The 72,089-nt window shown below is 48.5% G+C and overlaps 1 pseudogene; it reads right to left on the bottom strand.

Annotated features, from left to right (window-relative positions):
- Positions 1 to 45,436: 45,436 nt before the first annotated feature.
- On the bottom strand, positions 45,437 to 46,349 carry LOC125507036 (annotated as a pseudogene).
- Positions 46,350 to 72,089: the final 25,740 nt, after the last annotated feature.

The raw sequence follows: 72,089 nt of genomic DNA, 5'->3' as shown, positions 1-72,089 counted from the left end.
GGTAAACCACGGGATATGGCACCAGCTGTGTACGTCTTGGACAAGGTAAAAAGAAAAGAATTCTGCGAGGTCCTGTCACGTGTGAGATACCCACATGGATTTGCTTCCAACCCTAAAAGGAGAGTGAGTGCAGATGGAAACAAGGTACAAGGGTTGAAAAATCATGACTGCCACGTCCTACTTCAAAGGGTTTTACCTGTTATCCTTAGAGGATTGGGCCGCCCTGACTTATACAGAGCAGTTGCAGAGTTGGGACAATTCTTCAGGGAACTCTGCAGTAGGAATATCAGGATAGATGCTTTGGAGCGTCTTAGAGACAAGATAGCAACTATCGTATGCGACCTTGAGAAGATATATCCTCCGAAAGTTTCAAGGGCTATGTTAGGAATAGAGCTAGACCCGAGGGTTCCATTGCAGAGGCCTACATTGCTACAGAAGCGTTGACATTCTGCTCAAAATACATTGAAATAGCTGATCAACTTAGCAAAGAGGTGGGTGAAGACAATCCCGGGCTCAATGTTTTCGATTATTCTGTTCGATTTATAGGGAAGAGTCGACAAGAGGACAAACCTAAATATTTGGACAAAATGGTTTGGTATGTGTTCAATAACTGTCCTGAGATACTACCTTATATCAAGTAAGTGCAGTACTGCAGCTTATACATCATAATCTACTAAACTTGCAGCACATTCTTATATATTTAGATGTTTGACGCAATCACTATGTTGTGCAGCATCTACAAAGAGGAGTTACTGCCGCAAAATCCAAGAAACATTGGCAAACTGGTTATGGCAGGATTTGCGAAATGGTTCAAGAACCATGTAAGCTTTTGAAGTGCACTGTCAGTTTTTTTAATATATTGAGTACATAAGATGATCAGCTTGTCTATTTTCTAACCATAGGTTAAGAAGATGCGGGAGGATGGGCAGGCAGTTGATGATGGCCTTTACTCACTAGCAATGGGTCCTGATACTCAGGTAAGACATTATGAATCTTGCGTTGTTGGAGATGTGCGCTACAACACCCTTGCACGAGACGAAGGCAGGAAGACACAAAATAGTGCCATCATGAGCACGGATACGTATGACAAAGAGACAACTGAAATGTATGCTAACATAACAGACATTGTTCAGTTGCATTATATCTCCAGTTTCGAGGATCATCGGTGTGTGGTTCTGTTGTGCTGTCGTTGGTATAACCTGTTTTCCAGGATCGCAAAACCCAGAGCTGATGATTATTTCAAATCCATCAATGTCAAGGCGGCATACCAGACCAACGAGCCTTTTATTTTGGCAAATCAAGCAACACAGATATTTTTCTTGGAAGACACATTTGCACGTAGCGATGACTAGAGAGTATTGCAAAGGTTTGAGCAGAGGAATTCGCTTAATGAAGTTGCACAACAAGATGATGCTTACACTGCTCCTGATGTACAAGATAACACAGATGTTCCTAATATCTTTGAGAACCATCACGTCAATGACGCCGGTGAAAAGATTGTCTGTCGTGCTGTGGACATACAAGAGTTGATCAAGAAGAAGCCAACGTTCGAGGACGTTGAGGACGAAGAAGAAGATGACACCGTGGGGAATTATGATTCAGACTGATACACATGGCGAAGATGTTGACGCTACTGCTGCGGATGATGATTACATTGCTTTTGTCGTATTTGCCTGTCAGAAGACATTTTTTTATCTACTATGTGAAATTGTGTTTTCTATGAAAACTGAAACCTGATGAACATGTTGTTTAGTATTTTCCTGTGAGAACATCACTTGTTATGTATGCTGATTTGTGTTTGGTTATTGTATGACAACTAAAACATGATGACATTGTTGTTTAGTTGTACTCATATTTGGCTGTGAAACTTGAATTTTATGACATAGTTTGTTGTTCGACTGCAATTTGCTCGACGTCTTCGAATGAGAACAAAGCCGACCCGACAGGGCCTCTGCTATTTATTTATTTATATGAGCAAAAGGGGATACCCCCTGATTTCCGTTAATAGAAATCATTAGATGTTCAAAACACTACGCCCAGCCTGCTACACATGTTTCATTCATTACTAGTTTCAGCAAAGTGCTCATGTTGTAGCCACTGAATACATCACGAGTGCTACATACACTGCAAATAAAGGGACAATCATCCTACAGAGCACATCGATTTTGCCCATTATCTTCACAAGCTCTTTCATCTCCTCATTGCTGTCAGGGCCGTTCAACAGCTGTTGCTTGGCCATGATCAGAGGAACTGCATCTTTAACCTTCTGCTCTACATCTTCCTCTTCTGCCGTTCCTTCAGTTACTTATCCAACACCCCAACCTGTTGGTATTGGGATTCCTTGGCTAACCAAATAATCGGTGTAGTTGCATTCCCCCACGTCAGCAACTTCCCAGAAATACAAATCACACGAATCTTCCCTTTTCTGCACGAATCAAATTGGTAGATCATCAACCAAACTATTAAAAAAATCAGCAACTGAAACCAGCAGAACAACACTTAAACATATTATTACCCCATGATTCGGGCATTTGTAGAAGACTCGGCAAGGGTTGCGGATTGTGGTTGAGACGCGACGGATGACTCTGCATGATTTGCAGCAGTGGCACCACACCAACGGCAGTGGGTTGCGATGAGCAATCGGCTACGGTGCGCGTGCCGGCGAGGGTGTGGTGAGACCCATAGGTGATGGTACGGGTTGCGACTTGGCGCATATATGGTTGTTGCCTGCTGAAGAGCAGGTGGACGAGCAGCCAGCGGACATGGTTGCTGCGGCCTGAGCTTCTGATGCTAGGCAGAGTAAGTAGAGAAGAGGAGAAGCGAACGTTGGATATGTCAGTTTCATTACTTGCAGAGTAGCATAGCACCATATATAGTCATAGTCTAGGTTTGGATTCGAACCAGCTACAAGAGCACGTCTTTCTTTTTTCTAAAACTCAGCAACGTCTCTTTACTGGTACACTAGCTTGTTCTATACGCCTTCCCAAGTCTTTGATTTTCTTTCCCTATTTTTGCGAGGACCTGACAGCTGGGACCCACCGGAAGGGCCTCTATATTTCGTGAAAAAAACGTTCCCCCTGCTGACATGTCGGACCCACCAGCTATATCTTCGCACGCAAGGAAGTGCCTCCTTATTACGCACAAAAAAATGAATTCCCCCTGCTAGCTGGGACCCACCATAGTGGGAGGATGACTTGTGGGCCAACAATGTTGACGGGGACGGAGGGCTTTGTCAACTCAGTCAATATGAACGATTCTAGCTCCAGTGACCGTACGATGTCCATCCAACGGGCGTAGTGCTTCTTCAACCTCTGGTCTTCTTGCTCTAGCCGCCCAAAGCAGCGCCGGTCGTGCCGCATGCTGTCCTACCACGGAGGCCTCACCGCCCCCTACTATTCCCACCGCTGGCCAGGCCCTGCGGCGACAGCAGCCTCACATCGCAGCCGAACCAGTGAACCCTCGTACTCCTCTCCGGATGGGCTTCCACTGTCGCGTCTTCCCCAGCTCCGCGTCGTCCCCTTCCTAGGCCTCGCCGTCGTCCACCGCCGTGGTGCTCTCCGCGCGGCGTGGTCAACGTGGTCAAGGAATGACTTCCATCGCAAGAGTACTTCCACAGCCCAGTTTTTTTGTGATTTGCCAAGTAAGTCGCTTTGTCAGGCCTGTTGGGCTGCAAATCTTTCAAGACGAGGAGAGCTTTCATTCGGCTAGCCGAGATAATGGCCCATCAGTAATGAGAAATGGGTTGTACATTTTTAAAACACATCAAAACGACAATTTGTTTCAAATATCTTTTTTTTCATTTCAAGATTTTAAATTACATTAATTTTTATGCGTGGAGAATTTGTTGGATTTTATATTGATATACATTTATTTTTAAAATCAGTTTGAATGTGAGTCAAAATTTCAGGATAAAAACAGTTCGGACCGCACCGAAATATGCAAAATTTCGTATAATTTTCTAACCGTGGCCACAATTTGGGCTGTAATGCTAACAAAAAGAATATGGGCTCCACAGATTTGAGGCTTTCCTAAAAAAAGGTTGACGCACAAGCAGTGACTGTTGGATGTCTATCCAACGGCCATCGTGCTTCTTCAATCTCTGGTCTTCCTGCTCCAGCCGCTCAAACAGGCGCCGGCGGGACTGGCTGCTCACTCCTCCCCGCGGCCGGCTCTACTGCCGCGCAGGCCTCACCGCTCCATCGTACTCCCATCGCTGGCCTACCCACCCCTCTACTCACCCACACCTGCTGTTATTCTTCGGCGATGGAAGACGAACCAGTAAACCCTTGTACAGTCGTACTCCCTTCCGCGTGGGAAACAACTTCCGAGTGTTCCCTGCCTCCGTGTCGTTCCCTTCCTAGGCCTCACCGTCGTCCACCGCCCTGGTGCTCTCGGCGCGGCCTGGTCAACGTGGTCAATGAACGACATGCATCTGAAGTTGACTGTACATGGAGAGGCCGACAGTTGGGTCCACGGCCGCACGCAAGGAAATGCCTCCTTATTACGCGCAAAATAATGATTCCTCCACCTGACATCAGGGACCCACCGAAAGGGCCTCTGTATTTCGCGAAAAAACGTTAGCGCCGCTGACAGCTCGGACCCACCAGCTATATCTTTGCATGCAAGGAAGTGCCTCCTTATTATGCACAAAAAAATGAATACTCCCCCTGTTAGCTGGGACCCAGTATAGTGGCAGGCTGACTTGTGGGCCTACTAAGTTGACGGGGACGGAGGGCTTCGTCAACTTAGTCAATAATGCACGATTCTAGCTCCAGTGACCGTACGATGTCCATCCAACGGCCGTAGTGCTTCTTGAACCTCTGGTCTTCTTGCTCCAGCCGCCCAAACCAGCACCGGTCGTGCCTCGTGCTCCTGCCTCCCGTGGCTGGCTGCGATGCGGCGGAGGCCTCACCGCCCCCTACTACTCCTACCGCTGGCCAGGCCATCCCTCTACTCACCCATACCCCCTATTACTCTGCGGGGACGGCAGCCTCACACCACAGCGAACCAGTGCCCTCGTACTCCCGTACGCGTGGGCATCCACTGCCCCGTCTTCCCCGGCTCCGTGTCGTCCCCTTCCTAGGCCTCGCCGTCGTCCACCACCCTGGTGCTCTCGGCGCGGCGTGGTCAACGTGGTCAAGGAACGGCTTCCATCGGACATGCACTATACGTGGAGAGGCTGACATTTGGGTCCACGACCGTAGCAAGGAAGTGCCTCCTTATTACATGCAAAATAATTATTCCTCCACCTGACAGCGGGGACCCACCGGACGGGCCACCAATATTTTGCAAAAAAAATCGTTTCCCCCTGACTGCTGGGACCCACCGGACGGGGCACTGTATTTCGCGAAAAAAACGTTCCCCCCGCTGTCAGCTCGGACCCACCAGAAGTGCCTCCTTATTACGCACAAAAATGAATACTCCCCCGGCTAGCTGGGACCCACCTTGGTGGGAGGCTGACTTGTGGGCCTACTAAGTTGACGGGGATGAAGGGCTTTTTCAACTTAGTCAATATGAACGATTCTAGCTCCAATGACCGTACGATGTCCATCCAAAGGCCGTAGTGCTTCTTCAACCACTGGTCTTCTTGCTCCAGCCGCCCAAAGCAGCGCCGGTCGTGCCGCATGCTCCTGCCTCCCATAGCCGGCTGTGCTGCCGCGGAGGCCTCACCGCCCCTACTATTCCCAATGCTGGCCATGCCCTGCGGCGTCGATAGCCTCACACCGCAGCCGAACCAGTGAACCCTCGTACTCCTCTCCGTGAGCGCGCGGGCTTCCACTACCGCGTCTTCCCCGGCTCCCCGTCGTCCCCTTCCTAGGCCTCGCCGTCGTCCACCGCCCTGGTGCTCTCGGCACGGCGTGGTCAACGTGGTCAAGGAAAAACTTCCATCGGACGTGGACTGTACGTGGAGAGGCTGACAGCTGGGTCCACGGCTGCAGCAAGGAAGTGCCTCCTTATTACATGTAAAATTATTATTCCTCCGCCTGAAAGCGAGGACCCACAGGACGGGCCACGTATTTTGCGAAAAAAACGTTTGCCCCTGAATGCTGGGACCCACCGGCTACATCTTCGCACGCAAGGAAGTGCCTGACAGTCGGGACCCACCTCATCGAAGCGTATGTAGCGTTGTCATTCTGGTCGCGAATGTGTACGTACATATATACTGGTCGATGTAGAGGCGCGCACGTGTCGTAGTAGAGGCGCGCACGTAGCATGTACACGTACGTACAGCGGCCAGGGTGCAAGAAAGAAAATACGGCCACGTATGTGTACATACGGGCGGGGTCTCGAACGCCTACTCGCGCATACGTATGGCGAGGGCTCGTTGACATGGCTGGGTCGGAAAGGAGAAACAGCGTCGTTGTCGTGTTCATGGGGAGGCAACGGAATGCGTCGTGTTCATGGGGAGGCAACGGAATGCGTCGTGTTCATGGGGAGGCAACAGAATGCGTGGTCGTGTTCATCGGGAGGGCTTGGAAAGAACAGGCGATGGAAACGAGGCCTGGCGTACCGCAGAACGGAGGAAACAACCTTGTGTTCGACCGGCCACGTTCGAAACGGGATCCTGTTCATCGGGAGGGGTCGAGCGTACCGCAAAATGGAGGAAACGGACCTCCTACGGTTGAAACGGGGGTCCTGTTGATCGGGAGGGGTGTAGCGTACCGCAAAACGGAGGAAACGGACCTCCTACGGTCGAAACAGGGGTCCTTTTGATCGGGAGGGGTGTGCCGTACCGCAAAACGGATGAAACGGACTTGTGTTGGAGCGCTACGGTCGAAACGGGGGTCCTGTTCATCGGGAGGGGTGTGGCGTACCGCAAAACGGGACTCCACGGGATACTGTTCATCTCCACCGTCGACCTCCTCCAGCCTCCAGGGGCTCCTGTTCATCCAGCCTCCATGGGCTCCTGTTCATCCAGCCTCCACGGGCTCCTGTTCATCCAGCCTCCATCGCGCGCTACTCCACCGGCTACTTTTCAACCACCCCTCCACCATCTACTGTTCATCCAGCCCTCCACACCACGGGGTCCTGTTCAACCACCCCTCCACGGGCACCCCTCCACCGTCTACTGCTCATCCAGCCCTCGACACCACGGGGTCCTGTTCAACCACCCCTCCACGGGCACCCCTCCACCGTCTACTGTTCATCCGGCCCTCCACACCATGGGGTCATGTTCATCCACCCCTCCACGGGCACCCCTCCACCGTCTACTGTTCATCCTGCCCTCCACCACACCACGGGGTCCTGTTCATCCAGAGGCAATGCCACCGCTCACTGTTCATTCAACCCCCCCCCCCCGCAACGCTCACTGTTCATCCGATCGATCGGCTTCAGTTAGCAGCAGTAGCGAGGGAATCGCTCGATCGGGTTCAGTTAACAACCATCGATAGATCGCTCAGGTTCAGTAACGCGTAGCCTGCAGTGCAATCGCTCGGGTTCAGTTAGAGCCCAACGCCTCGCTCGGGTTCAGTTAGTGCCAACGCCTCGCGCACACACGCGTACGTGTATGAGAGAAATGCGCATCGCTCGGCCCCCGACCTCCCACCGTAACCGGGAACTCCCCGAAATTTTCCTCCCCCTCGCTTCTACCACGGTTTTTTCTGTCATGGACGTCCCAAAGAATGTCATGCAGCTGCGTCTCCGGCCCGCCCAGGACGAAAAGCCCATTTTCTGTCATGATTTTTTGTCATAGAAGTAGTAGCCCACCACATCTATGATGATACCGGGTTTTGTCACAATTATCGTCATAGAAGTGTCATATGTATGACAGGAAAAAAATTCGTTCGGCCCAAAATGTCACGGATGTATCTTTCTTTTGTAGTGGGTGTCTCCTTTTCAGCATCTCGTGTGACGCATTCTGATCCGGCATAAGCCGGTAGGCCTGGGCATCCAAAGCGGCCTGCTCTGTGGCCATCCTGGTATCCTCAGCGGCCAAATCGGCTTTGGCCTGAGTAATCTGATCATTTACCTTCGCGATCTCTGCATTGTGTGCATCCTGATCTGCCGGGTTAGCCTCCGCCATCAGTGCTGCTAACGCGTCGAACAGATCAGATAAAACCTGAGCTGGCGGTCGCACAGGGCCTCCTGCCCCGGCTGCCGTCGCCGCTGGTGATCCAGAAATCATTGCTGCTGCGGTCGAAGAGTGAAGCACCGGCTGCGTACCGGCCATGAATATTGCAACCAGGTTTGGCAGATCAGAGGGGTCCGGAATACTGTTGCCATCGGAACATCCCCCAATCCGGCCATCTTGTAACTGATATAACGACTCGATCTCTCCGGTCGATGACTCGTCACCGGAATAAACGACGGTTTCACCACCAGATTCCGATCTTTCCTCGTATTCCTCTCCATGGATGACTCCCCCGAAGGCACGCTTCATGACAGGTTTGACCCGGGCAGATCTCACACGCTGAGCCGTTTTGTCGAGGTCAGTGTATGTAGATGTCTGGCTCAGGACCCGGTCCACCGATCTTGCCAATGAAAACATGTATGCCACCAAAGGGGACCCGGTACCCATACTCGATTGAGTCGGCCTTGGGGCCCCAGCCTGCATCGTCAATGTAGAGTTTGCCGCGACGACTCTTGGTCATCCGGCCCACAGCGTAACCCTTGAGTCCTTCGAAGTTGCCCTCCAAGAACTTGAAACCATCGTGCGATAGCCCCACGGTGGGCGCCAACTGTCGTGGGTTTGTCACGGCAGATGTCCTCATGAAAGGACTTAGTCGTGGAGCCATCGCAACGGGTTAGCTTAAAGGGGTTAAAGCGGACAAGGGATGCAAGAGAGTTTTATACTAGTTCGGCCCCTTATGATGAAGGTAAAAGCCTACGTCTAGTTGTGATCGAATTGATGGAGTTTCGATGACCAGGGAGCGAATATGCTTTGCCTGAGTCTCGAGTTGTTGTCTGTTCTCCCGAACCGCCGCCGGGTCGTCCCCTTATATACATGGGTTGACGCCCGTCGGTTTACAGAATCCCGAGACCGGCTCATAAACGTTTTTGGCTCGGTCTCCGCTTCTCTCTATCTTACAATGCAAGTTACATATCAATGCCGGTTTATAGCTACAGGCCTTAAACCGGTTCTGGGCCCTGGGCCTTTACACAGAATCACCATCTGTCTTCATGGGCTTCAAGCACGATGAACTACTGAGGAAGTTAACCCGGCTTCTCCTGGCCGGTTTACGCCCAGTAGTAATATCCCCAACACTATTCGTGCTTCATATGGTTCATGTTTCATGGAGTACTGTAGCACCGTACTCTCCGTGCGCTGTGGACCTAGTTCTGTTAACATTGATCTCACCGTTCATTCTCGACCGGACAGTCGAGAAAGCGGTACTATGTTACATATAGGAGTAGTTGACATGCGCACAACATCATTTGTTATCGTCATATCTTACTACACTAGCAACAAGATTGTGTAGTACTCCCTCCAGTCCTTTTTAGTTCGCATATAAGGTTTGTCTGAAGTCAAACCTCGTAAACTATGACCGAATTGATAGAGAAAAATACCAACATTCAGAATGTGAAAATCAACAAGATTAGATGCGTCATGACTTTAGTTTTCATATTGTATAAATTTAGCATTGTAGATATTAATATTTTTCCATATAAATATGGTCAAACTTTACGAAGCTTGACTTCAGACAATTCTTATACGCGGAGTAAAAAGAACTGGAGGGAGTACTGATGTATGAACCACTGCACATGCCTAGTAGTAGGAGCACTGTGTATGGTCAAGTGGCTGCCGTGTTTCGCACTCCTCCGTCATAAGAGTGGAAACGCTTGCTGTAATCATTGTTTTCTTCAGAAAAAACAGTGGACACGCTCTACCGTGCGGATCCTCCTCCAGCCATGCACTAAATTACTCACTTTCGCCGACGTGTGGGACAGCCAGCACCTGGGTCCACCAGCCATTCACTAAATTACTCTGTAGTAGAGTGACGGTAGACTACCCCGATCGAACCGCCGCAGTAATGCCGAATGAGCCATCAAATCACAAAACCCCCTCCTTTCCAGTAGTAAGTTGGACGGACGAAGCAACCATCATTTCACTCTTCTCTCTCAGCTTCCTCTCTTGAAGAAAACCCCCACTCGCTTTGCTTCTCCCTCATCTCATTCCTCATTTCACTCTTCTCTCTCAGCTTCCTCTCTTGGATGGACGCCGGAGCACCGGCCAACGTGATGTCTATGGCTCTGGCCAAAACCATCGAGGCTCATGGTACGAAGAAGCGCAAGCACCCCGCCGAGACTACGGCAGACAAGCTCAAAGCCATCGCCCTGTCCAAGCCCCCCTCTCCAGGATCCCTCATTAAGCAAGTCCAGGTAATGTCTCTTGTTGATGATCTTTTTCTAGATCTTGATCGTGTTTTTTCATCTAACACGTAGTACTAGTACTGGTAGTACAACTTTCTGGGTGATCTTGCATGTGATTTTAGTGTGCCAAATGACGATTCTAAATTCTTCTTTTGACCAAAACATGCGAGAGGTTGACACTGATTTCTTATAGATTACTTTCAACTACTCCCTCTATCCCAAATTTCTTGTCTTAGATTTATCTAGATACGGATGTATCTAATACTAAAATGTGACTTGATACATCCGTATCTAGACAAATGTAAGAAAAGAATTTTGGGACGGAGGGAGTACTTTATGAACATCAGTGCTACCTTTTAAGAGGGTATATTTGCCTCAGTAACTTGTTTTATGGATATTGCATGTAATCCCTCTGCTCTCATACCTTTGAAGACATGTTCTAGTGTCTTTGTTCACTCATTTTTGTGCGTATATGTAGTCATATATGGAGTATAATATCGAAAATCATCTTATATTTCTGAACGGAGGTAGTAATAAAATATGGTTTCTGTTTGAATTAGAACCAGGTCCGCGGTGGAGATGAAGTTCTCAAAGTCATGCCGTGTGAACTGGAAGACCTGATGATGAGTTCTACTACTCAACTATCCAGCTGCTGTGTCCTTGTCGCCATGTGTCCTGAACTAGTGTTTTCCTGTAGCGTTGTTGTCAGGCGTGTTCTCGAGGCTGTACTTGACCACAAAAATTTCCTGGCTGTGCCTTCGATTACAAAGGGTATGGTTCTTGTAAAGCTTCCCAACAAATCTGATGCGGCCTGTCTTCATCATCATGTTTATGAGTGAAAATACCACTCTATTAGGTTCTCCAAGGTTGACAAGATGGTGATGGTGCATGCAGACATCTCACACGAAGTCCATGGCCTAGTCAGTTATGTGGTGTTCATCCGGTAGGTCGGTGGCAAGAAATAGTCTGCAGAGTTTAGTTAGTGCAACTTTGCTTGTCTGTAGTAAGTACTATTGTTCAGTACTTGATTTGTGTTTGTGAACCCTGTATTGTTTATTAGTACTGCCGCTTTTGGTGTGTGGTCAGTCCTGAGAACGGTCTATGTTAATGTCTGTCCACTCAATTCAGTCTGCATATTTTGAAGTATCCAGATCATATTTTTTGTGAGGACGGTTTATCAATTATGGTTACACTCCAATATCTGTATGCATTGCAGGGTTTATCGCACCCACCAGGATTTCTAGTCCATACGATTTGTCACGACCTTTGGACTGTCCTGCTTGTGGGAGTAGGCAGGGCCCCTGCATGCCATGTCAGGACCCCGATTCCAAGTCACATCGATCTAGCCGGTAACACCTCATATCACTTTGCGGCCTCACGCACGGTATCCCACGGGTGTCGCCTTACCATGGCCCGGGACCGTTTGCGCCTTTTTGCTCACGTATATGATAATGTCGCTAGCATCCATATGACAGAGAACCCGGGCCGACATGGCTAGTAGTGAACCCAAAGCGGCACAGACCTATGGAGACAGGCATACATGAACCACATCGAGCATGTCGGTCATCAGCGAGTGATTCCGGGCTGTAGCACTAGTCTAACAGGACTCGGGGAACCCGGGCTATAGCAGGCTAGGGAGGACTCCGGATATCACAGCGTGACATTTCCCCGAAGGGACAGACATAGGAACGAAGTGAAACACATGCCGGCCAGTCAAGTGTCCTGAGCAGTAGTGCTGGGCTAGCAGGACTCCGGTGAACCGGGCTGTAGCAGACTACTATGGCTCATGGAAGCACAAGTCTACATTTCCCCATAAGAGAGGCTGCCAAGGATAAACAACTAGATTGTCGGATCCCACACATACCAAGCATTCCAATCATACACACAATATGCTCGATATGTGTAAATACAACATGGCATCACAACATAACTCTACGACTCAAGTATTTATTCATTAGGCTCCGAGGAGCGAGATATTGCAAACATGGGTCTCATGACCCCACATTCAGAGCATACAAGTCAAAACACAAGCGGAAGCTTAACATGTCTGAGTACAGACATCTACAAATGAAAAAGGCTGAGAAGCCTGACTATCTACCAAATCCTGCCGAGGGCACAAGATCGTAGCTGAGGTATCAAGCTAAACGTCGAAGTCCACGCAGAACTACAGGCGAGACGGAAGTCTCTCTGCAAAACATAAATTAAGCAAACATGAGTACAAAGGTACTCAGCAAGACTTACATCAGAACCAGCTACATATGCATCAGTATCAACAAGGGGGTTGGTGGAGTTTAACTGCAGCAAGCCAGCTTTGACTCAGTGGCTAATCTGAACTACGACTGCAAGCAATTCTTTGAGGTGGCGCACACGAGTCCACATATCCACCAATCAATACACCACTATGGATCCGCTCTCGTCTCCCTACGAGAAGGCCATCCATAGCACTCACACTTATCTTGCGAGTTTTAGAGTACCACTTTCACTTGTCTATGAACTGTTATAGGCAACCCAGAAGTCCTTTACCGCGGACACGGCTATTCGAATAGATCATTTATAACCCTGCAGGTGTGTACTTCGTCACACAAGTTTCCACCACTTAGCGTCTGCACACGACATATGCTCGGCAGACTTCAAGCGAAAGCCGATGTGGGTGTAGACCATGACCTGACTAACCACACAAGTCTCTAGTCCAGGTTTATCGCCTATTCGGGTTCCATCCGCGAGGAGATCCGGCCGGAGTTTCGCTCACAGCCCCAAATGATGTGTGCAGGGTTCCCGAGACACCAAACGGGCGCTCAGTACACCGTGCCACGATGTATCTACCGCAACATAGCCCACCCGTAGGGTCAGCGCTACGCACGGCCGCCAACACATAACCTACAAACACCAGAAACTAGTTGCAACTCCTGTACAGAGGATGAGAGGGGTTAGTAAGTCGAGCGGGGTCATATTTCAGGGCCCAACGTGTGGTAGTAGCTATTTCATGGATCACAAACACAGAACTCAGTTCCTGAGGACGGTTTCAATGAGACAACCCACCATGTAATCCTACATGGCCTCTCACCGCTACCTTTACCAAAACGTGTTCACACGCTTAGCTCACACACAGTAGGACATGTTTACACACCTCCGATCCATCCCCGATGAATCAGACCTGACTCAACTCTAAGCAGTAGCAGGCATGACAAACAAGCATGAATGAGTAGGCACATCAGGGCTCAAACAACTCCTACTCATGCTAGTGGGTTTCATCTATTTACTGTGGCAATGACAGGTCATGCAGAGGATAAGGGTTCAACTACCGCAACAAGTAACAGATGAATCGTTGTTGTCCTAATGTAGTAAAAGAGAGAAGGAGTGAGAGAGTGGGCTTGTATCGGAATGAACAAGGGGGTTGTGCTTGCCTGGCACTTCTGAAGATAACATTGAGTCTTCATCAGTGTCAACGATCATGGCGTCCGTACATCGTCTATCGAGAGGGGACATTTACCGGCAAACAAGGAAGAACACAATCAATGCGATGCAACAATATGATGCATGGCCATGACATTGCAATATGCTATTGATTGAGCTAATGCAACTTACAACAAGTTAAATGGAGTTGGTTTGAACACTAGGTTCAAATTCAAATTCAAGCTATGAATTCAAATAGTGCATTATCATGTTTTGAACTAAACAGTGAGGTTAATTTGTTCAAACATGCATGAAAATGCCATAAACAGATTCCTTGAATTTTTCTGATAATTTTTCATATATAAATTATTTCATTTGGAGTTATGGTTGAATTTCTATGATTTTTAGAAGTTTTCAACATTTTCTGGAATTTCCTGGTTATTTAGAAATATATCAAATCCAGAAAAGGACTTATTGCGTCAACATGACGTCACCCTGATGTCAGCAGGTCAACTGGGCGCCTCCAGGTCAAACTGACCAGTGGGTCCCGCGTGTCAGTGACTCAGTTGGTTAACTGAGTTGATTAGGGTTAAACTAATACTAACTAACATCTAACTAATCCAGCTAGTGCCAGCCCCACATGTTAGTGAGCCAGGTGGGGCCCGACCGGGGTCAAAGTGGGTCAAACCCAGGCCGGCGGGGTCAAACCCACCGGCGGCTCGACGCCGGCAAGGCCTGAGACGGCGGCGCGGCTTGGAAACGCAATATAGGCGACGAGACGAGCGGCGAAGGGCATCCGCGGGGAGCTGAAGCTCCCCCGCATCCATCCCTGCAAGCAGCGGCAACTAGGGCGGCCGGAGCTCGTCGGAAACGAGCTCGGGGCGGCGCCGGAGTTCGGACACGAGCGGGGACGCGGTTGCGGTGGCCGTGGTGATGTGTGCATAGCACCTACGGCGTCTATGGGGTGCAGTGAGTACGATGGGCGCATGCCCGGGACCAAATGGTCACCGGAGCATCACCGGCGACGAGCGCGGCGGCGGCGGGTTTCGGTCAACAAGGGGGCGACGGTACGGCGTGTGAGAGCGAGAACGGAGAGGGGGAGAAGGGGCAGGAGCTCACGTCGAGGTCGAAGCGGAGCTCAGCTGGCTCGGGGACGACCGGAAGGCGACGAATTCGTCGATGGAGTCCGGCGGTCGTGCTCGGGGAAGACGACTCGTGGCGGCGATGTGGGGCTCCCGCGGTGGCGTGGCTTGGGGTGGAAGAAAGAGGGGGTCGAGGCGGAGCTCTCGAGCACGTTGGATGGGCGAGGGAGGGCCGATGGCCGCGGTGGTTCTCGTCGGCGGCGGCGGGCGTGTTCGGTGAGGAGAACAGTGGAGGGGGGAGAGCGTTCGGGGGAGAGAGAAGGAGAGCTAGACGGCTCTGGGGGTCGCGTGGCGTCGTCCGGACGCGTCGAGGAGGAGCCAGCCAGGCAGGAAGGGAGGAGGTGGCCGGGCGCATGCCGGTGCGCGGTGGCCACACGCCTCGCGTCCTTCTGGCGCTAGGTGGGAGACGGTGGCGGCTCTGGTGGGCTGGGCCAGGTAAGTGGGCCACCAGGTGGGCTGCGCAGGTACCTCAGGTGGGCTTTCTCTCTCTCTCCTTTTCTAGTTCTTTTCTGTTTTTCTATTTCTGACATTTGTTTTAATTTGGTTCTTGAACCAAACTAATTTTTCTGCTTCTGACAATTTTTGCAGGGACTAAATGGATTATTCCAAAGCCCCTCAACAATTACCAGAATTATTGGACGTATAGTTAATATATCACCTATATAAATCCAATGCAAATAATCATTTGATTAACTCAAATGCCCAAAATAAATATTTTCTATGAATCCAAAAATATTGGTTTGAATTTTACTTCTTGCCAATATTTTTATAGCTTAAAAGGAACATTTTATTGGGTTATTTGAAGCAATTTTTAATGTTATCATTTTTTTAAATGATTTCTGAGGCTTTCAGCTTTCCCCAATTCAACTTTCAGAATTTAGACATGATGCATGATGCTCACTCAGGTAAATAGCTACAAGCCAATTCTTGGGCTGTGACAACTCGCCCCCACTAAACAAGAATCGCGTCCCGAGATTCAAGAAGTGTGGTAAGAAGACAGAGGGGATACAAGCTAACACAATCTTCATGATCCAGATGTCTTTCTCAAGGATGTTGATTCATTGCATCATATTGATCTTGACATCTTTGCTTCGAGAACTACATCCAACATGACAACAAGTAGAAAGGGAGAATTTAAGAAGAATCGACCTTCCCGAGGTTCGAGCAACTTAGGATCATCTCAATGATCACAAGATCAACTCACGGAATGAGACATAGAAACTTCTCTGGAGCTGAGAGGCAAAACACACATCGAGAGAGATGGAAGGTAATAGATGACAAGGGTTCAAATTGGTAGGCAACGATTCCACGCTGGACTAGGATGGTGCATGGTTTCAAAGTAGCGAGGAGATAATTGTCATGATACCATAACGAGACATCTTAGGGAAGGTGACTCGCAGAAATATTCCCTTAAGTGGCAAAAGAATTACTTTTGATTCAGAGATCATTGAAACTCTTCTCACTAGCTTAAAGCAATTTACAATTGATCGTTTGAGATAGCTTGAAGAGATGGCATACTTGGACTAGGATGGATGATGTGGACTACCTTGTTGAAGACAACACAATGGATGATTTTTGCTTATCATCGGAAATGGATGGGACCTATGGTAAGTCCACTTTTGAGGATGTTCCTGAACAACAGCTACTGAGGTGTAAGCTGGGAACAAAATGCAAATGTTGGGAATGATTCTAGTAACTGGGGAGAAGGTTCATCGGCAAAGGTGATTCCACCAATTGGATGGCTAACGAACAACTGAGAGGACGGAGGCACATTCCAGTTAACGACAACATCAGAACCTAGTGCCCGAGCGTGCTCTCAAGAACTTGAGCATTTTCATACTCATCAACGTCTTACCAACATCCGTGCCGAGGATCCTGGGAACACATCTTACTACCATGATGAATAGTGATGGATAATGCGGGTGCAAAGGAAGATAACACTTTCTCATATTTCACCTTGGCGAGGCCAAGGAGAAGAAATTTGGATGATCGACCGAGAGACATATAGCACTCCGCTTCTAATGTTCTCCTTGATGTACTGGTTACCACGGTCATGCTTTAAGCATCGTCATAGCCACCAAGTAGTGGTCGGACTTCGGAATTCAATAGATCCATAAGGAACAACTTCTGGAGTAAATCCTATGAAATCCTTATGGGAAGGTGGCCAACTTTCTTCAATCGAGATATTACAATAATAGGTCTTCCGGCTGGATGTGTTGGCCACGACATCCACTTTACCGTTTATCGAGAGACCAATATTATAGTTCTTGGAAAATGCTCCAACCATCATATCTGCCTGAGATTCAGATCTGGTTGGTGACGGGATATTCCAGACTCATCGAGTCTAGAAACAAAATGAAAGTTTGCAACACAAATCAACGAGATGACATTGCGAGATTCTCAGGAAATGGACTATGGTAGTAAGCTCCAAAACATGAGCTGGTGCTGCTAAACACATGTGAACACGCTGTCCCAGACAAGCATGACCACATGGTGGTCTTACAATGAAACACTACCGAGTCCTGGTTGGGAACCATCATCAAGGATATCGAAGTCCTTGCATAAGTCATATGATTAGCTCTTATGGAGAACTTCTTCTCCCTGAACAAGTCAATCAGTGGCTTGGTGTGCTAGGGATACGTATGGAATGAAGATGATCAGTCTATCAGACCATAGAGTACTTCGCACGTGCATGACTGACTTGGGACGATTCCAAGGAAGCAAAAACAATCTTTTTCGAATTCCCGGCGGCAACTTGCACCTAATGCACATGAACTTGGAGAAAGTTACTTCTTACACCAAACATTTATTTCATGAACGGGACATGAAGATAATGCTTACAAAAGTTTCCAACACTAACTTAGATGTTCAACATGAATCATGGGGGACACAACATGCTGCTGATGGGATCAACAACAACTCATCAAAATTTCCATATCACTGGACTTCCACCATCATGTGAACACGGTGGTAGCATTGGTCAGACCAAAGGATGTAATGGTGTATGCCCGAGGGATCAACCACAAGTAAAACAACATTACGAACATCGTTGGTTCTGATTTGACTTGACGATAGCCCCTACTCAAGTCAAAGTTTTGACAAGACAATAGATCCAACAACTGATCACGAGGACCAATTGGTGAAGATATCATCTTTCTTCAACACATGCACAAACACAAGGATATCCCTTAACATGAACTAAGTCAGACAAGCTTTTATCTTCCAACTCTCCAAGCTGTTGTTAAGCTTAACCAACTAGCTCAGGGGTATCCAACACAGGTTCTTGGGGAAAGGTGGTTTATCAGAAAACCAACTTGATCACGAACTCAACATAACGGTCAGGTGACAACCTGGTAACACTTCCGAGAAGATATTCGGAAAATCACGAACCACTGGTATGTTATTAAGCTTGAGAAGAATCTTGCTTTTCAGGGCAAGACGATATGATCGATAGGTCAAGGGTTTGGGAAAATCCTAGCTCGTTGATCGAAGAGTGCACCAGGAAATAAGGACTAGGTAGCACAATCTATCTTAGAATGATGATTCAATAACCAACACGCTAAGAATGAGAATATTGTCCATTAACTACCAAGCAACGGGGTTGCTAGGAGTATTGATTTCACACACCACGATTCACTTGTTGACATTCCGGTTGCAACAACACGGAAACCGAGAAATGAATAATGATGGAGAGAGTATCACTGCGTCAAGAATTCATAGGAGAAGGTGCAATTCTCACGACGCTCTTGACATAAAGTGGGTAATACTTCAGAGTAGAACAGAACCAAAAGCTGGGTTGCATTTTGATCTGCGGAATACAACTACTTTGGCCCAATCCTGGATATGGATGAGGTACTGGAGTTTGTTTCTCCTAGTCATTCTGAAATAGAATGGCTTGAAGGATCACATGAATAACAGGCATCGATAACATCAATGCACAACTACTCCTGACTATCAATTGATAGACGGGGGTCAGAATATAATAGAAGGGGGACAACTCAAAGGAACATATATCTTTCTGAGTTGTGGATGCATAGATTAATATGTCGAACCAAGTTTGACATGTTTCTTCCGGATAACCCATGCAGAGAGGTAGGACTGGCAGAGTCACAATTATGAATGGAGAACTCCTCAAGATTACGCTGATTGTGATCTTTTGGTTCAAATAACTTCTGTCATATTGGCTCATGGTATTGGAAGAACGATATACCACAGACCTTGAGGACTATCGCAAAGGTTACTAATATCCTAAAGGAACTAGCAACACTATCAACAAGAGGTAAAGTAGAGTGAATCTCGGGTTCAAGAACCCATGAATAGAATACCTACCACTACATGGCATCACGGGATGCTTTCGAGAATGGTGGCCAGAATCATCACACTGGGAACACAAAACATGGCTAGATTACTAGGTGATCCTCTAAGACACCTAGGGTCATAATAATAGCTCCAACATATATGCCGAGGCAATGGAGTACCTCAACTTGACGATTAGTGTGCTTATTCTGACCAAAAAGGACATCAGGAACGGAAAGAAGGGATTTTCAAATGCATCAGACTGTTTAGAAACCTGGAATGACTCGGACAGCATAATGACTGTAATTGCTCAAAAAGATTTGAGACAACCTGATGGTGGCATAATCACTCAACAACATCATATCAAGGTTCTGGTGCCAGCTATGAACATATGGAAGTAGTAGGAACTGAACTGAGGCTTTAACTCAACAATCCTAGGCAACTACAGTTTAGTAACACGTCATCCTGAGAGATAGAAGAGAAACCTAGTTCTTAACCCCGTAGGAAGGATAAGATGACTCAGATCAGAAGGTCATGAGGATAAGGAGTAAAAAGAGCCTTACGTTCCCTTCCACAATCAATTCCCTTATATAACTAAAGCATTTCTAGACTCAACTTCGACCAGTTTGGCTTGGTAAACCTACAGGCAGTCAGGCTCTGATACCAACGCTGTCAGGACCCCGATTCCAAGTCACATCGATCTAGCCGGTAACACCTCTTATCACTTTGCGGCCTCACGCACGGTATCCGACGGGTGTCGCCTTACCATGGCCCGGGACCGTTTGCGCCTTTTGGCTCACGTATATGATAATGTCGCTAGCATCCATATGACAGAGAACCCGGGCCGACATGGCTAGTAGTGAACCCAAAGCGGCACATACCTATGGAGACAGGCATACATGAACCACATCGAGCATGTCGGTCATCAGCGAGTGATTCTGGGCTGTAGCACTGGTCTAACAGGACTCCGGGGAACCCGGGCTGTACCAGGCTAGGCAGGACTCCGGATATCACAGCGTGACATTTCCCCGAAGGGACAGACATAGGAACAAAGTGAAACACATGCCGGCCAGTCAAGTGTCCTGAGCAGTAGTGCTGGGCTAGCAGGACTCCGGTGAACCGGGCTGTAGTAGACTACTATGGCTCATGGAAGCACAAGTCTACATTTCCCCATAAGAGAGGCTGCCAAGGATAAACAACTAGATTGTCGGATCCCACACATACCAAGCATTCCAATCGTACACACAATATGCTCGATATGTGTAAATACAACATGGCATCACAACATAACTCTACGACTCAAGTATTTATTCATTAGGCTCCGAGGAGCGAGATATTACAAACATGGGTCACATGACCCCACATTCAGAGCATACAAGTCAAAACACAAGCGAAAGCTTAACATGTCTGAGTACAGACATCTACAAATGAAAAAGGCTGAGAAGCCTGACTATCTACCAGATCCTGCCGAGGGCACAAGATCGTAGCTGAGGTATCAAGCTAAACATCAAAGTCCATGAAGAACTACAGGCGAGACTGAAGTCTCTCTGCAAAACATAAATTAAGCAAACGTGAGTACAAAGGTACTCAGCAAGACTTACATCAGAACCAACTACATATGAATCGGTATCAACAAGGGGGGTGGTGGAGTTTAACTGCAGCAAGCCAGCTTTGACTCAGTGGCTAATCTGAACTACGACTGCAAGCAATTCTTTGAGGTGGCGCACACGAGTCCACATATCCACCAATCAATACACCACTATGGATCCGCTCTCGTCTCCCTACGAGAAGGCCATCCATAGCACTCACACTTATCTTGCGAGTTTTAGAGTACCCACTTTCACTTGTCTATGAACTGTTATAGGCAACCCAGAAGTCCTTTACCGCGGACACGGCTATTCGAATAGATCATTTATAACCCTGCAGGTGTGTACTTCGTCACACATGCTTCCACCACTTAGCGTCTGCACATGACATGTGCTCGGCAGACTTCAAGCAAAAGCTGATGTGGGTGTAGACCATGACCTGACTAACCGCACAAGTCTCTAGTCCAGGTTTATCGCCTATTCGGGTTCCATCCGCGAGGAGATCCGGCCGGAGTTTCGCTCACAGCCCCAAATGATGTGTGCAGGGTTCCCGAGACACCAAACGGGCGCTCAGTACACCGTGCCACGATGTATCTACCGCAACATAGCCCACCCGTAGGGTCAGCGCTACGCACGGCCGCCAACACATAACCTACAAACACCAGAAACTAGTTGCAACTCCTGGACAGAGGATGAGAGGGGTCAGTAAGTCGAGCGGGGTCATATTTCAGGGCCAACGTGTGGTAGTAGCTATTTCATGGATCACAAACACAGAACTCAGTTCCTGAGGACGGTTTCAATGAGACAACCCACCATGTACTCCTACATGGCCTCTCACCGCTACCTTTACCAAAACGTATTCACACGCTTAGCTCACACACAGTAGGACATGTTTACACACCTCCGATCCATCCCCGATGAATCAGACCTGACTCAACTCTAAGCAGTAGCAGGCATGACAAACAAGCATGAATGAGTAGGCACATCAGGGCTCAAACAACTCCTACTCATGCTAGTGGGTTTCATCTATTTACTGTGGCAATGACAGGTCATGCAGAGGATATGGGTTCAACTACCGCAACAAGTAACAAATGAATCGTTGTTGTCCTAATGCAGTAAAAGAGAGCAGGAGTGAGAGAGTGGGCTTGTATCGGAATGAACAAGGGGGTTGTGCTTGCCTGGCACTTCTGAAGATAACATTGAGTTTTCATCAGTGTCAACGATCACGGCGTCGGTACATCGTCTATCGAGAGGGGACATTTACCGGCAAACAAGGAAGAACACAATCAATGCGATGCAACAATATGATGCATGGCCATGACATTGCAATATGCTATTGATTGAGCTAATGCAACTAACAACAAGTTAAATGGAGTTGGTTTGAACACTAGGTTCAAATTCAAATTCAAACTATGAATTCAAATAGTGCATTATCATGTTTCGAACTAAACAGTGAGGTTAAGTTGTTCAAACATGCATGAAAATGCCATAAACAGATTCCTTGAATTTTTCTGATAATTTTTCATATATAAATTATTTCATTTGGAGTTACGGTTGAATTTCTATGATTTTTAGAAGTTTTAAACATTTTCTGGAATTTCCTGGTTATTTAGAAATAAATCAAATCGAGAAAAGGACTTATTGCGTCAGCATGACGTCACCCTGATGTCAGCAGGTCAACTGGGCGCCTCCAGGTCAAAATGACCAGTGGGTCCCGCGTGTCAGTGACTCAGTTGGTTAACTGAGTTGATTAGGGTTAAAGTAATACTAACGAAAATGTCAGCAGGGCTGGGCCCACATGTCAGTGGCTCAGGTTTAGTTTAGCGAGGGGATTAGCACCTAACAGTGGTGATTAGCACTAACTAACATCTAACTAATCCGGCTAGTGCCGGCCCCACATGTCAGTGAGCCAGGTGGGGCCCGACCGGGGTTAAAGTGGGTCAAACCTGGGCCGGCGGGGTCAAACCCACCGGCGGCTCGACGCCGGCAAGGCCTGAGACGGCGGCGCGGCTCGGAAACGCAATATAGGCGACGAAACGAGCGGCGAAGGGCATCCGCGGGGAGCTGGAGCTCGCCCGCATCCATCCTTGCAAGCAGCAGCAGCTAGGGCGGCCGGAGCTCGTCGGAAACGAGCTCGGGGCGGCGCCAGAGTTCGGAGACGAGCGGGGACGCGGTTGCGGTGGCCGTGGTGATGTGTGCATAGCACCTACGGCGTCTACGGGGTGCAGTGAGTACGATGGGCGCATGCCCGGGACCAAATGGTCACCGGAGCATCACCGGCGATGAGCGCGGCGGCCGCGGGTTTCGGTTAACAAGGGGGCGATGGCTACGGCGTGTGAGAGCGAGAACGGAGAGGGGGAGAAGGGGCAGGAGCTCACGGCGAGGTCGAAGCGGAGCTCAGCTGGCTCGGGGACGACCGGAAGGCGACGAATTCGTCGATGGAGTCCGGTGGCCGTGCTCGGGGAAGACGACTCGTGGCGGCGATGTGGGGCTCCCGCGGTGGCATGGCTTGGGGTGGAAGAAAGAGGGGGTCGAGGTGGAGCTCTCGAGCACGTTGGATGGGCGAGGGAGGGCCGATGGCCACGGTGGTTCTCGTCGGCGGCGGCGGGCGCGTTCGGTGAGGAGAACAGTGGAGGGGGGAGAGCGTTCGGGGGAGAGAGAAGGAGAGCCAGACGGCTCTGTGGGTCGCGTGGCGTCGTCCGGACGCGTCGAGGAGGAGCCAGCCAGGCAGGAAGGGAGGAGGTGGCCGGGCGCGTGCCGGTGCGCGGTGGCCACACGCCTCGCGTCCTTGTGGCGCGAGGTGGGAGACGGTGGGGGCTCTGGTGGGCTGGGCCAGGTAAGTGGGCCACCAGGTGGGCTGCGCAGGTAACCTCAGGTGGGCTTTCTCTCTCTCTCCTTTTCTAGTTCTTTTCTGTTTTTCTATTTCTGACATTTGTTTTAATTTGGTTCTTGAACCAAACTAATTTTTCTGCTTCTGACAATTTTTGCAGGGACTAAATGGATTATTCCAAAGCCCCTCAACAATTACCAGAATTATTGGACGTATAGTTAATATATCACCTATATAAATCCAATGCAAATAATTATTGGATTAACTCAAATGCCCAAAATAAATATTTCTGTGAATCCAAAAATATTGGTTTGAATTTTACCTCTTGCCAATATTTTTATAGCTTAACAGGAACATTTTATTGGGTTATTTGAAGCAATTTTTAATGTTGATCATTTTTTTTGAAATGATTTCTGAGGCTTTCAGCTTTCCCCAATTCAACTTTCAGAATTTAGACATGATGCATGATGCTCACTCAGGTAAATAGCTACAAGCCAATTCTAGGGCTGTGACATGCCACGCGTAGTTGGACGATCAATCTTCTGTTTAGTACTTCAACATAGTGATTTCCTGGTAAGGATTCACTCGTGTCACATCAAGTAAGTCTTATTGATTTACTGTCTAAATCTTATTGATTTAATGTCATGTTTTCTTTCTTTTCCTGCAATTTTACGATGCATGTTTTGCCATGTGACATTCATCACAGAATAAACTGTTTAGTTTGCTCTATGATGGCTATTTTTGCAGGTTTCACTTCTTATGTCGTGTCAGTAACGAAGGCACTGTCCATCACTTATATTACTGGAAAAAATTGGATCAGTCTGTTGTCTGAGTACAAGATGAATCCCTATGATGAACTGCAATTTGGTTTAACAAAAACACCACAATTAGTCCTTCTCGCGTTTAAAAGAAATGAAGAAAAAAACTAGATCACGGTCACAGATCCTAGTCAAGTTAGAAAGCTGATCATAGCAGACCAGACACGATCGCCGCTGTCTCGCACAGATCGAGCACTGGCAGTTGCTCTAGCACTGACAGTGGCAACAGCTTAGTCTGACCCAGCTGAGGATTGGGCACCGACAGCGTCAGCGGATCAGTCTTATCTACCGGAGGATCGGGCATCGACACAGGCACCCGCTCCAACACCGGCACCAGCTCTACAAGGAGCATCATCTCCGGCAGCAGCAACGGTTTCGACACCTGCACAAACACTTGCACTTGCATCTCCTCCGGCTCGTGCAGTTGCACCGGCAACAGACTGGGCTGCAGTTCACACTTCATATACCAAAGTCCTTACAAAAACCGACATGTCCACCTTCTTGGTAAGCATTGGCCGCCCAATTGCTTCGTTCTTTTTTCTTTCCATGTTGTTTCACATGATTCACTATGTTGATCTAACTATTTGGGTATGTCTTGTTGTTTGCAAACAGAGAATTCCTAGAGCAACGAGGGAGTCGTTCAACAATTCGGGCGACCGCGGTCAAGTTTCTCTTACCATGCGCAGCCTTGGTGTGAATGAACCTGCTCAATATACCATAAGTACAAAGTATGGTCGCATGATGATTGATGCTAAAGGATGGTCAAGGTTCTAATCTAAATCATATCTTGCGGTAGGGGATGATGTCAAAATCGAACTTTCTCGGCAAGGAGAGCTGGTCCAAATCAACTTTGAAATTCTTCAGTAGCAGCACGCAACTGCCGAACTGATCTATCCTCCGAGAGATTTTGATGTAATAATCTGGCGTGGTGAAACAAGTGTCCTGTGTGTATAAGTAGTACGACAGTATTATTCATCACATGGTATATCGTTGATAGAATTGCAACTCTGATTGCTGGTTAGGAACCGTCGTTCGATTTCATTCCAACAGCTGCCGTGCTTTATTCAATTTTGTGTATTCGCCTTGCGACAACATCTAAAACCAGCGCCGTACCGATCACTTGCAATATGAAAAGCGCTGAGGTAGAACACATGGGCCCCCAAACATGAAGGGTCGGCCTGCGGCCTAAAGTCCAGAGCCGTGAGCCTATCAGAGTATTATATTCTTAGCTAAACCCCCATAAAAAAGATGAACCCCCATAATGCCCGTGCGTTGCAGAGGGAGTATATTTCTCGGCAAGGTGAGCCTGTGATATAAAAGATTTGTATATTTCTTTACAGAGGGAGTATCTCTTTGTCAAAAAAAATATTTATGTGTAACTAGTTACTCCTGTCTTTCTACTTCCTTTCGCTGATATGTGGGGCAACCGGCAACAGGGTCCATGTGCCATTTGCACAAATTAGAGTGCACAACTTCATTGTAGACACACCCCGGTCGTAGCGCCACAGTAATGCCCAATGAGCCGTCAAATCACAACCCCCCCTTTTCAGCTTTAGCAGTAAGCTGGACGGACGAGGCGGCAATATTTCACTGGGCCTGAATCCCCTTCTCCCTCGTCTGCTTGTTCAGAGAAAACCCCCTCTCGGTGATTGCATAGGGTTTTCTCATGGAGAACTAGGTACGAATTCTTCATCCATCCCCGATAAATCCAAGTCCATTGGCGCAGGTAATCCTAGGATGGCAGCTGCCACTGTTGATGCATTTTTCTTCCTACTGAATCTAGCGTGTTTCATTTGCAATGCCCAAAGTGTGAGTACCCAACAGGTTTCTACACCCTTGGCGAGATGCCACACTTGTTCCTTCTCATCCTAAAACAACATTTTGAAACGCGCACAGTATGTTCCTAGAATCCTCTTTTCTATCTAGAAGGGTGGGGTTTTTTTCAACATGCTGTGTTCTCATATTATTTTTCCTACAGTGTATTATTTGCTCTGCCAGAACACATGTACTCAAGATGCTCGGCCTTGCCATAACTGAATACACTAGTTTAATGGTCACAGTGAAGACAAGCCATGGATATAAGTTCCGAGTTGGGTTCATGAACCAAGAAGATCGCTGCTTTTTTATGGACGAACTTGGATAAACTTTCCCAAGTGTTACGGACTGAAAGTTGGCGCACAAATGTTGATGGAAATAGCAGAACCTGGTCTCATCTTCACTGCGATCTTCCACCCCGACATCGTTCCAATTGTTCATCCATGTTAGTTTTGTATCTGGTTCTTGCTTGTTGCCTTGATTACTTCTTAATCCACCTATTCTGTCTAACTAATCACAATTTAACTTTAGAAGTAGCAACGAATCTCTCACGAAGATGCTACTTCTAACTAATATTTTCTTATAATTGGTGGCATGTGTAGGTTTTTTCAGAGTTAAGCAGTCTGCTCATTTGTTACACTACAAAAAAGATACACTTCTGTGATGATACGTGTTTGTCATAGTAGGTCACGTTTTTTGTCATGCATGTACATCCATGGAAAATTTATGACAGAATCAAGATAGTCATACCTGTGCTGTCGTAGAAGTGTTCCATGACATTACCAAAATTATCATCACAGAAGTGTCCACTTCCATGACGATAAATCACGCGTCACAAAAGTGCTTTCGTCAAGGGTGACCGACACGTGGCATCCACCGTATCGGAACGCCATTAAGCTATTGGGTCGGGTTTTGGATCCGATAACCCGTTAACAGCCCCGACCAATGGGAAATTTCCACGTGTAAAATTCTTATTGGCCGGATGAAACACGTGTCAGCTCGTCAGTGGGTCAGATAGGCGCCTATGATACGTCGACACATGGCATGGCCCAACAGAGGCCCATTCCTGTGAAAAGGTCGGCCCGTTTGACTTGGTCAAAAGGTGGCGGGCCGGCCCATGGAAAGCCTGTTAATGCCCTGTTCACATATAGCCCATTTACAGCCCGCTAACCCAAGGCCCGTTACACCCTATCTGAATTAGGCCTAGTAGCGTCATCTGGGCGATTCAATATGATTCCAGCCCATTTTCACTTATGGCCCATGTATGGCCCATGACATCTTTCGACCCATATGAGGCCCTATGTAACTCTTGGCCTATTAACGGCCCGTGGTGAAACTGGCCCGTAATGAATAGTGTATCACTTTACGCCCATTAACGGCCCGTGGTAAAACTGGCCTGTAATGAACAATGTATCACATTATACCCATTAACGGCCCGTTATTCCGTTGGGCCGTTTCCAGCCCATGTTATCTTTCGGCCTTCTCAGAGCCCATTTATTCTTGGGCTCATTTCCAGCATTCGTTTACTTACGGCCCGTTACTGTCATTTTCTGCTTGTGGGCCAAATTCAGCCCGTGGTTACAGTCGGCCCGTTTGTGGTCCGTTAATTCGTTGGGCCATTTGCATAGCGTCATCAAATACGGCCTATTAACGATGGCCCGTTGTGGTCGGCCCATGAACGGACGATTCCAACTCTAGCCTGTTTACGGCCATAATGAGACCTGTTATTGGCCCATGTTTGGCCAATCGATCATACGGCCCGTATAAGGCCCATTGATGATACGGCCAGTAGAAGGCCCATTGTTTCTACGGCCCGTAGAAGGTCCAGTGTTTCTTAGGCCCGTAGAAGGCCTACTGTTTCTACAGCCCGTAGAAGGCCCACTGTTTCTACGGTCCGTAGGAGGCCCAGTGTCACTACAGTAAATATTAGCCCATGGTTATTGTGGCCTAGTTTTAAAAAATAGGTTATTGCAGCCACTAGCAAACCGCAGAAAAAGAACTGCAACGACTACAAGCAAACCAAGAAACAAGACAACAAGGAAATAAATAAGCAAGCAACTTATGCTAGGCTATCACGGCTATTACACATATTTCATCCACTGGGCATCAAAGTTAGCCACTAGTGCAAATATAGGGAACACAGCAGCATATAACCGCCGCAGCAAAACAAGTCCAGAACTGAAACCACTTCAGAAGAGCTCAAGAAACAATATCCTGGGTACCCATAATGCTGGCAAGATGCTTAGCAAGCTTATTAACTTTCTCTTGTTTGGCGCTTAAATCCTCCAGCACTTGCTGTTGCACAAGAAAGTACGCATCTGAATTCTGCAGGGACTTCCTCAGTCCTTCGGCTTCTTGCCGCAGCACAGCTGACTGATGCCTTTCAGCTTGTAGCTGAGACTGAAGAAGCCGAAGTGATTCAGGCAGCGAGTTCGAAGAGCTTATGCCAGCGGTACTGGCCAGTAACTCGAACACTACATCAACGCAGGACTGTGGGGTTTTCTCACTGTCTACAAGATCGTTTTTATCACCTTTCTTGGAGACTAACAGGGTTGTCTCACTATCTTGAACCTTATCTGCATTACTTTCTCTACCATTGCATAGTGGGGTGCTCTTCTCCAATATTCTGTTTGCATACTACAAGAGAAACAAGCAGACACATCACAGGTTTAGCTTGTAGTATACGAAACTTATTTTGGTAAACCGGTTCAGTAGTAAGGTGGACAGGATAACAGCATGAAACAAACATATATCTATGTACTATGGTCACTATATTGTCCATATCATTCTAGTTTATGTTCCCTAATCAAGATAGAGACACAGTTAAACTCATATATTTTTAAGACACAGCAGCATAGACAGAATATAAGTGTGAGAAACTACACAGCATTGGCAGCACTTGTAATGTGCATCACATGAGAACATAACTGTTTATGCAACTTAAACTGAAATCAACATAGAGCAAGAAGTTAGAACAACAATCCAGTTAAAGAAATAGGTTTAAAACATACCTGTTGCACCATTGGAGTTTCAATTGGATCCTTCAAATTCGAAAGGAGTTGGTATGAGTAAATACAGTGATGCAACAGCAAAGGAGTATGGACCATAGCTACGGAATCTGACCTGAGAATAGTTGCTCTTCTGCTTTAAACGTGGAGTTTGGGTTAGCTGTGGTGGTCTTCATGCTTTGGGCACTGCAGTAGCTTTACAAACTGCTCGTGTGGGGGTACTCTATGGTGGACATGGTGCTTTGTCAGCTATAAGTGGGTTACTATCCGTTGGGGTTGCGGTTAGATGGGTTGTAGCTTGGTCTCTGCCCAACGGTTTAAGTGTGCAATCTGGGAGAGTCTCGATTATGTGTGGTGGGGCTAGTTTGTGGGCCAGTACAACCATGGTTCTATCTGCATCAACGGGTAGCACTGTCTTTTGTGAAGAACGGGGTTTTGCTCCCTTAGATACTGCCATCACCCCCTCCAATTCAAATGGCTGATAAACAAGAAAAGAAATTGAACATACAGACATTGTATGATAGACAGATGTGGTAATTCACATGTATGTTGTCTAACCAAACAGGACAGCATGACACAATTTCACATATATGATGCCTAACTAAACAGGATAGCATGACACAGTTTCAGATATATGATGGATAACTTAACAGGATATAATGGCATAATTCAACATATGATGAGTACCTAAACAGGATGACATGACAAAACTATATGATGTCTTTCTAAAATAGGTTGGGATGAAATAATTCACATACATGTTGTCTAAGTATACAGGATGGCATGATATAATTGACATAATTGATTCATATACTAAGCAACTGGCACTCGCATGTATGATCTCTAAACCAAGCAGATAGAATTCAATAGTGTGCATATGATGTCTAAACTAAGCAATGCAAGACACCATATGCATCATATGAGAAATATAAACATTGCAACTTAGAGCGTACACCTCAGGTGGGATATAGGACTGGTCATCTGTCTCTGAATCCTCCTCTGAGGAGCTCACTGTAACCATCGAGATATATGCTTCAACAGGTACCATTGCCTGCTCTGAAGTCCTTGTTTTCACTCCAGATTTTTCCATAACAGGCTCAAATGGCTGATACACATGAAGAGTAGTTCAATATACACAGATTGTCAACAAATGGAATACGTAATGAAAAAAAAGATGGCATGAGATAATTCACATATATGATGCCTGACTCCATGGCGGTGCATAATTCACATATATGATAACTGGCTGAAAAAATGGCGTTGCATAATTCACATATCCGATATAGAAAGCAAACAGGAGGCATTCACACAAAGCATGTCTAATCTAAGCAGATGGCATGGCAATGCAAGATATGCAAGATATGAGCAATATAACCCAGCTAAGTTAGGGCATGCACCTCAGGGGGGGGGGGGAATACGACTGGTCATCTCTCTCTGAATCCTCCTCTGAGGAGCTATCTGTAACCAACAAGAAATCTGCATCGACAGGTAGCACTAACTGCTAAGAAGACCTTGTTTTCACTCCAGATTTTCCCATGACCGACTCAAATGGCTGATGCATAGGAAGAGTAGATGAATGTATAAACATTGTTGGCAAATGGAATACATTATGGAAAAAAAATATGGCACGATACAATTCACATATACGATGACTGGCTAAACAGGATGTCATTGCATGATTCACGTATATGATGCCTGGCCAAAGAAGATGGCATTGCATAATTCCCATATACTCCCTCCATTCCTAAATAATTGTCTTTTTAGAGATTTCAAATGGACTACCACATACGGATGTATAAAGACATATTTTAGAGTGTAGATTCACTCATTTTGTTCTTTATGTAGTCACTTGTTGAAATCTCTAAAAAGATAAATATTTAGGAATGGCGGGAGTATGATATAGAAACCAAACATGTGGCATTCACACAAAGCAAATATAAACTAAGCTGATGACATATAAGATGTATAATGTAAGCAATGCAAGGCGCCATATGCATGATATGACCAACATCAGCATGCCAGGTTAGAGCAAACACCTCAGGTGGTAAACAGGCATGGTCAGCTCCTTCTGAATCTCCATCTGAATAGTTATCTTCCTCTGGAATACAATCTGGAAATGCAGGAGGGGGGCACTTCACCCACCATGGTGCGGTGTCTGCATGACATTATATTCGCACGCAACGATCTTCTCTTTTTCTCTACATGTTCAGTACGATTGTGTACAATATCTGACATGCATAAGAAAAAATAGTTAGATTTTGTAAGGCCTAAGGGGTGCATGCAAAAATCAAGACTAATGGTAGCAAACGAGTGGATGGATCCAAAACTAATGATACCAGGTAGATTATAGCTTCAGTTTAAAAAGATAGACAATGGATCATCTATTGATTGTTTCCCACCCAACATGACCCACATAGAAGACCCCAGATGAACCAGATAGTAGACAGATACTATTCGTTGCTAGCTTGATATGAGACCCATGGGCAATTCAAAACTCAAGATTGAACAATAAAGTAGCAGGTAATAATAACCGATGTATAACGTAAGCAAACACGAAAGACTGCGACCTCTCTTCCGGAACTGTGTAGTCCTCAGGTTCATCTGCTCAGTCGGTGATGGTAATGTGGTTAGCGTGGCTGCCGGCAACGGGGAAGATTATCTGAGGCGGCGAAAGGAACTCTGCAGGGGGGGATCTCTGCTGCAGTGAACACTTCTGTCAATGGTGCACCTCAGGTGGGGCGGATGACGGCACGGTAGGAGCAGGACATAACACACAGAGTTTTCTTTGACGCCTATATTAAAATGAAGTAAATCTGTAAGGGCTCCTTAGAATTGGAGGATTCTATAAACGCAGGAACATGAAAAACACAAGAATAGGATAGGAATGCACGTGCAAAACAGAGCATTTGGAAACATAGGATTTCAGTCAACCTGTGTGTTTGGCTCACATGAATTGGAAGAATAGATGAATGGAGAAACAAAGTGATGCGACGAGTGTACAACCTATTTGGCATAGCCTTGTGGACCTCAGCATCATTGGGTTGGATGTGGAGGATGGTGATGATGCTGGTGTGACTGTCGGAGGAGGGGAAGAAGATCCGAGGCCTCTGGAAACGGCGCCGAGGGTACTGCTCCGCTGTGATGGACGGTTCCATCGTTGGAGCAGCTCCGCTAAGGTGTACGGCGACGAGGCTGAAGCATGACAAGACAGACAACATTAATCTGAAGTGGGACCCTAATATCATCTGCAATAGATGATGTAAAATACATCACCAAAAAGTGCTAGATGTAAAACGCATCAGCCGCGCCACGGCCGCTTTGACAGATGCTTTAAGTACTGTTCACTCTGAACTTAACTGAAGAAAATGAACTTCACAGTCGAAACTGAATTTTACTGTCGAAACTGATTGAACTAGTAAGAGAGCATTGCAATAGATGTTTAGGGCGTTCGGGCACTAGTAGAAGAGAAGCAGTGATCTAAATCAGCAGACGCTCGAGCAGGGAACGCACTAGTAGAGAGCAAGTCGTGCAGTAGCGCTGCGAGCGAGTGCTAAAGCAGCAACTCCTCTAGCTGTCGGAGGTCGTGCAGCAGCAGCAGCAGTAGCGCAAGCGAGAGCAAGAGCAGAGCAGCGGCATGAATGAAAGAAGGAGCAGTGCAGTAGCGCGACCGACAAGCAAGAATAGAGCCGCAGCGCGAGCGAGAGCCGGAGCAGCTGCAGCTAGTGCCATTGTGGAAGTCGTCGTCGAGGAAGCAATGACATGGGGGAGAGACACCGTGGATGATGTGGCCGACGACGGCGCCGTCGATGGAGACATGCCATGTATGCTCGGTATCGAGCACCGACAGCCCCGTGAGATAGAATAAAAGATAAAATGCAGCGGTGAGTGCAGAACCTCCTTGGTTGCGCCGAGTTGGCCTCGGCTTCATCGGAGGAATTGGTGAGGGTGCTGCGGTTCCGGTGGGGCAGGTCAAGACGGCGCTGTGGGGATTGAGGTGGCGCAATAGATGAAGCGAATGTCGGGGTAGCTCCTTGGAGGTGGAGGACGGGGCGGCTGATCCGGCGGGACGACGAGATCTACAACGGATCCTCGTCCGGTGCGGTGGATGAGGGATGGCGAGCTGTTGCAGTGGACGACGTAGTCAGGGAAGAGTCTCCGGCTGGGCGGCGGTCAGGAGGCTGACGGAGGAGCGTGGGGTTTTGCGGGTTTTGGCGGCCTCGGTGTACGAAGGGGGGGCGAAGGGGGAGGGGGGAGCCAAGCTTGCATGCCTGCAGGTCGACTCTAGAGGATCCCCGGGTACCGAGCTCGAATTCGCCCTATAGTGAGTCGTATTACAATTCACTGGCCGTCGTTTTAGGCTGAGGGGTAGAAGGGGGATTTCGCGTGTCTGGGCTACGGGAGCGATTTCGGATGAGGAGGGAGTTCTCGCGCGCGTCCAAATTTCGGGATAACAAGGCGCGGCGCGGGTTGAAGAAGCGGGAGTTTCAAAGCAGGTGAGACAAAAGATACTCGAGCTTGAAAATTTCAGGATAACAAGGTGCGGATTCCTTGTTCGGCAGAACAAACTTAACGTGTAAAAAAACAATTCATACAAGACAAAAGAGAGTAATGTCCCCTTTTACTATATTGCTATAGATGCCATTGAAAAAACTACAAGAAAAATGTAAAAAAAAATCGGGAGAACAAGATTACCCTGCACAGTACCAAATCGATTCGCACTTCCCTCAACAAGAACAAAAAACAAATCAATTCCCACCAAAGAAAGAGTAATGTCCCTTTTTATATGATTACAGATGCCATGATCTCAAATTTCAATTTTTGAATCCACATTATGTTGAATTCGAATATATCGTTAGGTGACCTTGCGGTTTATAATTGATGTAGTCATACATTTTGATCTTCCATCATATATGAACATTTTACTCCACCATGTGAACATATATATTGTCGTCTACCATATGGACTAAATTTGAATCAATTTTCCTTATTTGAATACGATTATTGTCAAGTTATGCAATAATTTAAATATTATCTTGATAACAAAAAACATACATATAGCAGTAATCATATTTCACTATGAACTACATGTACCATACGCTCTCCAATTCAAATATTTGTATCCATTTTATGGTGAATTCAAATCATAGTACATTATTGGTCTAGGTAGCGAGATGTTTGGGATAATCTAAACCCTATTTTCATACATATAATTTTTTGCTGAATTGGGACAAGTTTTCGTATAAGCCTCTTGCAAAACCGGAGATTCTCTCAACAAGCCTTGTGGTTCCTAGAGGGAACGTGTCAACTTTGTGTGCGAAACGATATACGCTGCCTCCCCCCTGATTTTATTTATAGAGGCAACATAGAACTATATGAGTGCCCTGTTAAATTTTGGAATTATTTCAGGTTCATTTGGCCTTTTTATACATTAATTGAGTTTCTGGACTTTTAGTGTGCATAATCTAAATATGAATTGCATGCACATGCTCCGGTGCACCAAAGTGGGTTGAAAAATCACATGTGTGTCCTTGGCTGAATTTCTAGGTCCCATGGAAGAAATGAGAATGAAATTCAAACATCTGGGCGTCATGGCTCGGCCGAGAGCATCGAGAAACTTTGATTTTAAATTCATGTAAAGTCTAAACTCGCCTGGAAATCATGAAACTTGGCATGGTGTCATGTCATGGCACTAACATGTTGTGGTAAAAAATTGGGCCGATTTGGAAGCTCGTGGTTCTAAGAGGGAACGTGCCACCTTTGAGTGTGAAACGATATACGCTGCCCCCCTCCCTTGAGTTTCTTGACAAAGGCAACATAGAACTACATTAGTGCCCTGTTAAATTTTGGAATTATTTCGGGTTCGTTTGTCATTTTTTATACATTAATTGAGTTTCTGGTCATTTAATGTGCATAAGTCAAATTTGAACTACAGACACATGCTCTCGTGCACCAAAGTTGGTTGAAAAATCACATTTGTGTCCTCGGGTGAATTTCTAGGTCCCATGCAAGAAATGAGAATCAAATACAAACATCTGGGAGTCGTGGCTCGGCAGAGAACATTGAGAAACTTTGTTTTAAAATTCTTCTAAATCCAAAACACGTCTGAAAATCATGAAACTTGGCATGGATGTCATGTCATGGTACTACCATGTTGTGGTAAAAAAATTGGCCGAATAGGAACAGATTTTGGCATAAGCTTCTTGCAAACCCAAGCTTCTCTCAAGAAGGCTCGTGGTTCTGAGAGGGAACGTGCCACCTTTGAGTGTGAAACGATATACGTTGTCCCCCTTGAGTTTATTTACAAAGGCAACATAGAACTACATGAGTGCCCTATTAAATTTTGGAATTATTCCGGCTTCGTTTGGCCTTATTTACACATTAATTGAGTTTTTGGTCATTTAATGTGCATAATTCAAATTTGAACTACAAGCACATGCTCCCGTGCACCAAAGTTGGTTGAAAAATCACATTTGTGTCCTCGGGAGAATTTCTAGGTCCCATGCAAAAAATGAGAATCAAATTCAAACATCTGGGCATCGTGGCTCGGTTGAGAACATTGAGAAACTTGGTTTTAAAATTATGAAACTTGGCATGGTGTCATGTGATGGTAGTACCATGCCGTGGTAAAAAAATTGGCCGGATAGGAATAAATTTTGGTATAAGCTTCTTGCAAATCGGAGCTTCTCTCAAGAAGGCTCGTGGTTCTGGGAGGGAACGTGTCACCTCTGTGTGCATAATTCAAATTTGAAATACAAGCACATGTTCCAGTGCACCAAAGTTGGTTGAAAATCACATGTGTGTCCTCGGGTAAATTTCTAGGTTACATGCAAGAAATGGGAATGAAATTCAAAATTCTGGGCGTCGTGGCTGGGTTGGAAACATGGAGAAACTTAGTTTTTTAATTCCTATAAATCCAAAACACGCATGAAAATAATGAAACTTGGCTTGGTGCCATGACATGGCACCAACATGCTATGGTAAATTTGCAGTCCGATTTGCGAAGGCGCACACATTAACAATCAACAAAGTCATTTTGGAACAAGTGCTGTCACGTTGCAATCGGAAACACAAGTATTGTTGAAACCGTGGGCGTTCTACTTACTAGTACCATTTACGTGTCGCCACGCGTACCCATTTTTTATTAGCTAGGAGGCGCCGCGCCGTGCAGGGTAGCAATTTGAGTAGTACGAGAGGCGTGCGATCAGACCCCGACGCGTGCTTATCGGGAGGAGAGCCCTTTGACCTCCATCTGCCGTCCACGTCTCTCCCAAGGTCTCCATTAATGGCGCTCAAGCCAATGTTTAATGGCGTGGCTATGTCTCACTCGACTGAGATTTAAGAGAGAAAAAAAATAAAATATGATGTCAGGGGGTGCTAATCCCACGGACACCTATGGGACCACGACGGACCGAGCCCCTTTTTGGTTCGGCAGGGGGCGGAGAGAGCACGAAGAGCAGATCGAGGCGAAGCGCACGAGCAACACGATCAGTTTACCCAGGTTCGGGCCGCACGGATGCGTAAAACCCTACTCCTGCTTTGTGTTTTGAATTGAGTTCTTGCTCGGGAGCGCTGATTGCTATAGTACACACCAGCAGCTAACGAGACCGAGCGTTCTGTTTGGCCGACCCCCCTCTACGTCGCGCATGGGCCTCCTTTTATATGCTCAAGGGGTCACCGACAGGTGGCAACGTAGACAAGGGCAAAAATGGAATAGGCGTGGCGGTTGGCACCGCCGCCTACAACAGTGTATCGTACCTAACCCTGACGGCAGGGGACAAGGGCATTAAATGCCTGTCTGCATCGCCTAGACGGTGCAGAAAGGGACCGCCAGGGACGCCATTGCTTGCCACGATGGCAATCTTGTCAGCGCCGCTTGCCACCGTGTACCTCTGGCTGCACAGCCTCCCGCCACGTATGCCTGGAAGGGTCCCAGAGCGACACGTTGGTGGATGTGCTGGAGCACAGGTACAGAGTGGAAGCTTGCCGCGGCAAGCGCCTTGCCGGGGTCATTGTCTTCTCGCGTCCGGGAGCTTGTCGCTCACCGGGCCTTGCCGGGACGCGTGGTGCGTTGCGGCAAGTTCCTTGAGATGCCTCGGTTGGCCTTCCTGGCAAGCTCCTCTTGCCGGGGTCTTGCTCTTCCCGGCAAGCTCCTCTTGCCGGGGTCTTTTGTCCTTGGCTTGGATACTTTGTTCTTGAATGGCTCCAAAGGAACCACGGAGGACCTTGGCGATTACCCGGCAAGCCTTGCCGCGGGAAGCTGCGACTGCCCGTGCACAAGTTCGGGATACTAGGGTACCCCTACTGTAGTACACTGACAGGAGCCCCTGGGCCTGGGCCATACACGGTGCCGAGCGCTGTTGGGCCAGGCCCAAAATAGGGCACGGGCACGCGCGGCCTGGGTTACACCGTATCTCACTCCGCATCCACCGCGCCCTCCCCGAACGGCACGCGTCGAATGCGGCGTCATGGGAGAGATCGTGGGCAGTTTCTTTATTCGGAAAGGTGGAACGTCCGCCCACTCCCCCTTTATCAGCAAGGGGAAGCAGGGGTAGTGCGCCCACTCGCCCCCTTTCCATTCCAATCTTGAAAATCTCCGCCGCGCCTCCGTCTTCCCAAAGCAAAGAGAGCAGCGCCCTGCCCCCCCCATCGCCACCAGCACCACCAACGCTGTCGACCTCCTCCACCACTTCCGCCATGGCTCCGAAAGCCGACAAGGGGAAGGCTGTGAAGTCGACTGAGGCGCAGCGGCTCGCGGCACTGCGGAAGGAGCGGGCAATCTTCCCCCCCAAGCTTGCCGCAAAGGAGCTGAGGGAGTACTACTACCTCTTTTGGTCGACGGAGACGCGAGCACATCCGAGCACGAAGGTACTTCCAGCCACCGCTCATAAAATGGCTCCACACAGATATCCCTTCTTCGCTGTGTTCTTCTACTGCGGGCTCTGCCCGCCCTTCTCTGAATTCTTCTGCGACATCATGAACACCTACAGGCTCTGCCTCCTTGACGGGGATGCTCGTTTCTGGAATTTCTTCATCTGGTGTTGGCGTCCACTCTGCTATGAATTCTGCCAATGCTCTGCTTTGGATAGTTGAAGTACTCTCAAACTTGAGGCCAAAGCTTGACAGTTCAAGTGCCCACTCGACAATCCTGCCTGTCGCTTCTGGATTCTGTAGTATCCTCTTCAGTGGAAAGCGAGTGAAAACTGTGATCTCATGTGCTTGGAAGTAATGGCGCAGCTTTCTCGAGGCCATGAGAAGGCCGAAAAGCAATTTCTGCACACCAGAGTACCTTGATCTAGCCCCCTGCAGAAGGGAGCTGACAAAGTAAACTGGGCGCTGCACCATTCTCTTCTGTATCCCTTCGCGCACCTGTGCAGATCCATCCTTGTTGGGACCAGAGCTTGTCGGGGAAGCCCCCTGCTTGTTGCTGGATGCGCTTGCCGCGGTTGCTGGCTCATCATCTGCCTCCCTCTCTGCCACTAACGCAGCACTAACCACTTGATTGGTTGCCGCTATATACAGCAGCAACTTCTCTTGTGGCTTAGGTGCGACAAGTGTTGGAGTGGAGGACAGGTATCTCTTCAAGTCCTGCAGCGCAGCCTCCGCTTCCGGAGTCCATTTCATTGGACCTGCCTTTTTCAAAATTTTGAAAAACGGCAGGGCGCGCTCAGCATACTTAGAGATAAACCTGCTAAGAGCAGCCACGCAACCGGGAAGCCTTCGTACATCCTTGACGCGCTTTGGTGCTTCAATCTGCTCAATGGCCCTGATCTTGTCGGGATTGGCTTCAATTCCCCGCTGAGACACGAAGAACCCGAGAAGCTTGCCGGAGGGGACTCCAAACACACACTTCTCGGGATTAAGCTTGAGGTTGATCTTGCGCAGATTTGCACAGGTCTCGTCTAAATCTTGAATCAGAGTTGCCCTGTCCTTGCTCTTGACCACTATGTCATCCATGTAGGCTTCCACATTTCTGTGCATCTGCGGCTCAAGAGCGACATGGACTACTCTTGCAAATGTTGAACCAGCATTCTTTAAACCAAAAGGCATCCGTATGAAATAGTACGTGCCACATGGAGTAATGAATGCGGTTTTCTCCTCATCCTCTTCTGCCATGAAGATTTGATGGTATCCTGAGTATGCGTCAAGAAATGAAAGCAAATCACATCCGGCCGTGGAGTCAACAATCTGGTCAATGCGTGGCAAGGGAAATGGGTCTTTGGGACAAGCTTTATTAACATCAGTAAAGTCGATACAAAGCCTCCATTTCCCGTTTGCCTTGCGCACGACTACAGGATTGGCCAACCACATAGGATGGAGCATTCCTCTGACAAGGCCTGCTGCTTCCAATTTCTTGATTTCTTCTGCAATGAATTCTTGGCGCTCCACTGCTTGCTTCCTGACCTTCTACTTGACGGGCCGCGCATGAGGACAAACGGCAAGATGGTGCTCAATTACTTTCCTTGGAACACCGGGGATGTCAGACGGTTGCCACGCAAACACGTCGACATTTGCCCGCAGGAAAGCAATGAGCACGCTTTCCTATTTAGGGTCGAGAGTGGCGCTGATGGTGAAGGTACCACCAGTGCCGTCCTCCTTGGCGGACACCTTCTTGGTTTCTGGCGGAGCTGCCATTGCCTTCTTACACTTGCCGGTGGAGCTCGATGGTGCGTCCTCGACGGCAGCGCAGCACTCCGAAGAGGTGTGCTTGCCGGAGTGGGCATCAGAGCTCTTGCCGGACTTGGTCTTCTTCTTCCCCCCGGGAGCTTCAGCGGCAAGTGATTTGCGATCTGCTGCGGCTGCTGCTTCCTGGTAGATCTTGTCAGCGCAGATAAGAGCATCCTTCTTGTCGCCAGGGACAGAGATGACGCTTATCGGGCCTGGCATCTTCAGCATGTTGTATGCGTAGTGAGAGGCTGCCATGAACTTGGCGAGTGCTGGACGGCCGAGTATCCCATTATAAGGCAATGGAAAATCGGCAACGTCAAAAGTGACCCTCTCAGTCCTGAAATTCAACTCGCTGCCAAATGTTACCGGCAACGTGACCTTCCCCTTCGGCTTGCTCCTTCTCGGGTTGATTCCTTGGAATGTGCCGGTCTCTTCGAGCTCGCTGTCAGGGATCTGGAGTTTCTGGAGTACAGCGGAGGAGATCAGGTTCAAGCCGGCCCCGCCGTCAACTAACATCTTAGTGACCTTGAGGTTGCGGATAGTTGGTGAAACCAACAACGGCAAGCACCCGACCGCAGTTGTGCGATCAGGGTGGTCCTCAATATCAAAGACGATAGGCGTGCTGGACCATTTCAGAAGCTTGCGCGATTCGACAGGTGGTTCCGCTGCATCGACTTCCTGCGCCCACTGTTTGAGCTGGCGGTGGGAAGTATGCAGAGAAGCACCACCGTCAACGCACAAGACCTCTATGGCTTTCTGGAACTCCTGTTCACTGGTCTCGACATCATCCATGTCTTCGTCGTCGTCGTCTTCATCCTTGTCATGGCCGCGGGGAGGTCTGTCTCCTTGCCGCTGCTTGGCCTTGCCGCGGCGTCCTCCCCGGCCAGCGCGCTTCTTGCCGGATTCTCCAGCGCCTCCTTGGGCCCTCTCCTTGTCGCGCCGCTCGTACTCAGCTTTCTGTTGCTGGACAAGCTTCTCGACCTTCTTGCAGCTCTGGAGGTCATGGCCCTTGGTGTGGTGGATCTTGCAGTACTGCTTGTCGGTGCCGTCCTGCTTGTCGGCGACCGCCACAGCCTGGCAGTTGGTGCATGCGGCAATCTCCTTGCCGGAGCTACCAACTTTGGCTTTCTTGGCGCCACCGTCGTTGCCGGACTGCTCAACGACTAGCACATCTTTGCCTTTCTTCTTCCTGTTGTTCCACCGCCGGTTTTTCTTTGCCGGGGCAGCGTCCTCGCTGTATGATCCTCCTGCTCCAGTATTCTCTCCGGGGAGTTTCCTCCCTTCCTCAGCACGTGCACACTTGTCGGCCAGGGCATATAGCTGACTGACGTCTCTGATCCTGCACATCGCCATCTCCTCCTGCATCCTGCGGTTACCCACGTTCTGATGGAACGCGCTGATGACCGTGGCAAGGTGGATATCTGGGATGTCGCGCTGTACACGGCTGAATCTCTGAATGTACTTGCGCAGGGGCTCTCCTTCCTTCTGGGCGAGCAGGTGAAGGTCACTCTCTTGGCCATGAGGTTTGTGGCCGCCTGTAAAGGCGCCGACAAACTGATGGCATAGGTCTGCCCAAGAGGATATGGAGTTGTCCAGCAAATGCATGAGCCAGGACCTGACGTCGGGCTTGAGCACCAGCGGGAAGTAGTTGGCAAGGACCTTGTCGTCCCGCCCCCCGGCAGCTTGCACCGCGATGGTGTAGATGCTGAGGAACTCCGACGGGTGCGACTTGCCGTCGTACTTCTCTGGTACGTCTGGCTTGAAATTCTTCTGGCTGGGCCACTGGACTTGCCGCAGCTCACGGGTAAACGCAGGGCAACCTACCACGTACGGCAAGTCGCCTGGTTCCCCTGGCGCATGCATGTCAACAGAGGGCCCAGCGCGCTGGTCTGATTGACGCCGCGCTTCTCTTCGGCGCTCGATGCGTGTACGAGCGTCTTCTTGCTGTCGTTCGTGAAGAACTTGGCGCTGATCGCGACGAGTTCGTGGATCTGATGAAGCGAGTCGGTGATCTTGGCCTTCGGGGCGGAGAGTGCACGGTGGCTGCACCCCCACCGGTCTTGTCGTCACCGGCTCGTGCCTAGCTGACTTGCCACGGCTGCGAAGTACTCGGCTGCCGTGGAATGTCGCCGTTGGCAAAGCCGATGAGACTCTGAATGGTGGCCCTCCAGTCGTCGATCTTGTCTGCCGCTGGAGGGTGGTCTAGGAGCAGTTCAGCTCGCGCCAAAGCTTCTGCTGAAGTGGCGGGCGGCGGCGGCGAACGGTGCGAGGAGCGGGATATGCTCGGACTTCTAACCATGTTAGAAGGAGCAGTATCTCGTCCAGGCGACCATGCCCTACTCGCGCCAGCATGTTGGCGTGCATGCTGGTCTTGAGCGCTCTGGGATCCACCGGCCCGATCTTGGTCCAGCAAGCGTATGGTACCGTGAGTATCATGACGCTGCCGTTCCCGCGCCTCCTGGGATGGGCGCGGTGCATGTACGGACGCCGAGGTCTTGGAGTGTGCCCGGTCGTTGTGGGAGCCGACTGCGCCGCCGATGTGCAGCGCAGCCTTGTCCTTGGACCTGGTAGCACCGTGAGCTCCCTCGTCGACGCCCGTTCTTCCGCCGGCGTCTACCCCACCAACCGTTTGCTCCGGCGATGGTGGGTTAGGCGCGGACGGAGCAGCCGCCTCCGAAGCCTTCTTCTTCGGCGGCATGTTGATGAAGACGATGAAGGTTTAGCTCGTGCGGACGCCGGATCAGGTTCACACAACCTCGACGCACCCCTACCTGGCACGCCAAAGATGTCGGGGGGTGCTAATCCCACGGACACCTATGGGACCACGGTGGACCGAGCCCCTTTTTGGTTCGGCAGGGGGCGGAGAGAGCACGAAGAGCAGATCGAGGCGAAGCGCACAAGCAACACGATCAGTTTATCCCAGGTTCGGGCCGCACGGATGCGTAAAACCCTACTCCTGCTTTGTGTTTTGTATTGAGTTCTTGCTCGGGAGCGCTGATTGCTACAGTACACACCAGCAGCTAACGAGACCGAGCGTTCTGTTTGGCCGACCCCCCTCTACGTTGCGCATGGGCCTCCTTTTATATGCTCAAGGGGTCACCGACAAGTGGCAACGTAGACAAGGGCAAAAATGGAAAAGGCGTGGCGGTTGGCACCGCCGCCTACAACAGTGTATCATACCTAACCCTGACGGCAGGGGACAAGGGCATTAAATGCCTGTCTGCGTCGCCTAGACGGTGCAGAAAGGGACCGCCAGGGACGCCATTGCTTGCCACGATGGCAATCTTGTCAGCGCCGCTTGCCACCGTGTACCTCTGGCTGCATAGCCTCCCGCCACGTATGCCTGGAAGAGTCCCAGAGCGACACGTTAGTGGATGTGCTGGAGCGCAGGTATAGAGTGGAAGCTTGCCACGGCAAGCGCCTTGCCGCTGTCATTGTCTTGTTGCGTTCGGGAGCTTGTCGCTCACTGGGCCTTACCGGGACGCATGGTGCGTTGCGGCAAGTTCCTTGAGATGCCTCGGTTGGCCTTCCCGGCAAGCTCGTCTTGCCGGGGTCTTGCTCTTCCCGGCAAGCTCCTCTTGCCGGGTTCTTGTCTCCTTGGCTTGGATACTTTGTTCTTGAATGGCTCCAAAGGAACCACGGAGGACCTTGGCGATTACCTGGCAAGCCTTGCCGCGGGACGCTGCGACTGCCCGTGCACAAGTTCGGGATACTAGGGTACCCCTACTCTAGTACACCGACATATGAAAGCACAGATATTGATGTAAGATCCGACGGACCTATATAGCATCTACTGCGACTTATAGCAAGACTGATGAATATATAAGGACGATTAATTTTTTGTTTGATCAAAGAAGGGCTTGTCCCTTCCGATTTTCATTACTGAAAACCACCAGAATTCACGAGAAGTTTAGCACAACTCCATCCTAACACGAAGGACTAAAAGCTACCAGATTGAAATCGCAACATCCCAAGAGGCCAACAAAGGCCAAACATCCCCGCTAGAACCCAACATTACAACCGATGACACAATCCACATCCTAAACCGATTATTACATCAAAAGAAACGAGGAAACTGAAGGAAGCCGGGCAGCAACTAGAAGAACAGCAATGCCAGGGTCGCCACAGCAAGAGTTTTCTTCATCGCAGCCTCGCAACATTGATCTTCCACAAAAAGATAAGGACGATTAATTGTCTTACATAATTAGAAAGATAATTGAAAAATCCACATGCGGCTACGCCCGAAATACACAAGGGCAAAAGAAGAAGGAAGACAAGGATCTGGCTCGCTGATCTCTACTTTCTTGATGCGTTGCTGCAGGCCGCGGGAACTAGTCTCCGCGGCGAGCGGCGATGAGCTCTTTCGTGTCCTCAAGACGCTGCTTGAGAACATCCACGGATTCCTCCACCAGCCTTTGGCACTCGTTGCGGACCATGTCATTCTCGTCCATAAGTTTCTTGACGATGACGCTGGTCCTCTTCAACAAGGCACTGGTCTCCTCTTGCTGGTCAGCACTTCGCACAATCTTCTCCCCCAACAGGTCGCGCTCGGCTCGGAGCCTCTCATTGACCTCCCTTAGTGCGCCGATAGCTTGTTCAAACAAGGCTTTCATGTCGTCCTGCAACCTCGCAAAACGGGAGATCTGATCCATCTGGCCATGGACGATCGCATGCATGCGCCTGTAATAGTCGTCGCCTGCACGCGAGAAATTTTCCCAGGCCGCCGCGGCGTGGTGGGACATCTCTGCCGCATTCGTGGCGCAGTGGGACATCTCTGCTGCTTCTGCGGCGCGGCTGGACCAGTCTGCTGCATCGACGGCGCGACCGGACCTCCGTGCTGCTTCAGCGGCGCGGCGGGACCTCTGTGCTGCTACTTCCACGCGGCGGGACATGTCGGCTGCTCTCGCAGTGAGGCGGGAGTTCTCTCGTGCTTCCGCTTCCATGCTCGCCTCTCCCTGGTGGCAATCTCTCGACCCAGAACTCACGCTGGCCATGGCAGACGCAAGGGAAGGATGCTGAATGGCTTGTTTGTTTTTGTGGATGAGGAGTTGAGGAGGAATGCGCAGTCATCTTGGCATACTAGTATTTATAACCGAGTACTAATACCCTCCTAAGTGGGAAACCATTTAGGTTGTGATCGGTGTGAACAGGTTTGCAATTCAATATAGCATGGAGTAATTTGGAATGTGACGAGACGCAAGCTCAAAATTTATTGACGGTTCAAGTTTTGAAGTGCGGCACTATTCCCGGATGGAGTACTTCTTTTTCTACTCTCTCCTTTCCGGTTTTATAGGGCTTATCTCAAAATTTTAGTTTTTCCATTTTATAAGGCTCAATTTGGTTGTTCCCCAACACATGTTCAGATTCCAAGGTGCATTAAATCATTGCATGCAAGTATTAAGAGAAAATTGACCAATGCATGTACTTTATGCATGCATGCATTGCAATTAATGCATTGATAAACATAATTTTTTATCGCCACCAAAACCCACCATTTCTTAAGCTAAAGTAGACCAAGGTAATCCCTATATTAGCATATTACTAAGATAAACAGAAGGCACTGTAGAAACATTTAGGACGTGAGCTTGTCAATCTGAATGTGGAGGGACACAAACTTAGCCCCGGCCAGCAGCTTGGGAGGAACTGTCAAGAAGGTCAGCTCCTGCACGTCGACGTCGCCGGGATCCTTGCTGCTTGTCACCTCCATTTCCACCTTGACGGCGTCGGTCGTGCCTTTGGGCTCCCCCGGTAGGCCGTTCGCCCACAGCTTGGCCACGTAGTGCGGCAGTGGGGACGCCCCCGCTTTGATGCAGACGACCGACACGACGATAGGCGCGCCGATGTCAAGCACGCCGCCGACCAAGAAAAACGTGCGGCGGTCCTCCTCCGCGAACAGCAAGAGCCGTGGCTCTGACAGTGGCACTTGCAGCTGGAGCACCTTGCCGTACTGGATCATGTGCACGTGCATGGGATGCGCGGTGCTGATGTGGTGGTAGAGCACCAGCGGCGGGCCTTCGTAGCCGCAGACGGGCACGGGGCATTTGCAGGGCGCGAGCGGACACACGCTCTGGTGATCGGCGAGCTTGTGGTAAGTGACGTAGAGCCCACAGCCTTCGTGCGGGCACTCCACCCTCACCGACGAAAGGACGGAGTCCACCGCCGTGTTCCGCACGTCGAAGCCACCGCCGCGCTCGCACTTCTGGCACTGCCGCTGGTTCCCGGGGCACTCGACGCGGCAGTCCGCGCAGGCCAGGTGCCCTCCCTTGCACTACAGAAATCAATCGAACAGCACATCAATCAAGAAACCTACACCTTGCTCAATCAGCCGAACATACGAGGTGTATTCGAACCTCATACACCCGAGTCGTCAAGGGGCGGAGGCACAAGGGGCAGTGGAGCACGGTGAGGTCCATCGAGACCTTAGAGAGCTCCATCGTCGGGTCCTATTCGGTCTGCATGATCTCGCCCTCCTCGTGCACAACCATCTCTCGACTTGGGCCGGGGTATTACAAAGCTTTACCGTCACATATTTTATACTACTTCAAGGTGCATTAAATCAACACATGCAAGTATCAGAAGGAGAGTCATGGCATGCATGCATGCGTTGTAACTAATGCATCGGTAAACGCAAATTATTGAAATATATCGAGTGCAGTGCTTTGATGTGTCATGTCAACTCGTACATCAACGAGAAGTTCGATTATCCTCTCCCTCGCCGACTTAACTGCACCTGCCTTTGGCTGTATGATAGGTTGGCCACAAACCTGTCATACACGCAAAGGCAGGAGCGTCCCTCCCTCGCCCATGAGCGTGGTGGCTGGCAAGACTAGGAGAAGCTTTCGCTACACGCTCTCCCTCCCGCACGTGGTGGACATGCAGCAGTTCAATCGGTGTCAGATGGCCAGAAGCGTACTGTAGTACTCCTCCAGTGCAGTAGTACTCCATCATTGTTCGACTTCCCGAAGAGGTGAAGGGCCAAGCGTAGCCCGGACACTCGTGTGGCAGTTTCATGTGTAGAGTAGTCTAGGATAGTGTGTACCGTGCCTATAAGCTTAAAATCGTTGGGGTCGGCTCCATGCTATGTGTCCTTCTCGAAGTTTTTAAAAAAAATTTAAAATAGTCTTCTGGCCCTACCTGACACCCTGGTGATTGTAGTTTGCACGCTCATCTGGTCAAGACAGGAATGTATATTTTAATTTGTTTTTTCTTCGAAAAGGGGGGACTCCCCGTCCTCTGCATCAGAACGATGCATACGGCCACATATATTTTAATTTGTGGTGGGTAAATGTTAGAGGTTGCAGCAAATATATTGTACACTGTCGGTCTTTCAGCCAAGTTTAGGGGCAAGCATGTGGGTCCAGTGCTATGATGTGTTGCGTCAACTCGTACAACGAGGGGAAGCTTGATTTTATTACACGCCTTCTCCCTCACCCATGCGCGCGGTTGCTCGCAAACGAGGATAGGCTTTTACTACTTAGTAGTACTTCTACAACAAGCTATCCATCCCGCTCGCGGTGGATGGACATGCAGCACTGGATTCGACACTGTAGAAGCAGTAGTAGTAACAACATTGTTCGTCTTCTCGAAGAGGCGAAGAGCCAAGCGCAAACCGAACATTGCAGTTGCGAACATTGGAGCACGCATATAGCCAGGCTCTTGCATGAGACAAAATTGCTATGTGAGCCCACTATTGTACTAGTACGTACAACTACTTGCTAGTATAGCCCTGTAAACCAGAAAGGAGTATTTGCCCTTCTAGAGATTTCAACAAGTGACTAGACTACACCGAGACGGAGTACATATGGAGCAAAATGAGTGAATCTACACCGTAAATAAATACTCGTACGTACTAGTTCTATCGTTTTCCTCTCCGAGGTGCACAATATTGAGTATACTGACTAGTCTCTTTTTGCCACGCATTTACGTTTTTTTTACACAGTACACACACAAGCGCTCATATACACGCGCATACACTCACCCCTATGAACGCACACATGCACGGCACTATCATCTTGAAATTTACGAAGTCACCATAGGCACCTCGTCGTAGGCGGGTCCATAGGTGCTTCAATGCCAAGGAGGGAGAGGGTAGCGGTTCCCGAGACGTTGAACGGTCAATGATGCATCCTCAATTACATGCAAAGGGAATTAATTGGAGAAGCAGAATAGAGCCAGCACGATGTGATGCAACAGAGTTTGGACTCTCATATAATAAAGGCGCCCCACCACTCCAATCCATCGACTCCCAAGTCTCTGCCCAACACTGCTCACTCCAATCCAAGACCAAGTGACTAGAAGCCACAAGCACCTATGGAGGCGATGGACGCAAGCGGCAGTCGGTTGTGCCAAATCATTCAAGGCGCCGGCATGCGGCCTCGCACCGTGCAGCGTTTCTAGACGGTGCTGGCGACCGCAGGCATTGTAGCCCTCGCCGACGCCGGCTTCGCCTCTCTTATGGACCACATGATGGTCAACTCCATCCGCAAGTTCACCGCCGTCAAGAAGCGCCCGGACGACCTTGCCGTACTGCTCCAGCCCGCGCGCCCAAGCTCCTCATTGCCTGCCACCCTCATCGGCCTCCATGGTGAAGAACTCTTTCAAGCCCTGGTGGCCCTGCAGGTGCCGGAGGTCGCGACGAAGAATGTGCACCTTGAGGCCGCGCTTGCCGCGCAGCGCCTCACCATGCAAGAAACCGTCGAGCTGCACATCCACATCTACGAGGAAATCGTCTACATAGGCCACTACAAGGCAAGCGAGGATAGAAATACGTTGACCTTCTTCCAGCGGCTGGAGTCTTTGGACGCCATTGTTCAGAAGCACGTCGACCTGGCCACGAAAGCCGCTGCTACTTAGGCGTTGTTCGGTGGGTCGTCGCCCTGAGTCGAGGAGGTGGACGTCGTCGATGGATGCATCTCTTCTTCTTGCCTCCTGTAACCAACACTGCATCGCCTCGTGGCCTTAATGTTTTATTATTAAATACTCCCTTCGTTCCCAAATATAATTCTTTCTAAAGATTCCAGCAATCGACTACTACATACGGAGCAAAATGAGTGAATCTACACGCTAAACTATGTCTACATACATCCGTATGTTGTATTCCATTTGAAATAATATCTAAAAAGGCTTATATTTATGAACGGAGGGAGCATATGGCATTTTTATTCCAGTCGTAATGTTTTCACTGTGAGGTGGGGCCGCAGTTGAGCAAACCGACCCTGCCCACCGGGCGTCGGCCGAGTTTAGAATTAGAAGAGAGAAACGAGGGAGGAGAGCTAGCTGTAGCACGGACGCTGTTGTCAGATGGGACTCGTGTTTATAGAATAGGAGTACTGAGCACTCGTGCCTCTCTTTTTTTATTTTTTGAGGGAAAAATTAGTCGTATGTCTAGTACCACTAGTTGGGTGTGTGTGACCTATAGCTGTCATCACTTTAGGTCTCCTTTTCGAACCGCGGCTACGCTTCACAGTACATATTATTTCACGCATTTATCCTCCTATATGTACTCCTAGGATATTTCCACATGCCCCCATTTGCCGACATGTGGGACATAGAGCATCTGGGTGGTAGTGCATGCACAACTCGGAGCATATGCCGGGGTACTTTACATTTCGGACCTCACGAATTTCGTGCAAAGCCCCCATAGAAGAATAAATAAATGAATGAATTACTACATGAAACCGGATTATTTTCATGGAAACTGGAGCACGTTCATTAAATTTTGGACATAACAAGTTTATAAAAAATGACCGGACCGAAACCAGTCTAAGGGCCTCTTTGATTTTTCTGGCAAAAAAAGGGCCTCTTTGATTCGCAGGATACTGAAAACACAGGAATGGGGAAAGTATGATGGCGATGAACCGAGACGAGGAGAACTCTAACTAAGTTAGAGGTTAGAGTTAGAATCTAACCCTGAACTAACTCTAAACCAAGGAGGTGTATGGATGGCAGGGTTAGATTGTTTGACAATAAATGCTCTATCTCAATCATTTGACTACTTTGGACCCTATTTCCTGCAGGATTTGGAGGGTGCTTGGATACGTTTTAGTTCCATGACTAAAAGTAGTGAGACTAAAACTTGCTAGCCTCACCCATGCTTGGATCCAAATACTCCAAACCCTCCAATCCAAAGACTAAAATCAAGTTAATCATCATTTATTATCCTCCAAGCCCTCCAAGCCATAACTCGCCTGTGTTAAAGGAGAGGATTTAAATGAGGAGAGAGATGACTAATCCACATTTTAGTAGGGGTACCCCTGACTAAATTTTTTTAGTCTCAAGACTAGGTTTAGCCCCTGTTTAGTCAGGGGTGCTTGGAACTCTTAGCCTCTTAAACAGACAATTTTTAGTCAGACTAAAATAAGTCCGTTGGATCCAAGCACCCTCTTGGTGTGGCCGGCTCTTCTGTGGCCTCCTCCCGCTCACAATTGACATAAACGAACCATCTGTACAAATCAAGCATGCAAAACATGATAAATGAGATATCCCACTTAAACATACAAGTCGTCAATCAAGCTTCACAAAATAAAAAAACACTTCATGAAACAAAGAATGAGCTAACTCATCACGGAAGTCATTCACGATAGGGAGGGAGCCCGGAACCCCTCACGCACCGAGGGAGGAGCTCTCCATTGTCGCTCTGGAGGAAGGCTCTGTAGAGCCCAAGCCCCGAGAAACCCTCCGACGCCGGCCCTTGCGAGTTGAGGTTGACACCAACATGGGTAGCAGGGCCACTTGCCGCCGACTGGGAACTTAATCTTTGGGCCTCTAGAAATAATGCAAGCCTGTAACTAAAATACCTAGAAAGGTGAACTGAATCTTTGGGCCTCTAGAAATAATGCAAGCCTGAAACTGAAATACCTAGAAAGGTGAACGAAATCTTTGGGCCTCTAGAAATAATGCAAGCCTGAAATTGAAATACCTAGAAAGGTGAACTGAATCTTTGGGCCTCTAGAAATAATGCAAGCCTGAAATTGAAATACCTAGAAAGGTGACCTGAATCTTTGGGCCTCTAGAAAGATTTATTACCTCCTCAAGCAGCATCAAACAATTCCATGCGTGCACCACAAATCTATACCATGTTTGATGAGGATCTACTTTTCCAAATCAGAATTAGTGCTAGAGAAAGCAAGATCATTGATATGGCTGTGAGACAGAGAAGGAACGGACAAACTCACCCCTCTCGCGACCTCCCTGGTAGATGCGCCGCCGCTGCGCATGAAAGAGGGAGAAAACGAATGGTGAAGGGGGAGCGGGGCGACCTTCGAAGGCCGGAGGGAGAGGGCGGCCGGAGTAGGGTGGCGGAGGCCGAAAGGAGAGGGCGGTCGGAGGAGAGAGAGGGCGAGCGACCCTATGGGGAACAGAGAGAAGTCGTGTGATAGGTGGGGGGAGCGATCTGGTGCGGTCAGTGGAGATTTTTTTAGTTCTCTTCTAGTGGGCCCGAGGATAACTAATCCAATTAGAACCTCTCCACCGGGCTAGTTTTTTAAGCTGGGTTAGAGGAAACTAGCTCAAACTAACCCATCTTGTTTTGATAATTTGAGGCTATTTCAGCCCAAACTAGCTCTAACTCAGGGATCCAAACAAATAGGAGTGTTACTGTACTTGCTACAGTGTGGACCGTAGCACATTGTTTTTTATGGCCATATCACCACATTGTTTTCTACTGCCAGTTCACTGGGCTACTGTGGTTCGCACTGCTGGTTCACTGGGTTGCGTGGTTCGCACTCCTCCGACCTGAGTAGTACTAGTATAGTACTAGTATATACCGCATCATTCTTTGCTCCTTCTTACTACTCCGACAGGTGGGAGAGCCAGCATCCGGGTCGACGTGTCATGCACCAGATTAGAGCGCAGAACGGAAGGGGGGCATCACCCCGGTCGGAGCGCCAGTAATTCATGACTATAGTGAGTGGTCATATCACAAGTCTTTCCAGCAGTAACGTGCCGGCAAATCGCACAGCCCCACTTGCTGACCCTCCTCGCCTCTCTATCAGACCGCCTACCCGAAAACTGCCGCGCGTACTGCTCGGGAAAATCCCCACCCTCAACTTTTAACTACGCGGAAATAGTTCGAGCTTGTTCGTTCTATATAAATATAGTAAGTACTGTATGTTTATTCACTCGTGGGGTTTTTCAATGAATGGAGGGGCGGGGAGCACAAGTGAACAATACTATAGTACTGAGTAGGACTCGTGCAGTAGTCACCTTAAATAGAGAGTTTCTTTTCTTTAATGCCACGTACACAAATTGAAACGCTTGTTGTGGAGAGAAAAAAGATAATCACTCCACTATATATGGACGCAGCGGCCTGAGCGCTTGCTTTACTAGGGTTGCTCTCTTCATTCTCTCATCCTCTCCAGATATAAACAAGACAGCGGTAGCGACATTTTCTCTCTGCTCACCGCTGGTCACAGATCCGGCCAGATCCCTTCGGCCGGTGTGTGTAGAGGACTAAAAGGTGCATCGTTCACGCAGTCATCGCCGCCGAGGGAGGAAACCCACAGCTGCCGGAGGGGCCCGATCTTCTGCCCATGCCATTCTCTCCGACACAGTGCCGGCTCGGGAGGTCCTCCGACCCTTCTTCCTCCCTGCCGTATTGTCCGCAGATCCGACCTGCCGCCGCTAACATCTGGCAACCCTCGGGTATAAGTTCTTCGAAAGCGGCCTTGCTCTACTGCCCCAGCTCCCAACGAGTCTGCATGTGCATCTTTTTCTACTCCCATTAGCTCTTCCAAAGCCACCTAAATTTTTAGTATTATTAGAGGTAAAGCTACTTCATGCATTCGAATCTAGGGCTTTGTTCAAACAACGAAGAAAGGGGGGAAAGTTGTAGCATGAATCTAGGACTTGATTCAAAGAGGAAATAATATGGTGAAAGTAGTAGAGACCGGATACCCAACCGGTCTCTAGGCTGAAAAGGGAAATAATGGAAAAACGCAGTATAAACTGGATAAGGAACAGATCTATTATTGGTTGAAAAAAGGATAGAAAGTGGCGGCTGGTGGACAAGTAAACAGAGTATGTCCAGGATTAGATTTGCTACCATCATATAGTAAAAGGTCTCCAGGATTAGATTTGCTGCCCTCACATAGTAAAAGGTCTCAGGATTAGATTTGCTGCCCTCACATAGTAAAAGGTCTCAGGATTAGATTTGTTGCCCTCACGTAGTAAAAGGTCTCCAGGATTAGATTTGTTGCCCTCATATAGTAAAAGGTCTCAGGATTAGATTTGCTGCCCTCACATAGTAAAAGGTCTCCAGGATTAGATTTGCAGCCCTCACATAGTAAAAGGTCTCCAGGATTAGATTTGCTGCCCTCACATAGTACAAGGTCTCCAGGATTAGGTTTGCTGCCCTCACATAGCATGAACAAACTGGGCATCACCACTTTATGCCTCCTTGTAGGTAGATTGTGCTGATGCGTCCACTGTCGCATGTCCTTATACCAACCTTTTGCTATTGTTAATGTAAGGGCGCATGTAAAATGAAGCGATCACACTGTTACCTTAGGGACATGTCTAACCAGTGTTATTGTTAATCTAATGCCTCCAGTGATAAGATGCAATTAAACAGTGTTACAAATGGCACTCCTACTGTTTTCCCCAGTATGATAGGTAAGTTTCTCCTTTACGCTGCTGAGTGTCCTGGTGTCCCCACGGTCCCATGCCCTTAAACAACTCTTTAGCTGTTGTTGATTTACTGTGTCTGATAAACAAGCAATGCCACCATTAAAGTAATCCCACATTTGAGGAATCTCATTGTCGATCGTAATGCTTCCGGTAACATCAAGCAATGCTGACGTTTTAAAATTTCTACTGTCCTTGCGTGATTGCCATGAACATAATTAAGATGCTTCTTTTCATTTTGTATATGTTTCGTATATTCTTATTGACCAGCAACTGTTTACTTTCTATGTTTTTGTGCAGATAGGGATATCCATTTCACCTTGTTGCTATTGTGACCTTTTGGTGAACTGCACAAAACACTTTTTTTGGAATGAGTGTCTTGTGCAGTTCAACTAAAATGTCACGTGGGCAACAACTCTCAATTTTGGTGGAACTGTACAAAATGGTGATTGGAGTTTCCAAAATCTCCGTCTAGTTCTGCTGGTAATCTCGTGCAACATTTTATTAGCCTTTGCAAGATGAGCCGTCACTGTCACCACAATGGCACTTTATTTTAGTGGAACTGCACAAAAGGATAAATAAATTATAGTTGCACCTTACATGAGCCGGATAGCCAACCTTAATGTTCCTCAATTTTAGTGCAACTACTAAAGAAGAACCTGCCAGCTCACGAGAGCAAGTACTTCTTGCTAGCTGAATGATGCAATATTTGCTTCATTTCAGGTGAACTGCAGAAAAAGGTGCATGAATTGAATCATGGAACTCCAGGCAGGCTTCATCCGAGTGGAGCTGCAGGTTGAGTAAAGGAGGCCACTATTAAAGTGAAATCATGCTCTCCTGGTTTGTGATATGCAAACAGGAATACTCTACTACAGATGTTGTGACGGTCAAGAGCATTCGCCAAGTTCTTCGATTGTATGACATGGCTAGCGAAGATGGATTTAATCCCGATATTCACTTTATCAAAAGGCTCTAATGGGTTGGTTCTGAATCTTGCAAGCTGGGAATCAATGAGATGTGTAGGCATCTTTGTTGTACTTATTATTTGCATCTTATTTGTTGGTTCTGAATCTTGCAAGCTGGGAATCAATGTGATGTGTAGGCATCTTTGTTGTACTTATTATTTGGATCTTATTTGTTGGTTCTGAATCTTGCAAGCTGGGAATCAATGAGATGTGTAGGCATCTTTGTTGTACTTATTATTTGGATCTTATTTGTTGGTTCTGAATCTTGCAAGCTGGGAAACACGGCTTGATGATGCAGAGGACAACAACCATAACAAACAGTTCAAACTTGGTAGTATTATCTTTGTGAAAGTGCAACAAATGTGCTGATCGTGTGCGTTCTGAGAATAATAATTCTAATTGTTGTGCATATTGAGCCTGTGGCACTGATAGAATGAGCGAATGCATTGCTTGTTTTAAGTATAAATTTCTATTAGAGCTAATTAAATTTAAGTAAAGTGACCATAACTCCTGTTATTACAGTACCAATACAGACCCGCTCATGAACCAATGTGTGGCCGAGGGTGCATCTTCTGTCGGGCGTGCAGCGGACGAGGGAGGGGTAGTAACTGTTGTCGCCTGTACACACTCAGCTTACTTTTGAATCCAGTTCCCCAGGAGCTGAAAAACGAACTGCTGCCGCCGCCTACATATCGGTTCACTCGAAGAGACTCCAATGGCGATCCGAGGGGTGAGCCTGCTGGATATGGACTTCAGCAAGGAGTCCCCCTTTGAGTTCCCCGTTTAGTCCTATGGCTGCACCAAGTTGAATGTGATGTACACCAACGATACGGAGTCGGTGAAGCTCTGCCTCGCCTCAGTCCTATGGCTGCACCATGTTCTGGAGCATTCGCCCATTTCATCGGCAGCGCCGACTGCACCTTCGCTATGGTGGAGAGAAGGAAGAACGCGACGATTCGGCCATCTGGTGCAACAAGCTTGTCGACATCCAGAAGCAATACAAGATCATCAGCAACGGGCAGGAGAAGGACTCAATGGTTGACCTCGCTGAGGGGTGTGGCGTACCACAAAATGGGACTCCACGGGATACTGTTCATATCCACCGTCGACCCCCTCCTGCCTCCACGAGCTACTGTTCATCCACCGTCGACCTCCTCCAGCCTCCACGAGCTCCTGTTCATCCATCCTCCACCACGCGCTACTCCACTGGCTACTTTTCAACCACCCCTCCACCGTCTACTGTTCATCCAGCCCTCCACACCACGGGGTCCTGTTCAACCACCCCTCCACGGGCACCCCTCCACCGTCTACTGTTCATCCTGCCCTCCACACCACGGGGTCATGTTCATCCACCCCTCCACGGGCACCCCTCCACCGTCTACTGTTCATCCGGCCCTCCACACCACGGGGTCATGTTCATCCAGAGGCAACGCCACTGCTCACTGTTCATCCAAACACCCCCCCCCCCCCCCCCCCCCCCCCGCAACCCTCACTGTTCATCCAGAGGCAGCATCGATCGGCTTAAGTTAGTAGCAGTAGCCAAGGAATTGCTCGATCGGGTTCAGTTAACGGAAATCGATCGATCGCTCCGGTTCAGTAACGTGTAGCCTGCAGTGCAATCGCTCGGGTTCAGTTAGAGCCCAACGCCTCGCTCGGGTTCAGTTAGAGCCAACGCCTCACACACACGCGCGTACGTGTACGAGAGAAACGCGCATTGCTCGGCCCCTGACCTCCCGCCGTAACCGGGAACTCCCCGAAATTTTCCTCCCCCTCGCTTCTACCATCGTTTTTTCCGTCATGGACGGCCCAAAGAATGTCATGCAGCTGCGTCTCCGGCCCTCCCAGGACGAAAATCCCATTTTCTGTCATGATTTTTTTCATAGAAGTAGGAGCCCACCACATCTATGATGATACCGGGTTTTGTCACAATTATCGTCATAGAAGTGTCATATGTATGACAGAATTTTTTTCGTTCGGCCCAAAATGTCACGGATGTGTATTTTTTTTGTAGTGTTACTCTGTAATAACTCGGTTGTTACTAATGGCACTGAAGTTGACTGGATCGACATCCACAAGTTCCTACACTTTATTGATCGTCTTGAGGTCCTTGTGGGGCGTTTCAATGGTGGAAGGCCACGTGGGATATGTGTGCCACTGCTGCACTCGTTGAATAGGTCCAACTGTGTCGAGAAACTTATGGTACGAGTTGTTTTCTGTTATATATGTTGTTCATAAACTATTTTTAATACACAGTTTTACAGTTGTGATCTTCTTGAAACAGGAACTGACGAGTTCTATTGTTCCTATACAGATGCCTGACCATGGTCGGGTCAGACTTGCGCTTGGTCACAACATGATATTTATGTCGACCTACTCAATTCCCCTTGGAGGTGAAAAGATACTTATTCATGGGTGGTCTCAAATAATGAAGGCCCATCCTTCTTGGAGAATAGGACAGAAGATTATGTTCATGCTTTTCCATGGCTCTAAAGCGAATATCCTGTTTATTGACCACGTTGCGAGATGAAGCCGCTTTCAGAAGGTTGTGGATGCGCGGGGTGGCGCCTGGGCCTTGTCCTTGGGCTTGGCGGCCTCACCCTTGGTTAACTATAGGCAAAGTAGCACTGTTCGAGGCGTGCTTTGTATGGTTGAACCTGCATAAGTACTCAAACTGCTTTCAGCTTTGTTTGTTAAGTGCCCCTGCTGGTTTCAGTTAAGGTTGTTAAGTACTCCTGCTGCTTTTACAGTCTGTCGTGTTTCTTCAGTCCTGTCTTCCTCCAGCCGCCAAAACCAAACCAGCGCTGGTGGGGCCGCCTGCTTCCGCCTCCCACGGCTGGCTGCGCCTCAGCGCACGCATCGCCGCCCCACCGTCTCCTAAATCGTTAACGCCGACGTCCTCCACGCGCTTTGGTGCGCTCGCTGCGGCGCCGCCCTCTCGCGTTTTCAACATGGTCAACAAACAACAGGAATCGGCAGAAGTATGTGGAGAGGATGACAGTAGGGGCCCACTACGTCAGCGTATGGAAAAATAAAATGCTTCCTCCTAGTGTTTTCCTGACATCTGGGACCCACGACATTGTGAGCGTATATAGTCAATAGACAAGAGAACATCACAAGATCAGCTGACACTTGGGACGTAGCTACTCGAGCAGTATTTTTTTTTGTTTGGTATTGTTGAGACGGAGTAGGGTTTGAACTGGGATGTGGCCCGTCTAGCCCAGGCTTATATTTTATGTTCACCATGTGACCAACCCGGCTATTTTTTCTTTCTGAAAATGAGCCAAGTTTATTTTTTCTGAAGAATACCCAATCCAGGCCTACTTATTTTTCTACGCCCTGATGGGCTGCAACTCTTTCAAGACGCCTGCAAATCTTGAAAGTAATGTGAAATGGGTTGTAAATATAAAAACAGATGACAAATTAGCAATTACTTTATAATTTCTGAATTTTTTAACATTTTCAGATTCCTATTTCACTGGGTATTAACCTAATTTCAATATATCTTTAAAGTACTTTAAATCTGGCTCGACATTTCGGTATTAAAAATAGTTTGGAACCCATAGAAATATGCGAAATTGGCCTTGCCAACCAAAAAACGACTGCAATAAATTGCATAAGAAGTTGCCATGAGCTATATATAAATTATTAAAAAAAGAGGGAGTGGTCCGACTTGTGGGCCTGTTTAGTTGACGCATATGCAAGATATTTTTAGTTATTATATATATCAACAAAAGATTCTAGCGGACGTAACCATTGGATGTCAATCCAACGGCCATTGTGTTTCTTCAATCTCTGATCTTCTTGCTCCAGCCGCCAAAGCAGCGCCGGCGGGACCACCTGCTCCCACCTCCCGTGGCCGGCTGTGCTATCGCGCAGGCCTCAGCGCCCTCTACTACACCCACCACTGGCCAGGGAATCCCTCTACTCACCCACACCCCCTATTATTCTGCGGTGACGGCAGCCTCACACCGCTGCCAAACCGGTGAACCCTCGTACTCCTATCCGCAAGGGTTTCCAGTCCCGCGTCTTCCCCGGCTCCGCGTCGTCCCCTTCCTAGGCCTCGCCGTCGTCCACCGCCGTGGTGCTCTCGCTGCGGCGTGGTCAATGTGGTCAATGAACGACTTCCATCGGAAGAGTACTGTGCGTGGAGAGGCTGACAGCTGGGTCCACGGCAGCCGCATGGAAGTGCCTCCTTATTACGCGGAAAATAATTATTCCTCCACCTGACAGCAGGGACCCACCGGACGGGCCACCAGTATTTCGCGAAAAAAAACGTTTCCCCCTGACTGTTGGGACCCATAGGACGGGCCACCGTATTTCACGAAAAAAACATTCCCCCCGCTGTCAGCTCGGACCCACCGGAAGTGCCTCCTTATTACGTACAAAAAATGAATATCCCCTGCTAGCTGGGACCCACCTTGGTGGGAGGCTGACTTGTGGGCCTACTAAGTTGACTGGGACGAATGCCTTTGTCAACTTTAGTCAAGATATGAACGATTCTAGCTCCACTGACCGTATGATGTCCATCCAACGGCCGTAGTGCTTCTTAGACCTCTGGTCTTCTTGCTCCAGCCGCCCAAAGCAGCGCCGGTCGTGCCACCTGCTCCTGCCGCCCGTGGCCGGCTGTGAAGCCGCGGAGGCCTCACCGCCCCATACTACTCCCACTGCTGGCCAGGCCATCCTCTATGCACCCACACCCCCTATTATTCTACGGCGACGGCAGCCTCACACCGCAGCCGAACGAGTGAACCCTCATACTGCTCTACGCGTGGGCATCCACTGCCGCGTCTTCCCCGGCTCTGCGTCATCCCCGTCCTAGGCCTCGCCGTCGTCCACCGCTTTGGTGCTCTCGGCACTGCGTGGTCAACGTGGTCAAGGAATGGCTTCCATCGGACGTGGACTGTACGTGGAGAGGCTGACAACTGGGTCGATGGCCGCAGCACGGAAGTGCCTCCTTATTACGCGAAAAATAATTATTCCTCCAGCTGATAGCGGGGACCCACTGGACAGGCCATCGTATTTCGTGAAAAAACCGTTTCCCCCTAACTGCTGGGACCCACCAGCTACATCTTCGCACGCACAAGGAAGTGCATCCGAAAAAAAACGATTCTCCCCCCTTACTGCTAGGACCCACCAGCTACATCTTCGCACGCAAGGTAGTGCGTCCGAAAAAAACGATTCGCCCTCCTGATTGCTGGGACCCACCAGCTACATCTTCGCACGCAAGGAAGTGCGTCCGGGCAAAAGAAAAAACAAAACGATTCCCCCCTGACTGCTGGGACCCAGCAGCTACACCTTCGCACGCAAGGAAGTGCGTCGGGGCAAAAAAAACAAAACGATTCGCCCCCTGACTGCTGGGACCCACCAGCTACATCTTCGCAGGCAAGGAAGTGCCCGATAGTCGGGACCCACCTAGTCGAAGCGTACGTAGCGTTGTCATTCTGGTCGTGAACATGTACGTACATATATACTGGTCGATGTAGAGGCGTGAACGTGTCGTAGTAGAGGCGCGTACGTGTCATAGTAGAGGCGCGCACGTAGCTTGTACACGTACGTACAGCGGCCAGAGTGCAAGAAAGAAAATACGTCCATGTACGTACATACGGGCAGGGTCTCGAATGCCTACTCGCGCATACTTACGGCCAAAGCTCGTGTACATGGCTGGGTCGGAACAGAGAAACAACGTCATCGTCGTGTTCATGGGGAGGCAATGGAATGCGTTGTGTTCATGGGGAGGCAACGGAATGCGTCGTGTTCATGGGGAGCCAACGAAATGCGTCGTGTTCATTGGGAGGCAACGGAACGCTTGGAAGCCAACCGGCTGGCTCGTAATGGAATGCGGTCGTGTTCATCGGGAGGGCTTGGACGGAACAGGCAATGGAAATGAGGCCTGGCGTACTGCAAAACGGAGGAAACAGCCTTGTGTTCGATCAGCCACGTTTGAAATGGGATCCTGTTCATCGAGAGGGGTCTGGCGTACCGCAAAATGGAGGAAACAAACTTCCTACGGTCGAAACAGGGGTCCTGTTGATCGGGAGGGGTGTGGCGTACCGCAAAACGAAGGAAACGGACTTGTATTGGAGCGCTACGGTTGAAATGGGGGTCCTGTTGATCGGGAGGGGTGTGGCGTGCCGCAAAATGGACGAAACGGACCTCCAACGGTCGAAACGGGGGTCATGTTCATCGGGAGGGGTGTGGCGTACCGCAAAACGGGACTCCGCGGGATACTGTTCATCTCCACCGTCGACCTCCTCTAGCCTCCATGGGCTACCGTCGACCTCCTCCAGCCTCCACGGGCTCCTGTTCATCCAGCCTCCACCGCGTGCTACTCCACCGGCTACTGTTCAACGACCCCTCCACCGTCTACTGTTCATCCAGCCCTCCACACCACGGGGTCCTGTTCAACCACCCCTCCACAAGCACCCCTCCATAGTCTACTATTCATCCAGCCCTCCACACCACGGGGTCCTGTTCAACCACCCCTGCACGGGCACCCCTCCACCGTCTACTGTTCATCCAGCCCTCCACCATACCACGGGGTCCTGTTCATCCAGAGGCAACGCCACCGCTCGCTGTTCATCCAATCGATCGGCTTCAGTTAGTAGCAGTAGTGAAGGAATTGCTCGATCGGGTTCAGTTAACAGCCATCGATCGATCGCTCGGGTTCAGTAACGCGTAGCCTGCAGTGCAATCGCTCGGGTTCAGTTAGAGCCCAACAACTCGCTCGGGTTCAGTTAGAGACAATGCCTCGCACACACGCGCGTACGTGTATGAGAGAAACGCGCATCGTTTGGCCCCCGACCTCCCACCGTAACCGGGAACTCCCCGAAATTTTCCTCGCCCTCGCTTCTACCATGGTTCTTTCCGTCATGGACGGCCCAAAGAATGTCATGCAGCTGCGTCTCCGGCCCGCCCAGGATGAAAAGCCCATTTCTTGTCATGATTTTTTGTCATAGAAGTAGGAGCCCACCACATCTATGATGATAACGGGTTTTGTCACAATGATCATCATAGAAGTTTCATATGTATGACAGAAAAAAAATTTGTTCGGCCCAAAATGTCACGGATGTGTATTTTTTTCTAGTGATAAGATGGGCACCGGAGGCCTGCCAGGCGGCCCACGAGGTAGGGGGCGCGCCCAGGGGGGTAGGGCGCACCCCCCACCCTCATGGCTAGGGTGTGGGCCCCCTCTGGTACTTTCTTTCGCCAATATTTTTTATTAATTCCAAAAATAACTTCCGTGAAGTTTCAGGACTTTTGGAGCTGTGCAGAATAGGTCTATAATATTTGCTCCTTTTCCAGCCCAGATTTCCAGCTGCCGGCATTCTCCCTCTTCATGTAAACCTTGTAAAATAAGAGAGAATAGGCATAAGTATTGTGACATAACGTGTAATAACTTCCCATAATGCAATAAATATCGATATAAAAGCATGATGCAAAATGGACGTATCAACTCCCCAAGCTTAGACTTCGCTTGTCCTCAAGCGGAAGCAGATAAGGATAAATATGTCCACATGTTTAGAGATAGAGGTGTCGATAAAATAAAATATGAACATGAGGGCATCATGATCATTCTTATAACAACAACATATATGGATATTGTCATATGATTTCTTATGCTCAAGTAATAATGTATTCACAATGTCAAGTATGAATCAGAAACTTCACTGAGAACCAACAAACTATGAACTCAGCCATTGAAGCAATTGCAATTTATCATAACATCGAAAAGAGTCAATGTAAGAGCTTTTCAGCAAGTCCACATACTCAACTATCATTTAGTCTTTCACAATTGCTAACACTCACACAATACTTATGTGTATGGAGTTTTAATCGGACAAGGAGAAAGATAGGGGCTTATAGTGTTGCCTCCCAACCTTTTACCTCAAGGTTAATGTCAACAATAATAATTCATGCTAACTTACATCCAATTGGATATATATATTAGGATCTTTCCAACAGAAGGTGCTTGCCAAAGGATAAAATGTAAAAAGGAAAGGTGAAGATCACCATGACTCTTGCATAAGGTATAAGACACAAGTAAAAGATAGGCCCTTCACAGAGGGAAGCAGAGGTTGTCATGTGCTTTTAGGGTTGTGTCGTGGTTTTGTCACGGCAGATGTCCTAGAGAAAGGACTTAGTCGTGGAGCCATCGCGACGGGTTAGCTTGAAGGGGTTAAAGCGGACACAGGGATGCAAGAGAATTTATACTAGTTCGGCCCCTTCAAGGAAGGTAAAAGCCTACGTCTAGTTGTGATGGAATTGATGGGGTTTCGATGACTAGGGAGCAAACAAGCTTCGCCTAAGTCTCGAGTTGTTGTCTGTTGTCCATGAACCGCCGCCGGGTCGTCCCCTTATATACACGAGTGACGCCCGTCGGTTCACAGAGTCCCAATACCGTTTCATAGATGTGTCCGGTTTGGTCTCTACTTATTCCTAACTTACAATACAAGTTAAATCCCAACGCCGGTTTACGGCTACAGGCCTTGAACCGACCATGGGCCTTGAGCCCTCCTCTGCCTTCTTGGGCTTTAACATACTTAACTACTGACGAAGTAACCCGGCCCAGATAGGCCGGTTTACGCCCAGTAGTGATATCCCCAACATTAGGCCCCAGATTGATTTGAACATGTTCATGTCAATCCTTTAGCAAAAATCTTCATCTTCAATATCTTCTTGTAGTTTGTGGAACCGCCGTGATGTCATCTTCTCTGGTCGTTGTAAACCGGCATGACGTCACCTGTTATAAAGAACCTTAATAGGTCTGCGACAATTAAGGCGACATCTTCATTTCCAGGCCCACAGTCCCTTAATTTTCGCGCCTGACTCCTGTCCCTTGCCTTATAAATAGGACCGAAGGGTAATTTCTTTTTCCCCTCCGTGCCCTTCTGCTTCGTCTTCCTCGCGTCACCCAGCTTCAGAGCTTTGCCGCCACCGTCAACCTCTGCATCAACCTTGGCTGCTGCATCAACCTGGGCGCACAAGAGCACCGCGGCAACGTTCCGCGTCTTTCTCATCTCCAGTAAGTCTTCTATTCTTTTCAACACAGATCTGTTCTAGGGTTTCATGTTCTCCTAGTGTTCATCGCCTGTTTCGTGTTCAGACGATAGCTCCTAGATGCATCTGTGAATCCTTGCTTTGTGTAGCGGTAGGTTTTAGCATCCGCCTTCAGTTTCATGCCTCAAGTCCATAGATCTATATGTATCTTTGCCAATTGATTCAGTACTGTTCTTTTTTAAACCTTGAATATTTTCCTTCTTTTCTGAACTTGCTTCAGATCCGTCGCTGTAGAGAAGTCTTGTGAAATCTGTTTCTGTAAACTTACTCATCTGCTTCAATGTTTAGACCAGGCGGTTTAACTTTGTAGAAAAAATTGCCAAACCGGTATATACCATTAGTCCCCTTGTTGAACCGCCATACGCTGTTGCTCCATAAAACTCTGGTTTAGATAGAACTGTTTCCAGTTTTAATATTGGACATGCCAGTGTACTTTAATCAATGCATTCTTGAACCGGAATCACCTATTTTGTAGATTTCTTCATGGCCAAGCAAGTATATGAGTGCAACTGGGTTCCTTCTCGCGTCACAGAGACTGAACTGAACAACTTAGTCCTGATCGACGCTTTAGGCAGCAAAAATACCATCCATTAGAGGGCCCTGGCGAAGAATGCCCTCCCACACCTCAAGAAGGAGAGGTCGTCATTTTCGTAGATCACTTAACCCGGGGCTTTAAGCCGCCCGGTTCTAAATTTTATCGGGACGTTTTACCCAATTTTAAACTCCACCCGCAAGACATTGGCGCCAACTCTGTCACAAACATGTGTCATTTCCATGTACTTTATGAGGCGTTCTTTCAAGAGGAGCCCACCTTTGAACTGTTCAGAGACTGCTTCCATCTAAACTGCCGCGCTGAGTTTACTGATGGTTCCAACACAGAATTGGGTGGTGTGGCGATTCAGAAAAGAAAAGAGGTCACATACCCTCATGCCAAACTGCACAGCCACCCCAAAGAGTGGAACCAAACATGGTTCTATTGCAAAGACACCTCCCCTGCTGGTGAAAATCCTTTGCCTGGCTTTCGTCCGGAGCGGCTTAGCAATACACACCCCTTTCCGCAAAGGTTGACTGCCAAGGAGAGAAGAAAATACGCTCCTCAACTGTCCAAGCTTAGAGCCTTCATGGCCAATGGTTTATCAGGAGTTGATCTCGCTCGCTGTTGGATATCGTGGAGCATACTGCCCCTTAGTCAGCGCTCCGGCTTGATGTGCGAGTATACTGGCAGTGTTGATGACCCACTGCGGCATGCTAACATCCAGCTTACTGATGAAGAAATCACAGAGGCTGTGAATAAAATGCTGAATGAACCGGAATACGTCTGTGCTCAAACCGGCCTGCTTCCCTTCTGTGCTACCAACAAACCGCCAGCTGTAAGAGTTTGATCTTTCCTTTTATTGAACCTGCTATTGGTATATCTGGTCATTGTTTAACACCAACGTCTGTTTAAACAGGGTAATGATCCGTTTTGGAGCAAAAACTTCCACAGGAAAAGCCAGAAAAAGTAGATAAACCGGAACGATCAACCCCGCAAAAGACTAAAGCTGTGAAGAAGACTACCCGCAGGAAAAGAACCACTGCCTCCTCTGATCCGGCCGCTGATGACAATGTGGGTAACCCGGACCTTGAGGTAGAGCTTAATTCACTTGGCTTATTTTTCATGCGCCTTATTGATGATGATATTTGTCAGGATGATGCCGAAGCCAGTCATGCTGATGTTGCAGAGGTAATTATTCTTTCCTCTGATTCAGATCCTTTGCCTTCACTAAAAATCCGTCAGGCAAACCGGAAGGTTAAGTTTTCTCATCCTCTTGCTTACTTGGATCCCAAATTTCTTATGAAGACCCAACAACACGAAGCTCGCCGCACAACCCGGCATAGTGGCCAGGTAGTTACCGCCGCCGGTTTACCGAATAGTCCGGTTCGGAAACGCCATTCAGAGGTCTCTAATTTGCCAGTTAGTGCTTGTCCTAAAATGGGCTATCTTCGTCAACCTTTTAATCCGCCTGACTCTGATTATCAGGTCACTTCCCCTTCATCATCTGGCGAGTCATCAGCTACCCAGCTGCCGCCGCTCAAAACAATGCTTGGTGAGCCATACTTATCATAATGCTTTTGGTGTATTACTTTGTAGTATATATTATACTGACCTTTGTTACTCCTTTCAGGGCCAAGCCTAAGCCAAGCAAAAAGGCTCGCTTAGATAAAGCGGCTGAAGAAGATGCCGTCCCTGAACCGGGCACAATACCAGATCTTGAAGCGGCTATTCCTGAAGATATACCCAATGATCCACCGCAGCGGGATGACAATCATATTGTTGAAGAGAGGCCTATTGATACCTCAAGTCCTGTCAACCAGCCCACAAGCCCCATCCGGATTGAGAAATCCACCAATCCATCAAAGCCTACTGATAAGCCAACGGCCCCCGTGCATACCGGCGACGCCAAGGATGATGAAGTTGTTATTACTGGCATTGGCCATACAGAGCCAAGCAATCCTGTCGCTTTGTCTAAACATACTGCCAAGGAAGAATTTGCTGCCTTTGGCAAGGGCAAGTGGAATGTTGATCTGGCGACTTACGCTTCTCTGAACGCCCAAGACATCCATTCCGGCTATCTAAACCGGCTGTATACCAGTCGTGACTATGAAGCCGGTCTGGTTAACATGATGAAAGATAAATATGAGGTAACCTTCATATGCTCTTTCCTGCTTGTATGCTTCAATGCTTGCTGACTCGCCTAGCCCCCAAGGACCGGTTTGTAATCTTCTTTCAAACCGGGACTTAGTAATATAAATGTTAAAGCCTTGAAATTCGCTGATGTAGCCCCCAAGGGCCGGTTCAACTTAGTGTAGTTAAACCGGGACTTAAGTAATTAATATCACCGCATCAGAACGTATTTGAACAAATAGCCATTAGCCCCCAAGTGCCAAGTTGAATACTTGTATTGAGCTTGGGACTTTATAATCAAGTGAAATATGAAGATCAAATAGGCATTAGCCCCCAAGCGCCAGGTGCATAACTTGTTATGTGGTTGGTGCTTCAATTCTTGCAATGCTTGCTGAATCATATAACTGTCTGTATGCAGGCTGAACTGAAGACTAAAGAGAACCAAGTCGCCGATCTCCAAGAAAATCTGAAGTCCCAACAAGCCGAAACCTCCAAAGCAAAAGAGGAGTTAACCAGCGCTTTACGTGCCATGGAACAGCTTAAGGAGGCCTTCAAGAAAGAGCGGGCGGATTGGGCCACTGAAAAATCTGCTTTAACGAAATGAGCAGAAGATGCCGAGGCTGCACTTAAACCGGTGGTGGACGAACTGGCCAGCATAAAGCGGCATGTGCATGCCATGACCACTGGTATCTTTGGTAAGCCGGTTTGATTTCTGTATCGATTCGGCCGTCTTACAGAGCTGCCGGTTTGTTAACCCTTTGTGATATTTTAGGGACACGCATTGGTCATTTGGGGTCAGATGTGCGGAAGAAATTGAAAGCCGCCTATACTTTGATCGAACAACTGTATACTGGTGCACAGCGGATCATCTGTACTGCATCCCACAACAAGACGGCGCCCACTTTGATTCAGGACACTCTGCAGAAACTGTCGGTGCTTCCAGCCCGGGTTGAGGAGCTGAAGAAATCTGCTGCTCAAACCGGCACGATCAATGCCTTAATCCGGGCAAAAGCTTGGGTGCCGGGATTTGATCCTATTGAAGCGGCTCACGGCTATCCCAGCTTGAAGGAAGACGGGTCAGAATTTGGTGAAGCGGATCTGCGAGCAATAAACCGGGAGGTGCGTCTGCTAGCTTGCCAATTGGCTGAAGAAGCAGACTTGTCTCACTATCAAGCCCATTATGAGAATCAAAACAAGCGAGTAGCTGCCCCAATTCATGAAGCGGAAAATCTTCTCCCTCCAATCCGTAAGCATACTTATGCTCCCGATATTGAACCGTCGTTGCTGATCCATGATGAAGCTGTCTTTCGAGCATTAATGGGAATCGACTGGACACTGTTGATTTCCAGCCGCTGGGTAGAGAAACTGAAGCTGAAGCGGCGCGGGACGACCCACAACCATCAGGCCAGGCTGGTGACCAAGCTTGAACCAGAAGCCGGTTTAAAACTGCTTCTCCCTTGCGAAAAACAATGATCTTATTGTGGGCACTGTGTTGCCTTGTAATAGGCTAGCTGATACTTTTGATGTTGATATGCCTTCATGCATAATTACTGCAACTTGCTCTTCCTTTGGGTGATGAACTTTCCATAGTACTTTCTGCAATAAAAAATCTTAAAGTGCCACCGCGGTTGTACCGTCAGGCGGAATATGATGTCTGCATACATGAAATCAAAATATCCGAAATCTTTAAGTATATGACCAAATTTTGAGATACATAATACCTGCCATCGTTGGACGTGAAGTTGGCTTGGCCAATCTTGAAGCGGAGTTATAAACCCACACTGTTGGAGGAGATAGCAGCTCCTGTATATATATGATGCCGGTTTACCATGTAAACCGTGCCAGGTTGTAAAACACCGTGTTACTCCGTAATAGGATGTTAACAAAAAAATCAAACCGAGCAAATAGTCTCCGGATTAAAAATGGACCGTGTTCCGTCAATTGACAGTGTGAACCGGTTTTAAAATTTTGTTGGTTTAAAAAATGCAACAAAAAAGAAAGAAAATATCTATCAAAGAAAATTGTGAAGCAAAGGCAATGATAAAACCATTTGCAAAAAGAGGCTTATTTGAGTTGATCAGATGGCGTTACCATGGTCGGACATGACCAAGCTCCCGATAGGTGTAGCTATGGTTCAAGTCAGCCAGGTCCCCAAATGAAACCGTGGCATTTATGCCGATCAAGTGGCATGGCAATGGTTCGGGTTCGACCAAGCCCCCAAGTGATTATGTGGCCTTTAGGCCGATCAAGAGGCATGACTGGTTCAGACGTGACCAAGTCCCCAAGTGATCTGGTGGCTCTCGCCTATCAAGAGGTATTGCATTGGTTCGGACACGACCAAGCCCCCAAGTGATATAACATGATGCTTTTGAAAAGCTAACTCAAGGGGTAAACCGGAGGCCGCTTTAGAACAACTCCGTGTAACCACACATGATGTACAAGAACAGATACCCCGCTTTAGCTGAGGTTCCGGTTTATTATATTTAATCATAATATATACATCGTCGTAATATGTACATAAGTAGAGCCAATGGCTCAGGTATAGTAAGGCCGAAGATGAGCTATGTTCCACGGCCTGTTGGTCTCTTCCTCTGACGTACGTGAGTCTTTATGCTCTCGAACACCGATCAGATAGTATGAACCGTTGTGCAGATTCTTGCTGACCATGAAAGGTCCCTCCCAAGGTGGGGATAGCTTATGCATATCAGTGTGATCTTGGATGAGCCGAAGCACCAAATGTCCTTCCTGAGATGTTCTGGTTCTGACTCGGCGACTGTGATAACGACGAAGATCCTGTTGGTAAATCACCGAGCGGGCGGCTGCTATGTCACGTTCTTCATCCAACAGGTCCAAAGCATCTTGCCATGCTGTCTCATTGTCCGCATCAACCTAAGCCGCCACACGAGGTGAGTCATGACGGATATCACTAGGGAGAACCGCCTCCGCTCCATAGACCATGAAGAACGGTGTCTATCCTGTTGATCTGCTGGGTGTAGTATTGATGCTCCATAGCACAGATGGTAACTCTTCTACCCAACAACCCGGTGTTCTTTGCAAAGGAACCATAAGCCGGGGCTTGATGCCTCTCAAGATCTCTTGATTAGCCCTTTCTGCTTGACCATTGGACTGTGGGTGTTCCGCCGATGAAATGTCGAGCCGGATGTGCTCCCTTTCACAGAACTCCTTCATGGCACCTTTGGACAAATTGGTACCATTATCAGTGATGATACTGTGTGGAAAGCCAAACCGGAAAATTACTTTTTTGATGAACTGAACCGCCATGGCTGCATCACACTTGCTAACAGGTTCTGCCTCCACCCACTTTGTAAACTTGTCAACCGCCACCAGGAGGTGGGTCTTCTTATCTTTGGACCTTTTGAAAGGCCCAACCATATCCAGCCCCCAAGTCGCAAACAGCCAAGTAATTGGAATCATTCTCAATTCTTGAGCCGGCACATGAGCATGTCTTGAAAACTTTTGGCAACCATCACATCGTCTGACCAGATCCTCCGCATCAGCATGAGCAGTTAACTAATAGAAGCCATGGCGAAACGCTTTAGCCACCAGAGATTTTGAACCGGCGTGGTGACCACAATCTCCTTCGTGGATCTCACGCAAAATTTCATGGCCTTCTTCAGGAGACACACAACGTTGAAATGCCCCTGACACACTGCAATGATGCAACTCGCCGTTGATAATAGTCATGGACTTGGATCACCGGATTATCTGTCAGGCCAGAGTCTCATCCTCTGGTAACTCACCCCGGTTCTTGTATGCCAGGTAAGGAAGCGTCCAATCTGGAATAACATGAAGAGCTACCACCAATTGAGCCTCCGGATCAGGAATAGCCAAATCCGCTTCACCAGGGATCTTGACAGACGGGTTCTGCAGCACATCCAGAAAAACATTGGGCGAGACCGGTTTGCGCTGAGAACCCAGCCGGCTTAAAGCGTCCGCCGCTTCATTCTTCCGCCGGTCCACGTGGTCCACCTGATAGCCTTTAAAGTGACCTACAACAATATCGACCTCACGACGATATGCTGCCATGATCGGGTCCTTGGGGTCCCAAGTGCCAGATACTTGCTGAGCCACGAGGTCCGAATCACCGAAGCACTTAACTCGACTTAGAGTCATCTCCTTAGCCATCCGGAGACCATGGAGCAAGGCTTCATACTCAGCTGCATTGTTAGTACAAGGGAACATTAAGCGGAGAACATAACAAAACTTATCACCTCGTGGGGAAGTTAATACGACTCTAGCCCCCGAGCCTTCCAATTGCCTGGATCCGTCAAAATGGATGGTCCAATATGTGTGATCCGGTTTTTCTTCAGGTGCTTGCAGTTCCGTCCAATCATTGATGAAATCAACAAGTGCTTGAGACTTAACCGCCGTCCGAGGCACATACTTCAAACCGTGCGGCCCAAGCTCTATGGCCCACTTGGCAATCCGGCCAGTCGCTTCCCAGTTCTGGATGATATCCCCCAAGGGAGCAGAACTGACCACCGTAATGGGGTGCCCTTGGAAGTATTGCTTGAGCTTCCGGCTTGCCATAAAAACTCCATATACCAGCTTCTGCCAATGCGGATACCTTTGCTTGGACTCAATGAGTACCTCGCTGATATAATAGAACGGACGTTGAACCGGATGCTCCTTACCTGCCTCCTTTCGCTCCACCACAATAGCCACGCTGACCGCACAAGCATTAGCAGCTACATACAGTAGTAACGGTTCCTTGTCAATGGGAGCGGCGAGCATAGGCGGATTGGCCAATTGTCGCTTTAAGTCCTCAAATGCTTCATCAGCAGCAGAACTCTAGACGAACTGATCCGTCTTCTTAAACATCTGATACAAAGGGATTGCTTTCTCACCAAGGCGGCTGATAAACCGGCTCAACACGGCAATCCGGCCTGGCAGGCGTTGAACATCATTGATACACTTCGGGTTAGCCAGGGAGGTGATGGTTGTGATCTTCTCCGGATTGGCCTCAATTCCCCTGTTGGACACCAGAAACCCCAATAGCTTGCCTGTCGGTACACCAAAGACACACTTGGCTGGATTAAGCATCATCTTGTACATCCTCAGGTTATCAAAGGTTTCCTTAAAATCGTCAACCAGAGTCTCCTTCTCCCTGGATTTGACCACAATATCATCCACGTAAGCATGTACATTACGGCCAATCTGCTTGTGAAGACAATTTTGTACACACCGTTGATAAGTTGCCTGGGCACTCTTGAGCCCAAAGGGCATAGACACATAGCAGAAGGCTCCAAAAGGAGTTATGAATGCCGTCTTCTCCTGGTCCTTAACTGCCATTTTGATCTGATGATAGCCAGAATATGCATCCAAAAAACTTAAACGCTCGCAACCCGCCGTAGCATCAATAATTTGATCAATACGGGGGAGGGCAAAAGGACCTGCTGGACAAGCCTTATTAAGATCTGTGTAATCCACACACATGCGCCAGGTGCCGTTTTTCTTAAGGACTAGCACCGGATTGGCAAGCCACTCAGGGTGAAAAATTTCAAAAATAAAGCCAGCTGCTAAGAGGGCTTCCATGCAAAAATGTCCTGATTCTCACGGATGAACTCGATGAGCACGCTTTCCTATTTCGGATCCATGTTGGCACTGATGCTGAACTGCTTGGACGAAACGCCAGGCATGAAGTCAACAAGCTTAGTTTCAGCTGCCGATTTGAACTTCAGGGCCGGATCATGCTCCGTAGTTGGCTTCTTTAATGGAGTCATGTCCGCCGGATCAACATTGTCCTTATAATACTTCAGCTCCTCGGTGGCACAAACCGACTCTGTGTAGGCCGCATCTCCTTCCTCGCACTCCAAAGCGATTTTACGGCTTCCGTGAACCGTTATTGTCCCCATGTGACCCGGCATCTTGAGCTGCAAATACACATAACAGGG

Source organism: Triticum urartu, chromosome 5 (assembly GCF_003073215.2).
Source record: "Triticum urartu cultivar G1812 chromosome 5, Tu2.1, whole genome shotgun sequence".
In the NCBI taxonomy this organism is placed as follows: Eukaryota; Viridiplantae; Streptophyta; class Magnoliopsida; order Poales; family Poaceae; genus Triticum; species Triticum urartu.
This window is presented reverse-complemented; position numbering and strand designations above follow the sequence as displayed.